This window comes from Salvelinus namaycush, chromosome 35 (genome assembly GCF_016432855.1).
Source record: "Salvelinus namaycush isolate Seneca chromosome 35, SaNama_1.0, whole genome shotgun sequence".
In the NCBI taxonomy this organism is placed as follows: domain Eukaryota; kingdom Metazoa; phylum Chordata; class Actinopteri; order Salmoniformes; family Salmonidae; genus Salvelinus; species Salvelinus namaycush.
In genome coordinates, this window is record NC_052341.1 from 26,132,117 (window position 1) to 26,204,205 (window position 72,089).

The 72,089-nt window shown below is 43.8% G+C and overlaps 1 protein-coding gene across 10 annotated transcripts; it reads right to left on the bottom strand.

The window, feature by feature from the left end:
- Positions 1–18,737: 18,737 nt before the first annotated feature.
- LOC120030077 (calcium/calmodulin-dependent protein kinase type II subunit gamma-like) lies at positions 18,738–56,648 on the bottom strand. Of its 10 annotated transcripts, XM_038975400.1 has the most exons (23): positions 56,474–56,648; positions 52,440–52,534; positions 49,025–49,084; positions 43,394–43,448; positions 43,244–43,309; positions 42,396–42,468; positions 36,656–36,758; positions 35,985–36,068; positions 35,366–35,460; positions 34,835–34,957; positions 34,076–34,159; positions 32,385–32,427; positions 30,494–30,553; positions 28,054–28,094; positions 27,780–27,863; positions 27,367–27,405; positions 27,225–27,270; positions 26,893–26,976; positions 24,624–24,773; positions 24,215–24,290; positions 24,028–24,122; positions 21,113–21,349; positions 18,738–21,021 (listed from the first exon to the last, which is right to left on the bottom strand). In XM_038975400.1, the coding sequence occupies exons 1-22, from the start codon at positions 56,539–56,541 to the stop codon at positions 21,117–21,119; spliced, it is 1,857 nt and encodes a 618-aa protein (XP_038831328.1). In that variant the 5' UTR covers positions 56,542–56,648; the 3' UTR covers positions 18,738–21,021; positions 21,113–21,116. The 10 variants fall into 10 exon arrangements, with proteins under 10 accessions (XP_038831328.1, XP_038831329.1, XP_038831330.1 ...); XM_038975401.1 differs by lacking the exon at positions 30,494–30,553; XM_038975402.1 differs by lacking the exon at positions 27,780–27,863.
- Between the last annotated feature and the right edge of the window lie 15,441 nt (positions 56,649–72,089).

The window sequence follows — 72,089 nt, forward strand, 5'->3', positions numbered from 1 at the left end:
TCCATTCACTCACAATCTCTTACTCTTCCTCCAACCACTCCCCTTGTCCCTTCACAGATGCTGTGCTACAGTCCTGGGTACCCCTCCTGTCGTCATGGCAGTGTAAGAAGCGTTATGGGGATGGTTACTCTTCCCACGGCACGCTATGTGCCGGCAGCCCCCCTGACACACGCCGTCTCCACAAGAACAACGGTTGCCAAGGCAACTGGGGTGGCGGGCTGATGTGCCAGGGAGACGGGGGACGATGGGTGTTGACCGGGATTGTCTCCGGGGGTTACGGTTGCAGCGACCCCTCAACCCCGGCACTCTACACACGGGTCGGCCGGTTCCGGCGCTGGATCGAGGAGGTCACACACACACACACGCAACAGCGGGAGCAGAACACACACAGTCAGGAGCACGAGGAGCTCACACACACGGAGGAGCGGAGCATACTCACATACGTTTATGACGAGCTGCAACACACACATTCCCAAGAGCAGAGCACACACACTGATGATCAATTCATACACACACAGCACAACACTATCCATACACACGATCACAATGAGCATAAACACACTCACACTCACGAGCTGCAAAGCAACACTCACAATGAGCTCAAACACACACACAATTAGCATGCACATACACACACTCACGATAAACACTCCCAGACCCGCGAAGCTGTCACCCACACACACGCCCTGGTCTGATCGAGGACACGCCATTGGCTCACCGGCTGTGCCATGTGACTTTCCGAGGAAGAGGAGAAAGAATGGATGATAATGGAGGAAGAGGAGGAGGACATGTTGGAAAAGAAGGAGGGGGAGAAAGAGGAAAAAGACAACAAGAGAAGAGGAGAGATCCTCCTCTCCCTCTGCCTCCTGACCCAGACGATGTAAACCTCTAATATTCATGTCAACTCTGTCTGATAATTATCATAGCTGTGGTGTGTGTGTGTGTGTGTGTGTGTGTGTGTGTGTGTGTGTGTGTGTGTGTGTGTGTGTGTGTGTGTGTGTGTGTGTGTGTGTGTGTGTGTTACGCTAGCTGTGGGGTGTGTTACGCTAGCTGTGGTGTGTGTGTTACGCTAGCTGTGGTGTGTGTTATGCTAGCTGTGGGGGTGTGTGTGTTACGCTAGCTGTGGGGTGTGTGTGTTACGCTAGCTGTGGGGTGTGTGTGTTACGCTAGCTGTGGGGTGTGTGTGTTACGCTAGCTGTGGGGTGTGTGTGTTACGCTAGCTGTGGGGTGTGTGTGTTACGCTAGCTGTGGGGTGTGTGTGGTACGCTAGCTGTGGTGTGTGTTACGCTAGCTGTGGTGTGGGTTACGCTAGCTGTGGGGGTGTGTGTGTTACGTTAGCTGTGGTGTGTGTGTGTTATGTTAGTTGTGGGGGTGTGTGTGTTATGCTAGCTGTGGGGGTGTGTGTGTTACGCTAGCTGTGGGGTGTGTGTGTTACGCTAGCTGTGGGGTGTGTGTGTTACGCTAGCTGTGGGGTGTGTGTGGTACGCTAGCTGTGGTGTGTGTTACGCTAGCTGTGGTGTGGGTTACGCTAGCTGTGGGGGTGTGTGTGTTACGTTAGCTGTGGTGTGTGTGTGTTATGTTAGTTGTGGTGTGTGTGTTACGCTAGCTGTGGGGTGTGTTACGCTAGCTGTGGTGTGTGTGTTACGCTAGCTGTGGTGTGTGTTACGCTAGCTGTGGGGTGTGTGTTACGCTAGCTGTGGGGTGTGTGTGTTACGCTAGCTGTGGGGTGTGTGTGGTACGCTAGCTGTGGTGTGTGTTACGCTAGGGTGTGTGTTACGCTAGCTGTGGTGTGTGTTACGCTAGCTGTGGTGTGTGTTACGCTAGCTGTGGTGTGTGTGTTATGTTTGTTGTGGGGTGTGTGTGTTACGCTAGCTGTGGTGTGTGTGTTATGTTAGTTGTGGTGTGTGTGTGTTACGCTAGCTGTGGGTGTGTGTTACGCTAGCTGTGGTGTGTGTGTTACGTTAGTTGTGGGGTGTGTGTGTTACGCTAGCTGTGGGGTGTGTGTGTTACGCTAGCTGGGGTGTGTGTGTTACGCTAGCTGTGGGTGTGTGTTACGCTAGCTGTGGGGTGTGTGTGTTACGCTAGCTGTGGTGTGTGTGTTACGCTAGCTGTGGTGTGTGTGTGTTACGCTAGCTGTGGGGTGTGTGTGTTACGCTAGCTGTGGGGTGTGTGTGTTACGCTAGCTGTGGGGTGTGTGTTACGCTAGCTGTGGGGTGTGTGTGTTACGCTAGCTGTGGGGTGTGTGTGTTACGCTAGCTGTGGGGTGTGTGTGTTACGCTAGCTGTGGGGTGTGTGTGTTACGCTAGCTGTGGGGTGTGTGTGTTATGCTAGCTGTGGGGTGTGTGTGTTACGCTAGCTGTGGGGTATGTGTGTTACGCTAGCTGTGGGGTGTGTGTGTTACGCTAGCTAGCTGTGGGGTGTGTGTGTTACGCTAGCTGTGGGGTATGTGTGTTACGCTAGCTGTGGGTGTGTGTGTGTTACGCTAGCTGTGGGGTGTGTGTTACGCTAGCTGTGGGGTGTGTGTGTTACGCTAGCTGTGGGGTGTGTGTGTTACGCTAGCTGTGGTGTGTGTGTTACACTAGCTGTGGGTTGTGTGTGTTAGGCTAGCTGTGGGGTGTGTGTGTTACGCTAGCTGTGGTGTGTGTGTTACGCTAGCTGTGGTGTGTGTGTTACGCTAGCTGTGGGGTGTGTGTGTTACGCTAGCTGTGGGGTGTGTGTGTTACGCTAGCTGTGGGGTGTGTGTGTTACGCTAGCTGTGGTGTGTGTGTTACGCTAGCTGTGGTGTGTGTGTTACGCTAGCTGTGGTGTGTGTGTTACGCTAGCTGTGGGGTGTGTGTGTTACGCTAGCTGTGGGGTGTGTGTTACGCTAGCTGTGGGGTGTGTGTGTTACGCTAGCTGTGGGGTGTGTGTGTTACGCTAGCTGTGGGGTGTGTGTGTTACGTTAGCTGTGGGGTGTGTGTGTTACGCTAGCTGTGGTGTGTGTGTGTGTTACACTAGGTGTGGGGTGTGTGTGTTACACTAGGTGTGGGGTGTGTGTGTTACGCTAGCTGTGGTGTGTGTGTTACGCTAGCTGTGGGTTGTGTGTGTTACGCTAGCTGTGGGGTGTGTGTGTTACGTTAGCTGTGGGGTGTGTGTGTTACGCTAGCTGTGGTGTGTGTGTGTTACACTAGGTGTGGGGTGTGTGTGTTACACTAGGTGTGGGGTGTGTGTGTTATGTTAGTTGTGGGGTGTGTGTGTTACGCTAGCTGTGGGGTGTGTGTGTTACACTAGCTGTGGGTTGTGTGTGTTACGCTAGCTATGGGGTGTGTGTGTTACGCTAGCTGTGGGTGTGTGTGTTACGCTAGCTGTGGGGTGTGTGTGTTACGCTAGCTGTGGGGTGTGTGTGTTACGCTAGCTGTGGGGTGTGTGTGTTATGCTAGCTGTGGTGTGTGTGTTACGCTAGCTGTGGGGTGTGTGTGTTACGCTAGCTGTGGGGTGTGTGTGTTACGCTAGCTGTGGGGTGTGTGTGTTACGCTAGCTGTGGGGTGTGTGTGTTACGCTAGCTGTGGTGTGTGTGTTACGCTAGCTGTGGTGTGTGTGTTACGCTAGCTGTGGTGTGTGTGTTACGCTAGCTGTGGTGTGTGTGTTACGCTAGCTGTGGTGTGTGTGTTACGCTAGCTGTGGGGTGTGTGTGTTACGCTAGCTGTGGGGTGTGTGTTACGCTAGCTGTGGGGTGTGTGTGTTACGCTAGCTGTGGGGTGTGTGTTACGCTAGCTGTGGGGTGTGTGTGTTACGCTAGCTGTGGGGTGTGTGTGTTACGCTAGCTGTGGGGTGTGTGTGTTACGCTAGCTGTGGGGTGTGTGTGTTACGCTAGCTGTGGGGTGTGTGTGTTACGCTAGCTGTGGGGTGTGTGTGTTACGCTAGCTGTGGTGTGTGTGTGTTACGCTAGCTGTGGTGTGTGTGTGTTACGCTAGCTGTGGGTGTGTGTTACACTAGGTGTGGGGTGTGTGTGTTACGCTAGCTGTGGTGTGTGTGTGTTACGCTAGCTGTGGGTGTGTGTTACACTAGGTGTGGGGTGTGTGTGTTACACTAGGTGTGGGGTGTGTGTGTGCGGGTATGGGTGCCATATGTGTGTGTGTGGAGGGGAGGTGGGATGCTGTATTGATCATGTGTAGCTAGACAACATGTATTTTCTCTGACAGTGGGGTTGGCTTTTTTATGATTGGTCTTGTGATGCCCTACTTAAATGTAAAGTCCATCCAGACTGATCGGTTATTCCTTAACCAGTGGTGAAAAAAAAATGCTGTTCTGGACTATCTAATACCACGGTTGTATTTCTGAAGATGCTATTTAATTTACCTTGGAAATGGACTGGACTTTCTCTTCTTTCGAATGTGAACTGGACAACTCTTCTCTCTCCTTTCAAATAAACTGGACATTCTTGGGGGCCTAAAGCCGGACTCTTTGGGGGACAGCAGTTAGCCTTGAAGTGTGGGCCAGTAACCTGAGCTTAATGGTTCCTGTTCCCAGATTGCATCTGCCGCTGTGCCCTTGAGCAGGACACTTTACTGTTAGATCAAATTGCTCCAGGGATTCTGCACTGTGGCATACGCTGTGCCTCTCAACCGCACTGCAACATCACAAAAAAAGGACAATACAATTCTATGCTACTGTACTCCACTCTGTTCTATTCCTAATGTACTATGTTCTTCTCTCTCCTGTCAAAGCCATAGAGCCAAGGGATAGATGGATCATATTCATTATTTTCTACTGATCTCCCTGAACTGTTCTAGTTGTTAACATTGCCTGTAAATAGTTCTGATTGTTTGTGTGTTGCATTAATTATTGTCTTATTCCGATGGCCAAACAGTTAGACTTCCTGTAGTTGAATGTTCCTGTCTCTGTTCTCTGAGCGAATGTGTGTGATCTAACCAGTAGACGGCTATATTGTCGTATATTCAGAGCCATAATTTATCGTACGCTTGAGGGAGAGGTTGTCCCTAACCACAGATCTAGGATCAGATTAGCCAACTCCAAAGCTTAGCCATTAGGGAGGATACAAAAAGATATGACCCAGAAGCAGTGGTTAGGGACAATAGCTCCCAACCCCAGACAGTATATGACCATGATTGTTTTCTGTTTTTGTTTTTTTACTGGATGGACTTCCTCAATCGTGTGCTGTGCCCTGGTGTTGTGTAGCATATTGTATTCTATAACTAATTGTTTCTCTCAAACAGGAAATGCTCCTATGCCTCTTTTGTGAATCCTCTACAGACGCCTACCTATCCAGTAACATGATGTGGTGTATACTATAGAATCGTTTCATGAAACTCCTCCCTGATGTTTGAATAAAACACTGTCCAGAGAATCATATTAAGTCAATGTAAATATTTCCATAGCTGGACATATTCCACCAAACCCGCATTGCATACTGTACACAGTGTGTGTGTGCACATAGGCAGCAGTAGTTTGTAAACGCAGACACTGCGTAAACAATGCTTTTGTGGGTTTGATTGAATCCCGGCCAGAGGATTTATGTCTCTGTTTAACGCTGTGAAGAGTCTGACCCAGTAGAAATGTAAAACTGTCTTACAGCCATCTGTGTGTTCCTCTGACGGGTCTGTCTCTGTACTGAAACATGGTGGACTATTAAAAGAGAGCAGGTCCTGTGTTGGTCTCGATGTGGACTTTTCTTTAATAAAACAGCTGCTTGATGGGTAGGTCCTGTGTTGAACTGTATGTGGCTGTACTGTTCCTTACCTCATAGTAACACCTGGGGGGAAAACTGTCCCTTTAAGAGCAGGAGCTGAGTGACACCAATTAGCTAAAAGTGTGAATGAGTGGGTTACAGTGGCGAAAAAGAAAGGAAACGAGAAGAAAAGTTGTGGTGGAAAATAGGAAACCCCTAGACTATTTTTTAGTCGGAGTGATGGTTTTGGACCAATGTAAACTGGGAGATCCTTATGAAGTCTAGTTAAATGTCATTGATGCATTGGGTGACGTGACGTCAGTGAGGGTCACAAGAAGTGGGCTTATTTTGATTTTATGTGTGTCTGCGGAGCAGAAGAATCATACATTGGGCCTCAAGAAGATATATGAGTGGAATGTTTTGTGTATGGCTCTTCAAAGCAGAGCGCGTATAAAGGGGGTTCTCTCTGGGCCGGCCTATAAAATGTGAAGATGTAACACCTAAGGAAGTAGGTGGAGTGGTTGGCGCATGCTGACTGACCCATTTGGTAGATAGAGTGAATAAATTAATTTTATCCATGTACAGTTGAAGTCGGAAGTTTACATACACCTTAGCCAAATACATTTAAACTCAGTTTTTTCACAAATCCTGACATTTAATCCGAGTAAAAATTCCCTGTTTCAGTATTTATTTTATCACATTCCCAGTGGATCAGAAGTTTGCAATACACTCAATTAGTATTTGGTAGCATTGCCATTAAATTGTTTAACTTGGGTCAAACGTTTCGGGTAGCCTTCCACAAGCTTCCCACAATAAGTTGGGTGAATTGTGGCCCATTCCTCCTGACAGAGCTGGTGTAACTGAGTCAGGTTTGTAGGCCTCCTTGCTCGCACACACTTTTTCAGTTCTGCCCACAACATGTCTATAGGATTGAGGTCAGGGCTTTGTGATGGCCACTCCAATACCTTGAATTTGTTGTCTTAAGCCATTTTGCCACAACTTTGGAAGTATGCTTGAGGTCATTGTCCATTTGGAAGACCCATTTGCGACCAAGCTTTAACTTCCTGACTGATCTCTTGAGATGTTGCTTCAATATATCCACATAATTTTCCTACCTCATGATGCCATCTATTTTGTGAAGTGCCCCAGTCCCTCATGCAGCAAAGCACCCCCACAACATGATGCTGCCACCCCTGTGCTTCATGTTTGGGATGGTGTTCTTCGGCTTGCAAGCGTCCCCCTTTTTCCTCCAAACATAACGATGGTCATTATGGCCAAACAGTTATATTTTTGTTTCATCAGACCAGAGGACATTTCTCCAAAAAGTACAATCTGTGTCCTCATGTGCAGTTACAAATCGTAGTCTGGCTTTTTTATTGTGGATTTGGAGCAGTGGCTTCTTCCTTGTTGATATAGGATATAGGACTCGTTTTACTGTGGATATAGATACTTTTGTACCTGTTTCCTCCAGCATCTTCACAAGGTCCTTTGCTGTTGTTCTGTGATTGATTTGCACTTTTCACACCAAAGTACGTTCATCTCTAGGAGACAGAACGCTTCTCCTTCCTGAGCGGTATGACGGCTGCGTGGTCCCATGGTGTTTATACTTGCGTACTATTGTTTGTACAGATGAACGTGGTACCTTCAGGCGTTTGGAGTTGTGGAGGTCTACAACTTTTTTTCTTTGAAAGTAGGCCTTGAAATACATCCACACGTACAATTGACTCAAATGATGTCAATTAGCCTATCAGAAGCTTCAAAAGCCATGACATAATTTTCTGGAATTTTCCAAGCTGTTTAAAGGCACAGTCAACTTAGTGTATGTAAACTTCTAACCCACTGGAGTTATGATACAGTAAATGATAAGTGAAATAATATATCTGTAACGAATTGTTAGAAAACCTCTAACGAGTCACAAACCCGGATCCGGGATCCCCCCCATCAAAAAAGCTGACTAGCATAGCCTAGCCTAAAGCCACAGGGATATCATATAATAAAATGTTCATGAAATCACAAGTCCAAGACACCAAATGAAAGATACACATCTTGTGAATCCAGCCATCATTTCTGATTTTTAAAATGTTTTACAGGGAAGACACAATATGTATTTCTATTAGCTAACCACCATAGCAAAAGACACAACTTTTTTTTCCCACCATTTTTTTCCTGCATAGGTAGCTATGACAAATTCGACCAAATAAAGATATAAATAGTCACTAACCAAGAAACAACTTCATCAGATGACAGTCTGATAACATATTTATTGTATAGCATATGTTTTGTTCGAAAAATGTGCATATTTCAGGTATAAATCATAGTTTTACATTGCAGCCACCATCACAACTCTCACCAAAGCAACTAGAATAACTACAGAGAGCAACGTGAATTACCTAAATACTCATCATAAAACATTTATGAAAAATACACAGCGTACAGCAAATGAAAGACAAAGATCTTGTGAATCCAGCCAATATTTCAGATTCTTTAAGTGTTTTACAGCGAAAACACAATTTAGCATTATATTAGCTTACTACAATAGCCAACCACACAGCAGCATTGATTCATGCACGTTAGCGATAGCGAATAAACCAGCAAAAGATATTACATTTTTCACTAACCTTCTCAAAACTTCATCAGATGACAGTCCTATAACATCATATTACACAATACATATATTGTTTGTTCGAAAATGTGCATATTTAGCGGCACAAATCGTGGTTATACAATGAGAATAGTAGCCAAGCTGCAAAGAAAATGTCGGGAGAAATCTTGGGAGAGGCACCTAATCTAATCAATAACTAATCATTAACTTGACTAAAAAATACAGGTTGGACAGCAAATGAAAGATACATTAGTTCTTAATGCAACCGCTGTGTTAGATTTTTAAAATGAACGTTACTACGACATACAGCGTGCGTTAAAGCGAGACCGCACCGAAATTAATGGCGGAATAGTAGTTTTACATTTTTCAACAGAACAACGAATTAACATCATAAATAGTTCTTACTTTTTGATGAGCTTCCATCAGAATCTTGGGCAAGTTGTCCTTTGTCCAGAATAATCGTTGCTCCGGCTGTAGAATGTAGTCTTCAGCTTAGGAATTAGCAGCAAACATTAGCTATGTGGCCCAGACGTGTCCAACTCTTCAATACGCAGCACAAAGAAAATTCCGAAAATCGCAATATACTGATATAAAATGATATAACTCGGTTTAAAATAACTACATTATGACGTTTTTAACACCTATATCGAATAAAATCAGAGCCGGATATATATAAGGCCTATAACGAGAGCTTTCCAGAATGCCATCCTGAGGTCTGTCTCGCGTCATGGCGAACGTTGAAAAGAGTGCACCCCACGTTCCAAGACCCTTTATATGGCCTCAGATCTGCCTAGCAACTCCATTCCAATTCTCACTGCTTGCTGACATCTAGGGGAAGGCGTATGCAGTGCATGTCGACCAATAGAATACATGCAAATTAATAAACTGACCCTAGAACAGAGTGCCCGATTTCAGATTTCTCACTTCCTGACAGGAAGTTTGCTCCAACTTGAGTTCTGTTTTACTCACAGATATAATTCAAACGGTTTTAGAAACTAGAGAGTGTTTTCTATCCAATAGTAATAATAATATGCATATTGTACGAGCAAGAATTGAGTATGAGGCAGTTTAATTTGGGAACGAATTTTTACAAAGTGAAAACAGCACCCCCATATTGACAAGAAGTTTTAAAGGCACAGTCAACGTAGTGTATGTAAACTTCTAACCCACTGGAATTATGATACAGTAAATTATAAGTGAAATAATATATCTGTAACAAATTGTTAGAAAAATGACTTGTGTCATGCACAAGTAGATGTCCAAACCGACTTGCCAAAACTATAGTTTGTTAACAAGAAATTTGTGGAGTGGTTGAAAAACGAGTTTTAATGACTCCAACCTGTGTATGTAAACTTCCCACTTCAACTGTATGAAGAGTCTCTCCCTTCTCATGTTGGGCTAAATGAGATAGCCTGTAAGAGCCTCCGTGCACAAACCCCTTCAGTGCCATATATGCAAAAGATTTGGACATGTCAAGTGTATGCAGACAGGAAGAGAATCGAATGCCAGTGGAGGTTAGATATTGCAATTGTGGCTGCGAACATGCACACACATTTCCAGATTGCACTGTTAGGGTAAAAAAGACAGAGGTGGCACAAGTAAGGGCTGTCCAGCGTGTCGCCTATCTGGAGGCGGTGAGAAGAGTGGAAGGAGCGAGTAGAGCTGAAGACGCAATGGTAGTAGAGCCTACACCAGTGACTGTTTGTCAGCAACCAAGGTGGACTACGTAACATTTATTGCAACGGTCATAACCTGCACAGCAGAAATGACGTCCTCCAGCAGTCTCCTGTCTGAAGATCAGTTCCAGTGCTCCATCTGTCTGGATGTGTTCGCTGAGCCAGTCACCACTTGTCACCAGTCACCACATGTGGACACAACTTCTGCAAGGCCTGTTTTAGTGGATACTGACTTGTGCCAGTCTCCACTGTGTAAGTGGCCAACAAACAAGAGACCATGGGCCCTGTTTCCCAAAAGCATCTTAAAACTAAGTTTGTCGTTAAAACCATCCTTTGGTTCTAAGATGAACATAGACTTAATATGCTTTTGGGAAACCGGGTCCTGATCTCAGTGGAAATACTTGCTTTGCTGAGATTGCTGCTCAGTTCAGGAAGTCAGTTTAAGTGTAATTGAAAGCTCCCTGTAGCCCGGACCAAAGCCTTGCCAAGCCTGGAGAAGTGTCCTGTGACGTTTGCAACAAGGTGCAAAGCCCTAAAGTCCTACCTGGAGTGTCTGACCTCTTTCTGTGAAATGCACGTGCAGCCTCATAAGAGAATCGCAAGCATGAAGAGACACAAGCTAATTGACCCTGTGGAGAACCTGGAAGACAGGATGTGTAAGAAGCATGACAGAAAAAAAATTATCCAAGATGGCGTAGCAGTCAGACGTCTTTTGTCCTCGTCTTGTCGTGTCCCGTGTATATATCTTTTTCTTCGCATATCTTTTTAAAATTCTTTCTAAAACTCAACTTCAAAACACTCTCTGAAACCTGCCTCACCCAATGTGGTGCGGATCTGTTTTTTTCTAAACTATTATTCACCTTGAATCCGAAATCCCTCAACAGAAGCTAGCCAGCTCACTAGCTACTAGCTAGTAGTCAGCAGCTAACTTTTAGCTCAGAAAGCTCTCGCCAGTCTGTACAACACGACTCAAACCAGAGCATACCAGACCTATTTTCTCTCCATATCCCCGAATTCCCACCGCAAGCTCTAGACATTTCACCTGGATCTTCGCAGCTAGCTAGCTGCTATCCGAGTATTGGCTAACGTCGGTCCCGGAGCAAGCATCAATTAGCCTGAAGCTAGCTCATGCTAGGCCCTTTCTCCCGGTTAGCTAAAGAGGCCCTTCAGCCACCCCTGGGCTAAAATACCCGGACCCCTTCTACTGCTGGTACGGGGCACGGAACCCCGCCGATCCTTCACGAATGGACTACGACATAATCTGCTCGAGGGGGTACTCAACTGGCCTCTACATCGCGACCACCCCTGATTACCCGCTAGCCGTGGCCCGCTAGCTGCTAGCTGTCTAGAGCATATTGGACTGTTAGCTGTATAGATCCATCGGCCAATTTCTTGGGCCACTATAACTATTATGCCAATTGGACTTGGACTCCTCTGCTACTCGGAACCCTACTAATCCATCACGACTGGTCTACCAACGTCACCGCACGCGGAGGCCAAAACAGACTTTCCTCCGTCAAGACGTCCCTTTAAGGCCCTTCTGCTAGCTTGCTAGTCCCGGTCTGCTAGCTTGCTATCCCCGGTCTGCTAGCTGTCTGAATCACCGTGTCTCCAGCCAGCCCAACCACTCACTGGACCCCTATGATCACCCGGCTACGCATGCCTCTCCCTAATATCAATATGCCTTGTCCATTACTGTCCTGGTTAGTGATTATTGTCTTATTTCACTGTAGAGCCTCTAGCTCTGCTCAATATGCCTTAACCTAGCATTTAGTTCCACCTCCCACATATGCCGTGGCATCACCTGGTTTAAACGTTTCTAGAGACAATATCTCTCTCATCATTACTCAATGCTTAGGTTTACCTCCAATGTACTCACATCCTACCATACCCTTGTCTGTACATTATGCCTTGAATCTATTCTCTTATGCCCAGAAACCTGCTCCTTTTACTCTCTGCTCTGAACGCACTAAACGACCAGTCCTGATAGCCTTCAGCCGTACCCTCATCCTACTCCTCCTCTGTTCCTCTGGTGATGTAGAGGTTAATCCCTGCAGTGCCTAGCCCCACTCCTACTCCCCAGGTACTCTCAATTGTTGACTTCTGTAACCGTAAAAGCCTTGGTTTCATGCATGTTAACATTAGAAGCTTCCTCCCTAAGTTTGTTTTATTCACTGCTTTAGCACACTCTGCCAAACCGGATGTCCTAGCCGTGTCTGAATCCTGGCTTAGGAAATTTCCATCCCTAACTATAACACTTTCTGACAAGATAGAACTGCCAAAGGGGGCGGTGTTGCAATCTACTGCAGAGATAGCCTGCAGAGTTCTGTCTTACTATCCAGGTCTGTACCCAAACAATTCAAACTTCTATGGTTAAAAATCCATCTTTCCAGAAACAAGTCTCTCACTATTGCCTCTTGCTATAGACCGCCCTGTGCTCCCAGCTGTGCCCTGGACACCATATGTGAATTTATTGCCCCCCATCTATCTTCGGAGGTCGTGCTGCTAGGTGACCTTAACTGTGACATGCTTAACACCCTGGCCATCCTACAATCTAAGCTTGATGCCCTCAATCTCACACAAATGATCAATGAACCCACCAGGTACAACCCCAAATCTGTAAACACAGGCACCCTCATAGATATCATCCTAACCAACTTGCCCTCCAAATACACCTCTGCTGTCTTCAACCAAGATCTCAGCCATCACTGCCTCATTGCCTGCATCTGTAATGGGTCTGCGGTCAAACGACCACCCCTCATCACTGTCAAACGCTCCCTAAAACAATTCAGCGAGCAGGACTTTCTAATCGACCTGGCCAGGGTATCCTGGAAGGATATTGACCTCATCCCGTCAGTAGAGGATGCCTGGTTATTCTTTAAAAGTGCCTTCCTCACCCTCTTAAATAAGCATGCCCCGTTCAAAAAATGTAGAACCAGGAACAGATATAGCCCTTGGTTCTCTCCAGACCTGACTGCCCTTGACCAGCACAAAAACATCCTGTGCCGTTCTGCATTAGCATCGAACAGCCCCCGTGATATGCAACTTTTCAGGGAAGTTAGGAACAAATATACACAGGCAGTTAGGAAAGCTAAGGCTAGTTTTTTCAAGCAAAAATTTGCATCCTTTAGCACAAACTCAAAAAAGTTCTGGGACACTGTAAAGTCCATGGAGAATAAGAGCACCTCCTCCCAGCTGCCCACTGCACTGAGGCTAGGAAACACTGTTACCACCGATAAATCCACTATAATTGAGAATTTCAATTTCAAATTTTTCTATGGCTGGCCATGCTTTCCACCTGGCTACCCCTACCCCGGTCAACAGCCCTGCGCTCCCCACAGCAACTCGCCCAAACCCCCCCACACTTCCCCTTCACCTAAATCCAGATAGCTGATATTCTGAAAGAGCTGCAAAATCTTGACCCCTACAAATCAGCCGGGCTAGACAATCTGGACCCTCTCTTTCTAAAATTATCTGCCGAAATTGTTGCAACCCCTATTACTAGCCTGTTCAACCTCTCTTTCGTATCGTCTGAGATTCCCATAGATTGGAAAGTTGCCGCGGTCATCCCCCTCTTCAAAGGGGGAGACACTCTAGACCCAAACTGCTACAGACATATATCTGCTCTACCCTGCCTTTCTAAGGTCTTCGAAAGCCAAGTTAACAAACAGATTACCGACCATTTCAAATCCCAAAGTACCTTCTCCGCTATGCAATCTGGTTTCAGAGCTGGTCATGGGTGCACCTCAGCCACGCTCCAGGTCCTAAACGATATCATAACCGCCATCGATAAGAGACATTACTGTGCAGCCGTATTCATCGACCTGGCTAAGGCTTTCGACTCTGTCAATCAAAACATTCTTATTGGCAGACTCAACAGCCTTGGATTCTCAAATGATTGCCTCGACTGGTTCACCAACTACTTCTCTGATAGAGTTCAGTATGTCAAATCGGAGGGCCTGTTGTCCGGACCTCTGTCAGTCTCTATGGGGTGCCACAGGGTTCAATTCTCTGTATAGACTCTCTTCTCTGTATACATCAACGATGTCGCTCTTGCTGCTGGTGATTATTTGATCCACCTGTATACCTCTGGCCCTTCTTTGGACACTGTGTTAACTAACCTCCAGATGAGCTTCAATGCCATACAACTCTCCTTCTGTGGCCTCCAAGTGCTCTTAAATGCAAGTAAAACTAAATGCATGCTCTTCAACCGATCGCTGCCCGCACCTGCCCGCCCGTCCAGCATCACTACTCGGGACGGTTCTGACTTAGAATATGTGGACAAATACAAATACTTAGGTGTCTGGTTAGACTGTAAACTCTCCTTCCAGACTCACATTAAACATCTCCAATCCAAAATTAAATCTAGATTACCTATTTCGCAACAAAGCATCCTTCATTCATGCCGCCAAACATACTCTCGTAAAACTGACCATCCTACCGATCCTCGACTTCGGCGATGTCATTTACAAAATAGCCTCCAACACTCTACTCAACAAATTGTATGCAGTCTACCACAGTGCCATCCGTTTTGTCACCAAAGCCCCATATATGACCCACCACTGTGACCTGTACGCTCTCGTTGTCTGGCCCTCGCTTCATACTCGTTGCCAAACCCACTGGCTCCAGGTCATCTACAAGTCTCTGCTAGGTAAAGCCCCGCCTTATCTCAGCTCACTCGTCACCATAGCAGCACCCACCCGTAGCACGCGCTCCAGCAGGTATATCTCACTGGTCACCCCCTCTCCTTCCAGTTCTCTGCTGCCAATGACTGGAACGAACTGCAAAAATCACTAAAGCTGGAGACTCACCTCCCTCACTAGCTTTAAGCACCAGCTGTCAGAGCAGCTCACAGATCACTGCACCTGTACATAGCTCATCTGTAAATAGCCCATCCAATCTACCTCATCCCCATACTGTATTTATTTATTTATCTTGCTTCTTTGCACCCCTGTATATCAACTTGCACATTCATCTTCTGCACATTCTACCATTCCAGTGTTCAATTGCTATATTGTAATTACTTCGTCACCATGGTCTATTTATTGCCTTACCTCTCTTATCCTACCTCATTTGCACATGCTGTATATAGATTTTTCTATTGTATAATTGATTGTATGTTTGTTTATTCCATGTGTAACTCTGTGTTGTTGTATGTGTCGAACTGCTTTGCTTTATGTTGGTCAGGTCGCAGTTGCAAATGAGAACTTGTTCTCAACTAGCCTACCTGGTTAAATAAATGTGAAATACATATTTTTTTTTTTACTCCTGGAGATGTTCTGTAGGACCGACTAGACGTGTGTTTTTCAGTTCTGCACTGAGACAGACCACAAGACTCACCACAGTTGAACTGGGGAAGACGGAGGCACAAGTACAGCAGATGATCCAGGAGCGAATCCAGATGATTCAGGAGCTACTCCAGATGATTCAGGAGCTACTCCAGATGATTCATGAGCGACTCCAGATGATTCAGGAGCTACTCCAGATGATTCATGAGCTACTCCAGATGATTCATGAGCGACTCCAGATGAATCAGGAGTTCAAACAATCAATAGTGCTCAGCAAGAGAGATGCAGAGAGAGAGAGAGAGATGACAGACAGCATGCAGGTCTTCACTGATCGGATGCACTCTATTGAGAAATACCAGGCTAAATTCACTGAGGAGAAGCAGCTCTCAAACACTAAGGACCACCTTCACCAAAGTTCCCCATCCCGGTGTACCCCTCCAAACACCAAGGACTGGTCTGAGATCAGTAATCACAGTGAGCTGTGTGTGGTGAATGCGAGGAGAGCATTTCTTGAGCTTAGGGAGACTCTGGACCCTGATACAGCAAATACCTGGCTTATCCTATCTAAGGACAAGAAACAAGTGAGAACTGGAGCAGAATGAATAATCTCCCTGACAACCCAGAGAGGTTTGTTTGGAATCGCTCTGTCCTGGGAAAGGAGGGCTTCTCAGGGAGATTTTACTATGAGGTGCAGGTGGAGGGGAATACTTGGTGGAGGTTAGGGGTGGCCTGAGAGTCCATTGACAGGAAGATGTATACACAGAGCACTAAGAATGGATACTGGAATGTGGGACTGAGGGATGAGTATGAGGCCTTCAGCTGTTCCCGTGTCACTTTCTTCTTGGCGAAGCCCCAGAAGGTAGGGGTGTTTGTGGATTATGAGGAGGATCAGATCTCCTTCTATAATGTGGAGGCCAGGTCTCATATGTACTCTTTCATTGGCTACACCTTCCCTGAGAAACTCAGTGTTATTTGAAATTGGGTTAACTGATGATGAAAACTCATTGGTCATCTCCCCCGTCAATCACATGGCCTAGGAAACTTGTTGAGAGAACTGAAAATGTTGATCCTACGTCATGTTCTGTTTGCCTAGCTATGTACACTGAGAGTACAAAACATTAGGGACATGACATAGACTGACCTGGTGAATCCAGGCGAAAGATATCCCTTATTGATGTCACTTGTTAAATCCACTTTAATCAGAGTAGATGAAGGAGAGGACAGGTTAAATAATCATTTTTAAGCCTTGAGACAATTGAGACATGGTGTGCCATTCAATGGGCCATACAAAAGATTTAAATGCCTTTGAACCGGGTATGGTAGTAGGTGCCAGGCACACCGGTTTGAGTGTCAAGAACTGCCAAGCTGCTGGGTTTTTCACACTCAACAGTTTCCCATGTGCATCAAGAATGGTCCACCACCCAAAGGACATCCAGCCAACTTGACACAGCTGTGGGAAGCATTGGATTTAACATGGGCCAGCATCCCTGTGGATTGCCTTTGACACCTTGTAGAGTCCATGCCCCGACGAATTGAGGCTGTTCTGAGGGCAAAGGGGAGCGCAACTCAATATTAGGAAGGTGTTCCTAATGTTTTGTATTCTCAATGTATATCAAGATGTCTAACGTTCATGGTATACTGTTTAATCTAATGTGAAGGTTAAACAAAATAAATACTTGACTAAGCTCTAAGAAGGAATGAGTGACTGGTATCTAGTTCTCTCTCTAAATATGTTATCTAATTCTACAGAATCATACATCATTCATCTGACAGAAACGGCAGGTTTTCTGCATTTATTAATGCTGATCTGTTCCCTGTTCTTTTAAGTATATGAAGCGCTAACGCCTCCTTTTGGCCTCAGATAGAACTGTTCTTCAGTGGCTGACCTTGAGAGCTGTATCTTAGCCCAGGGCACCAGGTCATATTGTACAATGACAATATGACTCAAGTTCCCTGTGGAGACCAGGGGTAATTCTCAATAGTCTTTCCTCTTGTCCCCCCCCCGCTGCCTCTGCTTCTCAAAGTGCAGCTTGGATATTCATCCTTTGTGTATTGTCAGTTTTCATAGAGAGAAGTGTGTTTCTGCACTGTGATAGAATATAATAGAGTAAAGTAGAGCAGGGAGTAGAATGAAGGGACATGTACTTTAATATCATGACCTAGTCAGTAAACAAGGGGAGTATTCAAGCTAAGTGTCAAGATTGGTGGAGGAGGACCCTCGGACCTTCTCTTTTCCCTCTGACATTTTGAGGCGGGAAGAAGACGAGATGAGAGACGAGGAATTGAGGAAAGACTTGAGAATGAGCTCAGGCTATCTATTCCCAGCTCATGTCTACATGATGTTTGTGACCTTTGAGAAGACAGAAAGGTAGAGAACAAGAGTGATAGAGGCAGATGGCCAGAGAGATAAATAGCATGCTGGAAAGGTGATGGTAAGTTGGTTGGTAAACCTGTGTGTCAGTACTAGTATATGTGTGTGTGTTCATGAACGTGTGTATTTGATGGTGGTGGGGTGTGTGTGTGTGTGTAGAAGCTGACCTGCAGCAGTGTCCTCATTAATCACAGAGAAGACAGGGACCAAGAGACTTGTCCTACATCTCAGACACACACAGGAATACACAGTCCGCCTTAAATAAGGTTACACACAGGAGTATGCCTTAAATAAGGTTCCAATACTGCCCTAAATAGGCATAGGCTAGAGTCACCTTCCATGAGAACAACAGGACAGGAAAGCTTTAAATAAGACTTAAAAGGTCTGACAGACACACTATCAATAGCTTTAGGGCACGTCAAACTCATTCCACAGAAGGCCGAGTGTCTGCTGGGTTTCGCTTTTCCCTTGTACTTGATTGATGGTCACTAATTATTGTCTCGGTCTTAATTGAAAGGAAAAACCAGCAAACACTACGCCTTCCCTAGCACACCACTTAGAGGCAATCTACTGGGCGTGCATTCTAAGGGTTAGCAGGACATTGGAACACCTAGGCCTCGATTTAATCAGATCAAGCCTTAAACCTCGTTAGCAGACATCCACATAGTGGATGTTTTGGAAGTGTAACTGTGGTATGAGCTGACAAATAGGGTAGTGACTGCTCATGCCACAAACCACTCCCCTACTATCCCTACAGTTAGAAGTTCAAAACAGAGCTAGAAATTGGAGTCTGATGCATGCTTTCATGTACATTTGGATGTGGATGTATAGCCTATCAGTCTAATCGAGGTGTAGACAATAGAACATCATACAATAACGTTTTTTAACTTGTAATGCAGCTGCATGAATTAAGGCCACTGTATAGGATTTTGTCAGATTACAAAATTGGGTGGTTTCGTTGAATCCAATGGCAGTTTCCGCAAAAAGCCAATGCTAGGAGCCGCTTGTGGATTTTACAGCTCTAACGCAGTTCCACCTCCGACACTTCCAAAATATCCGCTGTGTGGCGGCTAACGCAGGCCTGATATAATCTAGCCCCTAGTTTTACATTAAAAGAGACACGGAGACAAAACGGTGCTGAAATAGTATTTTTATTAAATACTTTCAAGATCCAAGTTTCGAAGAATAACAAAGCTATGATAAAGGACCTACTAACAATTAGACAAACATTTGATCGTCCTCAATTCATGGTTTTAATTTACCGTACATCATGATCATGCAAAGAAACTCCAGCATCCAACGACTGCTGGGGAAAGAAAGCGCAGCCCGACAGGTTAACATCACAACGCAGGGAGAGTACTGACAATGAGCTTCATAACAAGCTAAGGCTCCTCAATCCTTTTTGTAATTAAATAGTATTTTTTGTTTATTTTATTATCTCATGTCACCTATTTAATATGCTGGACGGAGGCGGAGTTCTTATTTTTCTTCATTTCAAAATATGCAAATATGATAGTTATTATATACCCTATCCTCCGTCCTAGTTCAGGTAGGTGCACGGTAGAGATGCTTAAACTGAAACATGCATACATTGCTCTCTGGTTTAACTCCACAAATACTTCTCTGAACACTTCCCTCCACCTGAATGGGCAATATAAGGACTAAAATCCCACTGTCTGGGTGAAATAAAATTTATAAATTTACTGGTAATCAATAAAAATTCAGTTGTCTCCTCGTTTACCCTCCATTTCCTCCTGTGTGTGTGTGTAACAGATTTATATCCTCAACAACTTATTGAATTCAGTCCCTTCCATCCCTGTTATATTCTAACCAGCTAGTCTGATCAGTTTAATAGTTGGCCTAACTTTAGTGTGTGCGCGCGTATAGAATGCACAACTTTCCAAAAAGCAGAGAAACATTTTTTTTTTTTTTTAAACTGTCAACAACACCCAAACCAGCAAACAGAGACCCACACATATATACACACTCAGAAACACACATTCACACAGATAAACAGACTGCTCAAACAGAGGGAGAGACAGTTACTAATGGGACGAAAACACGAACAAAAGTGCCAGGGTTTCACCATGGGCACTGCAGTGGTGAAGATACGTTACAAAACCTGACACCACAGTGTGTGTGCGCAAGTGTGTGCACGATATGTATTTACACAGGATATTATGAGACTGACAGCTCAGGACATCAGGTTGAAATAAGAATTTGGGAGGTGTATGTGTTGGTATACATGTGTGTGTAGAGGTCAGAGGTTGTCAAAATGGTGTCAGTAACATGGACATGGGACTAGAGCTGGTTGGTGTGTGTTAGACAAGTGTCCACCCCTTTGTCATGCTCTCTGAGTGACTCTTAGACACACGTACATGTTATGTACAATCACACACACGCCATGTATACACAGCCAGGGGGTGGGAGTGAGAAACGGAGAATGGAGGGACAAAAAAAAAGGGAGAAGACTCTTAGGAAAAAAAAAAGAAAAAAAAGGAGGACAAGGGGGAGAGGAAGAAGGAAAACATTTAAAATGCAGATGCCTTTCCCCCAAATTTGCCATCTCCCACTGCAGAACAATAAAACAGACAGCAGGTACATACTGCAGTTTCACTTTCACAAAACTTATTTTTTTTAACTCAGTCGCTTAAAATTGACTACATCAGACTCAGTCCACAGAAACGCAACGTAAACAAGGCTAAAAACACAACAGAAACAGTGCTCTGGAATGCACCCCTACCTTCCCTTCAAAACAAATAAAAAACAAAACAACAAACTCCTACAAAGCCTAAAGTTCTACACTTTGGTGCTTCACCTTTTGATATCAAGTTTCTCGCATCAGGTTCTTACATATTTCTGATTGAAACAACTGTCCTTCCAAATAGAATTCTGCTTGGGAATTCTCCATTTACATTCTCTGGGAAAGAGAGCAAATCCTGCTCCGGAGATTATTTTTTCCCATGTCATCTACTACCATCACACACACTCTCCTCTCATCGTATATATAAATGCTTGTTAGGGTTGGGTGTTATCTTGTACTAGTCATATATTACACTGTATACTCATTCTCATAACAAGTTCATGAACCCGTTCCTCCCCGCTCCTCTCATCTCAAAATGGCGGCCATGGACGGGAGACAAAATGGCTGCCGGGTGGGAGGGGGTCAGAAGTCAAAGGACGAGCCCTCCTATTGGCCGTCAGATGCATGCATCATCCCACAGGGGCGGAATCCACACTTGGCCGGCCCCCAGCGGATCAAAGGAGAGACTGGATTGGTTGGTGTTGGAGAGGGTGCAGTCTTGCCCGGCCGGGCTCCTGGCATTGGTCAACCCACAAAGAGGACACGCCCCCAAAACACACGCCGAAAACACGCCCCAAAACTCACACTCCAACAGCCTGGAGCGTTTGGACACCTGAGAGAAAGCGAGATACTTTAGAACATTCAAAAGGTTAAAAGTGTAAGTGTAAGTGTAAGTGTGTGTGTGTGTGTGTGTGTGTGTGTACCAGTTCACTGCAGCGGTGCGGCCGGAGCCCCAGAGCAGTGGAAGTGGACGTTGAGCCACTTGCTGTCACGGCGATGCCACACCCTGGTCTCCTCCGATTGGCTGGAACGGGGGCGTCCCTGACCGTCGACGAATTGCGTGAGGCGGATGTAGGCGATGCAGGCAGCCTCCTCTCCAATCAGGTGAACGTGGGGGTTCAGCAGGGTGGTGTGGACCGGCTTACTGTTCTTACTCAGCACTGTAGGAACACAAAGATAAAACATGTTTGGATCTTTCTGCTGAACTCATTCGTTGTATGCAAGTGTGTTTGCATGTACAGTGCATTCGGAAATTATTCAGACCCCTTGACTTTCACATTTTGTTAGGTTACAGCCTTATTCTAAAATTGATTAAATAATTTTTTACCCCTCAATCCACACACAATGCCCCATAACGACAAAGCATAAGACATATTTTTAATACATTTGCAAAAAATGTACACAAGACTGAAATATCATATTTCAGTCTATATCACATCGACGGGACAGTAGTGGAGAAGGTGGAAAGTTTTAAGTTCCTCGGTGTACACATCACGGACAAACTGAATTGGTCCACCCACACAGACAGCGTTGTGAAGAAGGCGCAGAGGCGCCTCTTCAACCTCAGGAGGCTGAAGAAATTCGGCTTGTCACCAAAAGCACTCACAAACTTCTATAGATGCACAATCGAGAGCATCCTGTCGGGCTGTATCACCGCCTGGTACGGCAACTGCTCCGCCCACAACCGTAAGGCTCTCCAGAGGGTAGTGAGGTCTGCACAACGCATCACCGGGGGCAAACTACCTGCCCTCCAGGACACCTACACCACCCGATGTCACAGGAAGGCCATAAAGATCATCAAGGACAACAACCACCCGAGCCACTGCCTGTTCACCCCGCTATCATCCAGAAGGCGAGGTCAGTACAGGTGCATCAAAGCAGGGACCCGAGAGACTGAAAAACAGCTTATATCTCAAGGCCATCAGACTGTTAAACAGCCACCACTAACATTTAGTGGCCGCTGCCAACATACTGACTCAACTCCAGCCACTTTAATAATGGGAATTGATGGAAATTATGTAAAAATGTATCACTAGCCACTTTAAACAATGCCACTTAATATAATGTTTACATACAGTATATACATATACGATGAGTAATGTAGGGTACTGTATATCATCCACTGCATCTTGCCATCTTTATGTAACACATGTATCACTAGCCACTTTAAACTATGCCACTTTATGTTTACATACCCTACATTACTCATCATATGTATATACTGTACTCTATACCATCTACTGCATCTTGCCTATGCCGTTCCGTACCATCACTCATTCATATATCTTTATGTACATATTCTTTATCCCTTTACACTTGTGTGTATAAGGTAGTAGTTGTGGAATTGTTAGGTTAGATTACTTGTTGGTTATTACTGCATTGTCGGAACTAGAAGCACAAGCATTTCGCTACACCTCGCATTAACATCTGCTAACCATGTGTATGTGACAAATAAAATTTGATTTGATTTGATATTTACATAAGTACTTTGAAGCACATTTGGCAGTGATTACAGCCTACAAGTCTTCTTGAGTATGACGCTACAAGTTTGGGACACCTGTATTTGGGGAGTTTCTGACATTCTCCTCTGCAGATTCTCTCAAGCTGTCAGGTTGGATGAGGCGTCGCTGCAAAGCTATTTTCAGGTATCTCCAGAGATGTTCGATGGGGTTTAAGTCCGGGCTTTGGCTCGGCCACTCAAGGAAATTCAGAGACTTGTCCCAAAGCCACTCCAGCGTTGTCTTGGCTGTGTGCTTAGGGTCGTTGTCCTGTTTGAAGGTGAACCTACGCCCCAGTCAGGTCCTGAGCGCTTTGGAGCAGGTTTTCATCAAGGATCTCTGTACTTTGCCGCTGAAAAACATCCCCACAGTATGATGCTGCCACCACACTTCACTGTAGGGATGGTGCCAGGTTTCCTCCAGACATGACGCTTAGCATTCAGGCCAAATAGTTCAATGTTGGTTTCATCAGACCAGAGAATCTCGATATGCATGGTCAGAGTCCTTTGCCTTTGGGCATCTCCAAGAAGGCTATCATGTGCCTTTTACTGAAGAGTGGCTTCAGTCTGGCCACTCTACCATAAAGGCCTGCTTGGTGGAGTGCTGCAGAGATGGTTGTCCTTCTGGAAGGTTCTCCCATCTCCACAGAGGAATTCTCAATCTCTGTCAGAGTGACGATCAGGTTCTTGGTCACTTCCCTGACCAAGGTCCGACTCCCCAGATTGCTCAGTTTGGCTGGGTGGCCAGCTCTAGGAAGAGTCTTGGTGGTTCCAAACTTCGTCCTTTTAAGAATGATGGAGGCCACTGTGTTCTTGGGGACCTTCAATACTGCAGACATTTTTTGGTACCCTTCCTCAGATCTGTGCCTCGACACGATCCTGTCTCGGAACTCTACGGACAATTCCTTCGACCTCATGGCTTGGTTTTTGCTTTGAAATGCACTGTCAACTGTGGGACCTTACATAGACAGGTGTGCGCCTTTCCAAATCATGTCCAATCGATTGAATTGACCACAGGTGGACTCCAATCAAGTTGTAGAAACATCTCAAGGATGATCAATGGAAACTGGATGCACCTGAGCTCAATTTCGAGTCTCATAGCAAAGGGTCTGAATACTTATGTAAATAAGGAATCTGTTTGAATATTTTTTCTATACCTATGCATTTCTAAAAACCTGTTTCTGACTTTTTCATTGAGGTATTGTGCGTAGATTGATGAGGGGAAAAAATTATGTAATACGTTTTAGAATAAGGCTGTAACGTAACAAAATGTGGAAGAAGTCAAAGGGTCTGAAAACTTTCCGAATGCACTGTTTGTGACAGAACAAAAGAGAGACTCACAGTTTTCAAAGTAGAACTTGTGGAAGTCCATGCCCTCCACCAGGTTCCCCAGAGCTTCAGGCTCAAAGGAGGTCAGACCTGGATCACAGATCCTCCTGATGGGGGAGGAGAAGAGCGAGCAAGAGAGAGAGAGACTAACGCTAGTAATTCAGTAATCAGACGTGTGAAACAACGTAGCTGTACTCACGTGTAGGCCTCAAAGTCTCCATTGTTCACGGCTTCAATCAGCTGTTCAGTTATCTTGATGATCTCCTGCTTACGAGCTAGAGGGAGAGAAAGGGAGAGAAAGGGGGGAGAGAAAGAACAAAAATGGGAGAAGAGAGATGGAAGTTCAGCGATCTAGCTAAATAGGAGCAACTTCACTACTCACCCTCCACTATAGCTGTACTGTCTTCCCTCACTCTTTCTATGTATTCCACTCTCTCTCTCGCTCCCTTTTCTCTCTCTGACATCTAACAATGGACAACTCCCTACTAGTGGGTGCTCCAACTCTGTCATGAGTTTGTGTGTCTGTTCTATGTGGTGTGCATACAGTATCTCCCTTGTATGAGTGCATGTAACTGCTTCTCTCCCTCTCTCTCGGTGTGTGTTCTTACTGTGCTGTGTGGTGGTATTGACTGTGACAGGGACAGCGTTGCTCCCTAGCAGAGCAGCAGGGGAAGCAGATTGAGCGTGCCCTGACTCGGGGTTGGAGCCTTGATCAGAGCTGTTCCACGCCATGCGCTTTACATCATGCAGAGGAACAGCTGGAACACACAACGCATGGTCAACACACACGTACGCAGTCAGACACGTGCATACCACTCACACACAACATGAACAGTAATGAATGATGTTAGTTCGCTAAGACATTGAAACAGACAGACTGTTTGGGGGTGGGGTGGAGGGGCTCTGAGAAGCTCAGCTGATTAAGAAATGTATTGACTAGATCGTGATATTAAACTACATGTCCCTTCATTCTACTCCACTTCATTCTATTATATTCTATCACAGTGCAGAAACACACTTCTCTCTATGAAAACTGACAATACACAAAGGACGAATGTCCAAGCAGCACTGAGAAGCAGAACCGATGCCTGCCATTGGCTCAGCGCTTGTACGAGCACTGGCCAATAGAAGAGCAGTGTTTTGAGAGAGGGGGGGGAAGTAAAGAGCAACACTGTGGGAGAAAGTGGAAAAGAGAGAAGGATAACACTAGAACACCCGGAGGACGGCGAGAGAGAAGGAGAGGAATAAGAGTAGGAGACTCCTCTTCTTCACCATCCCCTGATAGAGACACACAAACACAACTGTAGGAGAAGGAGTGGGGGGGTCCCGTTTCTCAGGACGCAGTGAAGATTGAGAGACCATACCAAACCAGCCCCTCGCCCCAACCAACTCGCTCAGAGGGCCCTTTGTTGTCACACGAGGGAGACTTTCAGAGTGGTGCGAAATCCAATAAACCCATCAACTTCTTAAATTATGCAATTCATGTTTTACATTTAAATAATAATCAAGCGTTAATAAATATATATAAATTCCCCTTGTCGTTTTACAAGATATGAACTTCAGTAACAGTGAAATACTTAATTTGGGAGGTATTACATTTTGTCACGTGCCAAGCCTTGAAATGGGACGCAAACAAATGCAAGTGACATAATTAGGCACACCATTCTTTTGTATGAATTCAAAGTGTCTATCTTAAGGGTCAAATTAGCCCCTATATCCTCAATACTTTTCACTCCCTGAGCAGTGTTTCCCCAAGGATTGTTTTCAGCAGCAGTGGTTCACGTAGAGGTGGTGGGGGGGAGGGTCTTCCTAGGGCGGTCCGGGATTATTTTTGTCGAACGACTGAGAAGGTTACTTCTGCTGACAAAAAAAAGAAAGGAAAATCTACTCCAAAATGCATTAAATGTAATTGTTATTTTCATTTGAAACTCATCTGAAAATCGAGTTTCATTTTAATCTGTTCATCTCAATGACATCAGCCAATTCCATCTTAACCCCAAACATTTGTATGTATAACGTTACCATTTCTTAGCTAACAACTAGGGCTGGGAATTGCCAGGGACCTCACGATACAATATTATCAAGTGACTTCGGTGCCAATATATGTATTGCGATTCTATATGTATTACGATTCGATACTGCGATATTATTTGAGCGATTTGACGTTCTAAATATATTGCTCACTATAGGTCTGCTGCAGAGAGACAAGAGAAAACCAGTTATGATCAGTCAGAGAAATAAGTGCTGAAAACATGTTGGCTCACTATTAAAAAAGATTAACATGAAAACAAGCTATAGGATGAAAAACACCGGAGTCGAACATGGAGATATCATCCCAAAATAATATTGCGATATGTAACTGTACTGATTCTCCTCCCCCCATCACTACTAACAATTATTACATACATCTCTTTATAGGGCTGGCTACACTTCCAGGATTACAAGCTAGCTAGGTAGTTACCAATGGAGTTCTCTCTGACAATCTGGTGAGAATCTACGGAAGATACGTAACTTGTTGTAACTTGGCACGCTTTTTAAGATAAGAGTGACTCGGCAGGTTTTTATTTGCTAAATGACTATAGTGGAAAAACTACTCAGCTTTGGAGCACTTGTGCATGTGGTGGAGGCAAGTGTGAATGTGCAAATGGAAGGCAGAGGGGTGAGAGGAAGGGGAAGGGAATGGTTTGGGATTCAGCAAGAAAAAAAGGGTAGAGAGGAGAGATTCCCAATGTTGAAGGCTAGGAAAAAAAGAGGGAGGCTAGGAAAAAAAGACACAGGTCGGAGACGCACAGGGGAAAAGAGGCAAAAAGGGCAGGAAGAGTGGGGTCTTTGCCAGGGACGTCCCCGAAAGGTTATGGTTGCCGTGAAAACACTTACTGGCAGGCGAGTTGTCAGACGAGGTCAGTAGGGAGGGCATCTCCTCTGTTGCACTGCCCTGACTCATCATCACAACGCTGTCCCCTAGATTAGAATCCACACACAGGCACGCACACGCAAATAATGCACACACACAAACACGTAGGCACGCACGTACACACATATACACGGGTGAGTCACACACACACACACAAACCTTAGCACACTGCTAGCTACAGAGCACAGGAAGATCTATCAGAAACTATATGGTTAGATCACAGAGAGAGAACAAAGCAAAAGGAGAGAGAGAAGAGCAAGCAAGCGGAGAAGAAAGATAAGTGTAATTTCCCTACCTTTCATATCCTCATCCTCATTTGTGTTGCAACTCTCTGTAGAACCCTAGAGAAAGAGAAGGGGGGGGGGGGGGGGGTTAACAACACATAGTGAGCCTTATTCATATGTTGTTAACCTAATTCTGCACACAAACACCCTCACCTTGATCCCATCAGTAGCAACCACTGTATTTTGAGATTCCTGGTAGAAGAGGAGCATAGAGTTAAAAGTCTGGTTACACACCCAGGTCTGTACAAGTGCCTGGAGGTTAGGGTGCGAGTTGATATTAAGATGTAGGCTGGTGTGGGAAGGGTTTAGAGGTTTGTGAAGGGTCAAACGTGAAGCAATCTTAGACTCCAGCCAACAGAGACAAAAGACCACTAGGAAGAGAATGAAGGTTAGGGGGCCGAGTTAGGAGGCTAGGAAGGGAGTATGGACTTTAAGGTGCTAGGAGGTTAGGGTGCTAGGAAGAGAGATACAATGAGGGTAATGGAGGGAGCAGAGCAGGCTAGGGTGCTAGAAGGTTAGGGAACTAGGAGGGGAACAGGGGATGAGAGGAGGTAAAGGTTCTGTACCATCTGTGAGGCAGCCATGCTGTTGTCCTTCATGGCATTTATAGCGCTCACGATGCTGTTCTTACTGTTGTTGTTGGTCGTGGGCTGAGACACACAAAATTAACAAAATGAAGAGTAATATCTTTCTTCATTTCCCTCTATAAATACAGCAGCCTTTAATTCTCCACTAAATCAAGTAATCAAACAATCTCTTCACTACCCCTGTGAGCCAAAGAGAGAGAGAGGAAGAGGGAGTGTGTGTGACAGCTACACGACATCAGACTTAACCCATTACCTTAGCAGCATCCGCCTTCTTGTTCAGTAAACTTTTGCATGCTGTAAAGAGAGGGGAATACAGCATAAGAAGAGAGTTGCACTGGACTTCAAACATCTCTCCAGTCACTTCACTCACATTCATCCAACCTGGTCCAAGTCAAGCAACAACCACTCCTAGACCGCAGTCTGATTCTCCACACCTTCTGCCGGCAGTGTGTACTTAATAACTACCCTTTCATGGACTTAAAAGCATTGGATTGGTGTGAACATGGACTTAAGGGCGTATCCCACCATATTCCTGACACCAGAGGCATTCTATTCCACGAAGGGGAGTGAACAAGCGCACACTTCAGGGAGAATGAGCGTGCTATAGAGAAGAGGCGGATGTTTAGACACGTTACTGTAAACTATTGATTTCCTTTAGGAGGCTCCAGTCAGTCATCTCACTCTGGTCTCATCTAAAGCATTTCACTTTGCTGCTGTCCCAACTGCTTTTTAAGTATTACGGACACACACACGCAATTCTGGGATGCATGCAATCTCTTGGGGTTCCTTACCTTCCGTTAACAAGTGGGAGAGAGCGGGAAGAAAAGAGATGGAAAGAGAAGTCTCAGTGGTGCATTATCAGAGTGAGAGAAACAAGGAGAGGGAGGGAGGGTGGGAGATGTTTTAGGCAGCAGGCATCGGTTGTCGGTGGTGGTTCGTGCACTGCTGGTGTGTGTGTGTTCTTACTGTGTGGCAGTATCGACAGGGAACAGTCTTGCGCCCTAGCGGAGCGGCGGGCGGAGCAGATAGCTGCTCCGTCTTGGGGTTGCAGCCTTGATCAGAGCTCTTCCATGCCATGCACTTTATATCACACAGCGGAACGGCTGGAACACGCAGTGGACCAGCCATGCAGCATCCACATCAACAACAGTTCCAAAGGTGCATAGCTTCCATTCAGCAAACAGCAGAACAGAGCTGGGCCTTGATTGGTTAACCGTTGACACCTGCCACGTCTTCTACCCAACTACCGACAGGGCGGGCAAGCATGGTCCCCGTTCCAACATCTTCGTCGGACATATCGGTCGCGTCACAGGCCAACTACATTGCAATGGTGCATTGCATCAACCAATGGCTGCATGCCACATCCTCACAGTCGGGCATCAGATTAGCTGACATGTTAAAACACCTGAGATCTGGCAGACAGGCATTTGCAATGCAATTAACTAGAACGTGGCCATTGTCTAACATCTTCCCTTTCCTCTGTCCAGTCACGTCAGATCAGTGGCTATTTCAAGGAAGACAGGAAGTAACTTGTAAGTGTCCAAGTGTGCACTCATACCAATCCAATCCTTTTACCTCTGGGAGGGAAAGTGAACGAGTGCACACTTCAGGGAGTAGAGAATGGAAGGGAAACGGATTGTATAGGGAATACAAGTCCACATGCAGCAAGGGAACATTGTTCACACTGTAATTAATCTGGGCTACAGTGTGACAATGTGACTGGGTAAGATGGAGGGTCATAAGCAGAGAGCAAAGTCTGCCTCAGCCATACACAGTGGAGGGGAAAGCAGTGAAATCGCAGGGAGGCTAAGCTGCAGATGCCTTTCATAGGGCGATGATGTCATCCGTCTTCAGGACTTACTGGCAGGCGATTGGTCCACTCTCAGAGGAGAGCCCTGTGATTGGAGGGTTCTGGCATATAGCTCTGTCAACCATCCTCATGCAGAACCAGAGCATCAATCGCACGCTCAGGGGAGCTCCCCCACGCTTGATATTGGGTCAATACTACTATTACCCTACTTCCTAGAGACACTTGTGTAGATCTGAAAGGATCTGATAGGTGTAAATAATATGGTAGTAGCTCCAATTTTCCCTATGATCGGCTGGGTGAAATTTGCTGTGGCTTGCACCTATCCAACCCTTCCAGAAACATTATACCGTTTCCTAGTCCGCATGGGATCGCTGACCTTAGTCCACCCACTCTCCCCTCTTTACCCAGGTCAGACGATGGCAGCATGCCTCCTCTGCTCCTGTCCATCCCCCAGTCAGTCAGTCGCCACAGATACACACACCCCCCCCCCCCCATCCCGCCACCCTCAACCCCCTCTCATGGCCGTAACCAAAAGAGGGTGGGGAGGGGGGTTGATATGGTAAGGCTAATGAATTTGATGATTTCTGATGTTGACATGAGGCTAAGTGGTATTGTTGACAGTATGTGTAGAGTTAGATGTGTTTAGCCTGTGTGTCCATGGTATTAGCGTCATCCTTAAAAACACCCATATGGTCTCACATGAGTGTGTATGTGTTTCAGGCTAACGTGAGCTGCATTCAGGAAAGAAAGGGGCCAGATAACCTGGTGCTCCTCTTTAGAAAAAAGCACATGGTGCTCCCTTATAGAATGAAGTGGGAGGGACTTAGACAGGAAGCAGGAAGTGTGTGTAGAGGAAGTAAGAGGGCGTGTCTCTGTGACGTACCTTCCTGCGCCAGCGAGGCGGTGGAGGACACAGCAGCAGGGTTGGCATGCTGCCGGCCCACTATTGGACAGAAATACTCAGGTTGGGAGAAGCTATTCAAATCTGGGCTGGCCTAACCCAATACAGTGACCAATCTCAAATGACACCCTATTGTCCATATAGTAGCCAAAAGTAGTGCACTATACGAGGAGTAGGATGCCATTTAGGACGCAAAAATCCTATTCCCTTAAAGCCAGGTCTTCACCCTAGAGATGAGCATCTTTCCACTTCAAGACAATTCGATACAAGGACACCGATATGTTTTAGTTTGAAACGATCCGATTTGATTAGAGAACAAATCGATGCAGTAACATTTGTTGCATAAACACGTTCATTTTCCATTCTAATTTCAAATCTGCTGCAGATGGAGCTCCTGAGCTGGGCCTCTCTGACCTGGATCTGTCTGTATGTGTGTGTAAATTCTGTATGTATATGTAGGCGCTTGAGATGAGCCATAAGGGAGACTAGGCATCTACAACCCCACTACCAGATTAAGGGGGGCAACATAGCCTACATTTTGTCCCCCCCACTTTGGTTCTGAAATCACCATCACCCTCTAATTAAACTTGTCATTTTTGCAGATTAAGCGTTTGAGCTAGTAATGCATCAATATTAGTTTACAAATGAGCTATTAATATATAGTCAACTTTGGATTCTACCTTCATCTCAAAATCAAATGGTTTTGACCATTTGGAAGTCTAGTGAGCTGCTTTTCGCCTCCCGCTTTTGCCATGCAGCGTCTCGCAAAGTGATTGCGGTCTTCTTATGGAAATGATCACCTTCACCCTGTATATCTAAAAACGACCATAAACACTGATTGTTTAAACCAAACTACCAAAACTATTGCTGATGATGAACCTGAACAATCAAAATGAAATCTATTGTAAGCCCCGTTCAGTGGGTAGCCTATAGCCAGATGAGTCTCCGGTAGCTTACTTTTAACAGTGCACAGATAACAAATTACATTAGGTTGTCACTTAACTAATAAAGCCTAATATCAGGTAAGCCATTTCAGCATTTGAATGCTGAAGGTGTCGCGCAGATGTGGCAAGATGGCTGCCTACCGTACGGAGCTGGGCACAGTTTGACTAGGTTACTGATATTGCCTGGGCTTGTTCGGCATGCAAAATGACTTGTAGATCAATGACTGTCAATGCAGTTACATGCTTAGTTCGACAGGAGAGGACGCATCAGTTGTCATAAAATAGGTATTTTCAGAAGGTAGAAAGAAACTAATATGAGAAAAAAATGCATAACGCTCGAATCGTTTTTCTGACCGATGCATGCTACATTTGGATCGGTTTGGAGTCCGCGGACCGATGCAGTCCTATCTTAAACAGTTTGAAATCGGTGAATCGTTATATTCCTAATCATCTTAAGTAGCAGAAGAGTGAAAGTAGAGCCTTAAAATAGTGCCCTTTGTGACACCAGACAGACATCCACCACTCCTGAGTGAACCGCACACACTCCAGAGCCGACAAGGGGAGAGAGAGGTGCGTTAGAGACAGATATAGAACACACAGAATCTAAAAACACAGTACTGCTGGAATTCTAGAATCTAGAAAACAGTCTGCAATTCTAGAATCAATGACCTCCTTCTAGCACCTCTGTGTACTGACACCTTTATGACATCTGCTCAGAACTTGCAGAGGAGCTCCTTTCACCTCCTCCTCTCCTTCAGAACAGGTGTCCTGAACACACACTTCTTTGAGTACTCACTCACACACACACATACTCGGCCTAAAAACCTACATTAGGTGGTCTCCACCGAGGAGGAGAGGGAAGGAGGGAGTAGAGCTCCATCTGTCCTCCCCCCTTACTCTAACTGGAGCGAGGGAGGAGACACACCCACCTGAGAAGGTTCTGGACACCAGCATGGTGGTGAGGATCGCTCCCTAGGAGAGAAAGACAGAAAGGAGAGATGAGTCATAAAGACAGAGGAGAAAAGGACGATGGTCTGGGGGGGGGGGTAATGAGGAGAAAAGGACGATGTCTGGGGGGGGGGGTAATGAGGAGAAAAGGACGATGTCTGGGGGGGGGGGGGGGGTAATGAGGAGAAAAGGACGATGTCTGGGGGGGGGGGGTAATGAGGAGAAAAGGACGATGGTCTGGGTAATGAGGAGAAAAGGACGATGGTCTGGGGGGGGGGGGGGTGTAATGAGGAGAAAAGGACGATGGTCTGGGGGGGGGGGGGTGTAATGAGGAGAAAAGGACGATGGTCTGGGGGGGGGGTGTAATGAGGAGAAAAGGACGATGGTCTGGGGGGGGGGGTAATGAGGAGAAAAGGACGATGGTCTGGGGGGGGGGGTAATGAGGAGAAAAGCACGATGGTCTGGGGGGGGGGGGGGGTAATGAGGAGAAAAGGACGATGTCTGGGGGGGGGGGGGTAATGAGGAGAAAAGGACGATGGTCTGGGTAATGAGGAGAAAAGGACGATGGTCTGGGGGGGGGTGGGGGTGTAATGAGGAGAAAAGGACGATGGTCTGGGGGGGGGGGGAATGATGAGAAAAGGACGATGGTCTGGGGGGGGGGGGTGTAATGAGGAGAAAAGGACGATGGTCTGGGGGGGGTAATGAGGAGAAAAGGACGATGGTCTGGGGGGGGGGGGTAATGAGGAGAAAAGGACGATGGTCTGGGGGGGGGGGTAATGAGGAGAAAAGGACGATGGTCTGGGGGGGGGGGGGTGTAATGAGGAGAAAAGGACGATGGTCTGGGGGGGGGGGGGGGGTGTAATGAGGAGAAAAGGACGATGGTCTGGGGGGGGGGGGGGGGTGTAATGAGGAGAAAAGGACGATGGTCTGGGGGGGGGGGGGGTGTAATGAGGAGAAAAGGACGATGGTCTGGGGGGGGGGGGTGTAATGAGGAGAAAAGGACGATGGTCTGGGGGGGGGGGTGTAATGAGGAGAAAAGGACGATGGTCTGGGGGGGGGGGTGTAATGAGGAGAAAAGGACGATGGTCTGGGGGGGGGGGTAATGAGGAGAAAAGGACGATGGTCTGGGGGGGGGTAATGAGGAGAAAAGGACGATGGTCTGGGGGGGGGGGGGTAATGATGAGAAAAGGACGATGGTCTGGGGGGGGGGGGGGGTAATGATGAGAAAAGGACGATGGTCTAGGGGGTGGTAATGATGAGAAAAGGACAATGGTCTAGGGGGGGGTAATGATGAGAAAAGGACGATGGTCTAGGGGGGGGTAATGATGAGAAAAGGATGTGGTCTGGGGGGGTAATGAGGAGAAAAGGATGTGGTCTGGGGGGGTAATGAGGACACAAGTATGTGGTCTATGGGGGTAATGAGGAGAAAAGGATGTGGTCTAGGGGGAGAGGTATATAATGGAGCAGGAGGACACGTGTAAATAAAGAAGGAATAGAGAGACGAGAAAAGGAGGTGTAGAGCGGTATAGTGAGCCAGAGGAGAAGGAGAGGTGTAGGGGTGGAAAAGGAGTGGTGTAGGGAGTAGAGAAGAAGAGGAGGAACGGTGTAAGGAGCGGAGGTAGCGAAGGAAAGCAGGAGGAAGAGACGTGTAGGGTAAGTAGCAGTAGTGTACCTTGAGCTTCCTCCGAGCGTTGAACTTGCGCAGACATTCCACAGTCTCCTGTCTGTGGATCATAGACGCCACGGTGGAACGTTGCTATAGGAGGTGAGAGAGAAGTATTACACAATTAGGGTTGCAAAACTACCGGTAATTTACCAAAGTTAGCAGAATTTATAATAGTCTACGGCAATTTTGGAAATGTATAGCGGAATATTTATGAAAAATGTATTAACATATAGTATTAGGTTTTTATATCTGTGCCCATATTGTCCATGGTTTTCTAATAGACCATATGGTTCAAGAGAAAATAGTCTAATTGTTGGTTAGATGCTTTTTTTTTTAGTAATGACATTATTTTCAATTAACTCTTAACTACTGATTTTGACAACTGCCACCAGTTTGAAGCCAAATCATTTACAAAAGACAGACATGGTACAATAAAGGACATTTCATGCCAACACATTTACATCTATCATTCCGTTTTATTTTTAAAAGCTTCTTATTTGATTATTTTAAGGCCACCGAGTGCCAGAGATAATTAGACACCTGTGATAATCTGAAGTACCCAAAAAGGGCACTAGATGTCATGTGATAAAATTCCATAAAATCCTTGAAAGTTAAAACAATATTGGTAGTACAGGTGAACTTTGAAAGTTAACTATAATAAAACCTCCCATTGCAACCCTATACACAAAGCAGTATGTGAGGTGTGTGTGATTTTGTGTTGCCATATACAGGTGTGTGTGTGTGTGTGTGTGTGTGTGTACTTACGCAGATCCATGGGTGTTTGAGAGCCTGATCAGCAGTGATTCTCTTGGAAGGATTAATAGTCAACATCTGGTTAATCAGGTTCTTAGCCTCTGGAGTCACAGTGTCCCATTCGGGAGAGGGAAACTAGAGAGAGCGAGATAGATATATATGGAGAGAGAGAGGCAGGAAGAGGAACAGATATACAGAGACCATCATTTGCATTATGTACGTAACACAATGTACTTCTTCATGTTTCATATCATGTAAACAATGTCTTCCTATAATTCAGGACGCTAACAGACGCATGACATTTGTGTGTATATGAATGTCTGCCATGTTAAATCTCAGAACCAGTCTTCATTAACTGTGTAACCGGATACTAGAGACAAGGAGAGGATACCCCCTCGCACACACACACACACCCCTCTGCAATGCGTCAGGAGGCTGACAGGATCAATAGCTGGGGTGCAGCTCTCAATCGGACACTATTAAAAATTCACCAGCTGTCCAGTCAACCTCTACACTGTGCCCTACACAAACACACCGACTCACATCATAGGCCCCAGCCTTGATCTGCTGGTAGAGTTTGTGTTGGTCTTCATCCCAGAATGGAGGATAGCCAACCAACAAGATATACAGAATAACACCTGGAGAGGTTGAGAGAGACCGAGAGAAAGAGACAGAAAGAGAGCGGTTAGATTTTCTGTAAACCCTGGTGTAAGATGTATGATCTCTGCACCATAGCCCAGCTTCAGACGCGTGCGTAACTATGGGGCAAAACAGACAGGAATGGCTTAGACTTAACGTGTAACTTCTATTTAGTCTCCAAATGTTTATTGAAAACATAGTTGCACAACGAGCACTTGTCGCAAATACATCATTACAGTTGTTGGTTAGCTAGCGATTTTTTTTGCCATATTAGTATTGACATGAAAATCAGTCAAAACACCTCAAAACAAGACATTGTATCAATAACATGATAAAACTAGCTTTAACGAACCACCTACGATTCCCCACGTGGCAGATTCTTGTCATTGTTGCTAGCTACAGTATCTGTTCAGAATCAAAAAGCAGGCTTCAGGCCCCATCGATGTGCGCGCCTCATTTTCGTGACGTTGTCAGCAAACACGTCTATTTGTTTTTCACCTACAGTTAGAGGTTAAAGGCTCACCACAGGCCCATATGTCCACAGGCTTGCCATAGGGGTCCTTCCTCAGGACCTCAGGAGACAGGTAGCCAGGGGTACCCGCGAAACCTGCCAGGCAGAAAAAAAACAGATGTTGAAGATTTAGGTCTGATGAAGGTTACTCAAAATGTACCCACCCCTCCCTTTGCCTTCAGAACAGCCTCAATTCGTCAGGGCATGGACTCTACAAGGTGTCGAAAGCGTTCCACAGGGATGCTTGCACATATTGACTCCAATGCTTCCCACAGTTGTGTCAAGTTGGTTGGATGTCCTTTGGGTGGTGGACCATTCTTGATACACACGGGGCATGGACTCTACGTGGAAAAAAAACACAGCAGCAGTTCTTGACACAAACCGGTGGGTCTGGCACCTACTACCATACTCCGTTCAAAGGCACTTCAATCTTTTGTCTTGCCCATTCACCCTCTGAATGGCACACAATCCACGTCTCAATTGTCTCGAGGCTTAAAAATCCTTCTTTAACCTGTCTCCTCCCCTACATTTAATGAATTAGATTTAAAAAGTGAAATCAATAAGGGATCATAGCTTTCATCTGGGCAGTCTATGTCATGGAAAGTGTTCATAATGTTTGGTACACTCAGTGTGTGTTTATGACAAAAAAACTGTCCATAAAGAGTGTGTGCGCGTGGTCTTACCGAACCATGCCTGTTGGTCTCCCTGCACCTCAATGGCCAGGCCAAAGTCTGCCAACTTCACCGCTGCTCCCTTCATCTTACTGGCCAGCAATAGGTTCTCAGGCTGAAGGGGTGGAGATAGAAAGAGATATGGAGAGGGACAGAGATGCATTTGCCTATATGTAAAAACTAAAGTGCTTCGAACTCTTCGGCTTTGCCAACATTTATACATCCATATCCTGTCAAAATATTGAATTCAGTTGGGAGAGAATAAAAGGAGAGTAAAGAGAGAAATGAAGGAAGGAGAGGAGTATTAAGTTTGTGATTATCTTATGTAGCTACCTAAATAATGCCATACATTGTACTAGGTCAGGGGTCTGAAACGTTATGACTGGAAGCGACAAGTGTTGAGGTTGCCACACAAGACATTTGTCCTTTGCACGTGCAAGTGGCAATATATGATATTTAGCACCACGGATATCAGTCGGATCGCATTACCACGAAATCTGGCATTCAGGGTCACAGAGCAGTTGTAGCATCTGACTGGTGAAGTTGCAGGGAGAATTGAATCTTGTGAACATACATTGATTAAAAAAAAAAAAAATACCAAAAAAGGAAATATTGTTCTGCAGTGATTAATTGAAATATGCAGATACCGCTCAGCAAGAAATTGAATAACGAAACACATACAAGTATTATAATGGAAACAGAAGGTTTGATTGTCATCAATGTTTATTATATTGCTTTAACTACACTGAACAAAAATATAAAATGCAACTTGTCCCATGTTTCACATGCTGAAATAAAAGATATCAAAAACATTCCATATGAACTAAGCGCTTTTCAAATGTTGTGGACATATGTGTACATCTTTTTTAGTGAGCATTTATCCTTTGCCAATAATCTGGCTGTCTTTGGCTGGCGTGGTTACGCGTGGTCTGCGGTTGTGAGGCCGGTAGAACGGACTGCCAAATTCTCTAAAACAACGTTGGAGGCAGCTTATGGTAGAGAAATGAACATTCAATTCTCTGGCAACAGCTTTGGTGGACATGAATGCAGTCAGCATGCCAATAGCACACTCCCTAAAAACTTGAGACATCTGTGGCATTGTGTTGTGTGACAAAACTGCTCATTTTAGAGTGGCCTTTTATTGTCCCCAGCACAAGGTGCATCTGTATAACACGGATATCATAAGGTGAATGCACCAATTTGTAAGTCGCTCTGGATAAGAGCGTCTGCTAAATGACTTAAATGTAAATGTATAATGACCATGCTGTTTAATCAAATTCTTGATATGCCACACCTGGTCAAGTGGATAGATTATCTTGGCAAATGAGAAAAGATCACTAACAGGGATGTAAACAAATTTGTGCACAAACTAGAGAGAAATAGGTTTGTGTTCGTATGGTACATTTCGGGGATATTGGGACCAACACTTTACAAGTTGCGTTAATATTTTATGTTCAGTATATAAATAGCAAGGGAACCGCAAGGGGGATGTTGAAGAGACGCGGCTTGCTGACCCCTGTATTTTACATGAGGCCGGTGACACTTTGCTTCTTGAAAGTCCAATATTTTTAAAACTTCACTGCCGACATGCAAAACATTTTTGGACTGTATCAACAGTGGACTAATGAACAAAATACCAAGATAAGTTTGTTAAATAGAGCCCCAAAACTAACGCAATGGTAATTCTAAGCGCAGGCGGTAGCGCTATACGTTCAGGGGTGTGTAAGAAATATGTGCTATTTTCACAACCACAATGAAAATCGGCACACTTGTCAGTGGTGTAAAGTACTTTAGGGTATTTTTACTGAGGCGTTTTTTTTGGGGGGGGGGGGGGGGGTATCTGTACTTTACCATTTTTTTTTTTTTACACATTTTACTTCACTACATTCCTAAAGAAAATAAAGTACTTTTTACTCCATATATTTTCCTTGACACCCAAAAGTACTTGTTACATTTGGAATGCTTAGCACGACAGAAAAAAGGTCCAATTCACACACTTATCAAGAGAACATCCCTGGTCATCTCTACTGCATCTGATCTGGCAGACTCCCTAAACACAAATGCATTTGTCAGTGTTGGAGTGTGCCCCTGCTTATCCGGAAATGTTTTAAACAATAAAATGGTGCGATATGCTTTGCTTGATAAAGGAATTTGAAGTGATTTATACTTTTGAGATATATGAGAGAGATTCTCTCCCTCCAAATACTTTTACTCAAGCATCACAATTGGGTACTTTTTCCACCATTGGCACTTGCTAGCATTAGCGTGAAAGGGCTGGGTTTACATGAACAAACAAGTCGTGGCTTAGCCCTCACTGGCCAATCAGAACGTGCTCCATGGCGAAATATGTGTTTGCTTCAAATTGTATATTTACGGTATTTTATGTATTGCCTTAGAATCAACTCCAATGTTAGTCTGTAAGTTTGTCAAATGGCTTATAGAAACGAAATAACAAAATGTAGACCCATCTCTGCTAAATACGTTAACTTGAACATTTGCAGTCCACATAACCACTAGGCTACCTGCCGCCCCAAATTTGATTCAAATGATTCGTTCTCAGCCATGATGCAATTTACAGTAGGCCCCTATATCAGTGTGAATGCAATTGAAGCCATGCAATTACTTAGAACGTTGGGCCAGTAACCGAAATGTTGCTGGATCGAATCCCCGAGCTGACAAGGTAAAAATCTGTCATTCTGCCCCTGAACAAGGCAGTTAACCCACTGTTGCCCTGTAGTCCATCATTGTAAATAAGAATTTGTTCTTCACTGACTTGCCTAGTTAAATAAAGGTTAAATGTAAAAACAATTCTTAACACAACAACTTGTTTTAAAATAGGCTGTGTCACACTTACAGGCACCATTACTATATACCCACGAGGATACATTTTAAGACAGACTATGAAGGGTTTTACGCACATCCACATTTTTTACAGTAGCTGGACAAATATCCAATATAAAAGAGAAAGGGAGAATGGAACCATTTTTATCAGATCAGATCACATTCACACATCTCCAGAAATGGCATTGCAAGCGTGCCACGGACGTTGTCGCCATGAAGGTGAATCATTCTAAGTTTGATTGTAATAAAATTAAACGAAAAACAAGCAATCAGTTAAAAAAAATACATACATTAAAAAAAAATTAAAACATGTAAAAAGACACATTGCTGTTGAACCAGCCTTTGCTATAGTAGGCCTAGGGCAGGTCTTGGGTGTTTAACATATGAAAACAAGCAATTTTTTAGTACAGGTTACAGATAACTTCTAAATACAAGGTTCACCGGTATTCAGGTTCTCATCTCTCGTTTCATGGTGGACATGGACACGTAGTCTACATCTTGCACATCAAAAAATGTAACCTGGATGCCTAAAATAATGTGGGCCTGCCTACAATACATAGATAAAAAAGGAATGTCAGCTCGTTGTACTCCCCTCAAACTTGATATTTTAATAAAGCTTTGGTGATGAAGATCTATTTCCAAGCGGTCTCAGGAGTCAAACTGTTTATCGACAGTCTTGACTACTTCGCGATTGCATTCGGCCGACAAATAAAGAAGCCTTCATTGAGAGGGGAGGCTATGCTTGGTTTTTTAATTCAATAAAACAATGGGAAAACATGTGTTTTTATGTTTCTAAATACGAAGTATACATGCACCAAAAGCACTTTAGGCTACTCTTGTTTCATGCACACATGGGCAGTGTGCGTCACGGCTGGATAGGCTGCTTTTCCGTTGTCAAAATCCATGCCATAACCAACTGCGTTAAGACTAACCAAAAACTGGTTTTAGTGATAAGTATTACTATCAGTGCTGCCCTGAAATTATGTTTTTAAGGACAAATACTTCCACCCCGCCTGATGAAATTGTAAACTAACGTGCGTTTTGACACCAGCAAAAAAAATATTTGCCCTTTGAGTGGATTTTTCCTTTAAGCCGTTTTGGAATTGTCCACATTTGACAGTGTGTGGGTCTCCAGCTCTCCTACAATTATCTCTGCAGCCATATATTGACATATGGTGGTAGCCATGGAAACCACTTGAGAGTCATTTAGACAGCACTGCAGACTGCATGCGCATGTGTGTGTGTGTGTGTGTGTGTGTGTGTGTGTGTGTGTGTGTGTGTGTGTGTGTGTGTGTGTGTGTGTGTGTGTGTAAAGGACTGCAGTAAAAGCCCACTCAGGAAAAAAGGCCAACGAAGCAGACAGCACACAATAGGTAATACAGCTAACCTCGGTAGAGCGATTCAAGCTATGTCATATATATATATACACACACACTGAACAAAAATATAAAGGCAACATGCAACAATTTAATTGATTTTACTGAGTTAAAGTTCATATGAGGAAATCAATCAAGTGAAATAAATTAATTAGGCCCAAATCTTTGGATTTCACAACTGGGCATACAGACCTTTAAAAAGGAAAAAATTAAATTAAATGTGCTTCACAATATGCCTCAGGATCTCATGGTATTTCTGTGCATTGTGTTGGTTGTCCATAACTTATGCCTGCCCATACCATAACCCCACCATGGGGCACTCTGATCACAACTTTGACATCAGCAAAATGCTCGCCTACATGTGGACTGCGGTTGTGAGGCCGGTTGTTTACATCTTTGTTAGTGAGCATTTATCCTTTGCCAAGAAGCTGATTAACCAGATGTGGAAGTCTTGGGCTGGCGTGGTTACGTGTGGTCTGCAGTTGAACGTACTGCCAAATGGCAGAAAGGGGGGAGGGGGAGAAAAAAAAATCTAATAAAAACTCAAAATTGGAGTACACCACAAGGTTGCACTCACTCTCCCAGCACAGTGAATTCACAATGCAGATGGTTTCTATCACTCTTCACGCAGAGAGAACATTATAATTTATGCTGCTGCGCTTGCTTTTCACGAGTGGCGCTTGCTGTCATCCAATCACAAGTCATTAACCCAGCACTAAGCTACAGTCAGAGCTAGTGCCTCGGTGTGGCAAGTTATTAGGCGATATCTAGGCTAATAAATGGAAGATGGAATTATAATGACAGAACTAAAAGTTAACTGAGAAGGACAAGCTACAACACTAAGAGCCAACAGGTAGGCTGCTACTTAATCATCTGAATGAAGTTGTTGATATTAACAGTAGGTCGGAAGCTGACGTTAGCTAGCTTCTCTCGGTTTGATGCAGTCAAGACAGGCACTATGTAACAAGATGAGATAAATAACTAGCAATAAGTTAGTCTACCAGTGCGAGTGGACTTGGTTGCTGTCTCTCCCCCTCCCTGCTCCCCTTGTCCCTCAGATACACACTGTCCCTACCCCGCTCCCTGCATGACTTGCTTCTCTCCCTGCATTACAGCTCCAGTTAATAAAGTAGCAAAAAAATTAAAATAACATTACAGCATTATCGCATTAGGTATTTTTTACATTTTATTTTCCCTTTATGATGATGGGGACCTGTTAGTGGGAGTTTTGTGATAACGGCACTGTGAATGTAATTTTGTTAAGGATTTTCTTCTTAATATTACCAAAACCCAATTTCATTTTAAATGTGCATATCCCTAGTGCAGAAGAGAGAGTGAAAAAAGAGGCAGTGAGAAAAGATGAGGGCTAGAGAGGTAAACAGAGAGAGAGTGGGCCTTTGTGAGAGGGAGGGGAGCGAGTAAAAAGAGAGAGCGCGAGAGGGATAAAGAGGGAGATGAGAGCAGTGCGTTGCCATGGCCACATGTGTGTGGTAGTTATAGCAACACACACGCAAACCACAGAAACACACACACACCTTGAGGTCCCTGTGGACGATGTCATGCTGGTGGATATGTTGGACACTCTCCAAGATCTGGTTGATACACTGACTGGAGAGGAAAGGGAGAGAAGGGGGTTGAGCGTGAGAAAAGGAGAAAATCAGTCATCCTTTCATCACTAAACACATGCCTGGTTTGTACAGAAAGCTCAACAGGTCTGACAAAGGAAGAAACAAAGTAGTGAGACAGTATTACAATAGTGGCTTTTAACCTTTTTCCCCCCCGTTACTGTACCCATATCACATTTTGCTATGCCTGGAGTACCCCCTTATAAGCATTTGACCAACTTGGCCTATGTTCTTTTGAGACTTCCCAAGTACCCCAAATGGATAAGCCAGCTAGCAAAAATACAGTTAAGACAGTCTGCTGGTTGTGAGGCTCAGAAGTGAAAGGTCAAATCAGTCTTGGGAAGGGGGTGTTGCTGACCCCATGTGGCTTGTAGAGTGTGTGTGTCTAAAGCCCTGGTCAGCACTAATTAAATTATTTCATGGACACTTCCCTTAATGCAACAAAGAGCATCACCTAACAGCAAGATTGAGGAGAAGAGAGTGAGAGGGAGGGAAGAGAGGGAGTAGAGATAGGAAGGAAACAAAGGGAAAGAGGGAGAGATGAGAGGGGAAGAAGAGAAAGGGTTATAGGATATATAGGAAGAGGGAGGAGAGAGGGATAACAAGACATGACAATGCAGCAGACATGAATACAAGGAAACCCAGTCAGTCAGTCTGTGTGTGTGCGCGCGCCACATGAAATCACGCCACTCTCCCACGGTTTTGACCCGCGCTGTGCGGCACAGTAACCATGGTAACAGTAAATAGGGATTGCCCACCTGGCATCAGCCTCGCTGTAGTACTCCCTAGCAACGATGTCTTCAAACAACTCTCCTCCCGTCACCCTGAAAGAGAGAGAGAACATGATTGTTATCATACATAATAAAGCTCATTCACAAGCCTGAAATGTGCGCGTGTGTTATACTCACAGGTCAAAGACAAGGTAGTGAAAGCCTTCCTCCGAGATACTGTCATGTAGTCTCACTAGAGAAAGAAAGGGAGAGAGGGTGGAGAAGAGGGAGAGAAAGAATTGTGAGATTTAAAAGTGGAATATTACAGGCTAGGGCTCAGTTTGTGATTCTAAATCTGACCTACTGTATGGTTTGTAAGGGTTCAAGGTGATGTAAAAGGTACATTTGCTGTGCAATAAGAAGCAGGTCGGCCCTGCAGCAAGTACAGTACATATCACTATCCCCGCGTCTCCTCTATCTGTCCCACTCTCTTTATCCAAAGTTTATAGAAGCACGGGCCAAATGAGAGGAGAGGGTGAGAGAGAGGGAGAAGTATAAAACAATTTGAACGAAAAGGGAGAGTGTGAGAAAAGGAAGGAGACCATGCCTGAGGGGCAGAGCAATCTGGGACACTGGGAAAAAAAGGGAAAAAAAGAGGCAGAAAGAAGGTAGAGGGAGACATATTAGAGGGACACAACTGAAGAATACAGCACAAAATTGTCATTGACTCATTGGTATGGCCTCATCCCGCTCTCATATTTTCACTTCCTCTACATCCTTTGTTCTCTCCTCCTGGTCATCCCCCCCCCCCCCCCCAAACTGATTTCAATAATAATTATTATCCTCAAATCGATTACTGAAAATAAAACCAGTAGACAAACAAATACAGAGACTGACATCCAGACAGAGAGATATACACTCAGACATACAGATTGACAGACACACTTAGAAAAAAGGGTTCCAAAGGGTTCTTTGCAGAGGGATAAGGTTCTGCAGTGTATGTAATAGCATAACAGATTAGTTAAACTGGAATGACTCTCACTCACGGTTGCACAAAAAGAGCTGTGCACAAACCACGGCCCAAAATATTCTTAGTCACCGCCCCTACATTTGAATTACCACAACAACAAAAAAAGAGAACCCTTTTTCAACTGCAAAGAAGTAAAATATTGTAATTTGGTCAGCAGCCTGATTAACTTGTGTTCATACGACTTAGAAATTGAGAGTTCAGGCAAAAACGAAGTCTCCACCCTTGCAAAAGGGAAACTCACACGGGTGAAAATGACGGCTGTCAGTCGCCAACTGGCGGGTGGTCCCTTAATCACACCGTGTTGTCAGCAAGCGAATGAACGTCAGACTGTCAATCGGTGCGATGTGTATTATACATAACGAAAAGCCCTTCAACGGTTATTCGCAGTTAGAAAAAAATGTTTGGGTTATTTTACTGATAATTCAAATGTAGGGGCGGTGACTCAGAATATTTTGGGCCGTGGTTTGTGCACAGCTCTTTTTGTGCAACCGTGAGTGACAGTCATTCTTGTATAACTAAACTGTTAAGCAATTACATAGTGCTTTCGAAAATACCTTTACTTTTTCCATATTTGTTTTACGTTACAGCCTTTATCACATTTACATAAGTATTCAGACCCTTTACTCAGTACTTTGTTGAAGCACCTTCGGCAGCGATTACAGCCTCAAGTCTTCTTGGGAATAACGCGACAAGCTTGGCACACCAGTATTTGGGGAGTTTCTCCCATTCTTCTCTGCAAATCCTCTCAAGCTCTGTCAGGTTGGATGGGGAGCGTCACTGCACAGCTATTTTCAGGTCTCCGAAGAGATTTTCGATGGGGTTCAAGTCCGGGCTCGGGCTGGGCCGCTCAGGACATTTAGAGACTTGTCCCAAAGCCACTCCTGCATTGTCTTGGCTGTGTGCTTAGGGTTGTTGTCCTGTTAGAAGTAGAACCGTCGCCCAGTCTGAGGTCCTGAGCGCTCTGGAGCAGGTTTTCATCAAGGATCTCTGTACTTTGCTCCGTTCATCTTTCCCTCGATCCTGACTAGTCCCCCAGTCCCTGCCGCTGAAAAACATCCCCACAGCATGATGCTTCACCATGCTTCATCGTAGGGATGGTATTGGCCAGGTGATGAACGGTGCCTGGTTTCCTCCAGACATGACGCTTGGCATTCAGGCCAAAGAGTTCAATCTTGGTTTCATCAGACCAGAAATTATTTTTTCTCGTGGTCAGAGTCCTTTAGATTCCTTTTGGCAAAAATCCAAGCGGGCTAAAGAGTGGCTTCCGTGTTGGTCACCCTACCATAAAGGGCTGATTGACAGAGTGCTTCGGAGATGGATGTCCTTCTGGAAGGTTCTCCCATCGCCACAGAGGAACTCTGGAGCTCTGTCAGAGGCCATCGGGTTCTTGGTCACCTCCCTGACCAAGGCCCTTCTACCCCAGATTGCTCAGTTTGGACGGGTGGCAGGCTCTAGGTAGAGTCTTGGTGGTTCCAAACTTCTTCCATTTAAGAATGCTGGAGGCCACGGTGTTCAACCTGCAGAAATTATATTGGTACCCTTCCCCAGATCTATGCAGACACAATCCTGTCTCGGAGCTCTACGGACAATTCCTTCGACCCCATGGCTTGATTTTTGCTTTGACATCCACGGTCAACGGTGGGACCTTAAATAGACAGGTGTGTCTTTCCAAATCATGTCCAATCAATTGAATTTACTACAGGTGGACTCCAATCAAGTTGTAGAAACATCAAGGATGATCAATGGAAACAGGATACACCTGAGCTCAATTTCGAGTCTCAGAGCAAAGGGTCTGTATACTTATGTAAATACGGTATTTCAGTTTAATACACTTGCAAACATTTCTAAAAACCTGTTTCGCTTTCTCATTATGGGTTGTGTAGATAAAAAATTATAAAATACATTTTAGAATAAGGCTGTAACGTAACAAAATGTGGAAAAGGGTAAGGGGTCTGTATACTTTACGAATGCATTGCATATGACTATGTGATGGTGTCTTGTGAAAAACTCACGTATGGTCTTGGGTCAATTGAGGTCGTTTGACTAAGTAAGTGTTGTAACTAAAGCGGAACCCTTTTTTGGTGCCATATAGATTCTTTTTTTTTTTTATGGTTCTTTATAGCACCATACAGGTTCCATTTAGAACTTTATGAGCATGGTTCTTTATAAAACCTTTAAAAAAAATCCATATGGCATCAAAAAGGGTTCCGCTATGGTCACAAGCCAAGAACCCTTATTTGGCACTATATAGAACCATTTGTTTTTAGTTTGTACCAAGACCCTTTTTCATCCGAAAAACAGTTTTTGGAAGAAAGGGTTATTTGATGATTCTTGGAAAGGCAAGAAGTATTATTTGGAAGGCAAGAAAGAGGTTCTACATAAAAACCTTCTGAATCCGTTTTTTTTATAGTGCTTAAGCATTAGTGTTAAACTCCTGATATTAAAGTTTAAACAGGGAGGTAAAGTAATCTGCTAAGTTTAAAACGATAGGTGTGTGAATGTTTTAAACTGTACCAATGTTATGGGTATATATATATATATATATATATATATATATCTGGTACTCTGCTAATCATTTTACATATACAGTACTGGCAAAGTTGATATCTTTGCCATGATATCCATCTTTAAATATTTTCTGTGATTTTATTGAGCAGAGAGTAGGAGAATAGAAGGGAGTCTGAGTGACCCAGCAGTGTATTGTTTGGTACACTACAAATTGGCCAGTGTTACCAACAGTTTATCAGTGTAACGTGTCTAGTGTTGATTCAGGAGTTAATTTAACACTCAGGTGACTGCGTGATGTTAGAGAACCCCAGTATTGGTGTGAATAACCAGAGTTGAGTGTAACTCATTTTTACTCTGAATTAGGGATGCAAATTTTGGTACATTTTGCTGCCGTCTAACTGACCCTAATTAAGCGGTCAACAAACAAAAATTTTCCAAACAGTAAAATGATCAACAGAGATCTGTATATAATGACGAGATGCTTATGTTTCCCCACTAACAATGGGAGTTGTCACAAGGTGCGAAGGCAGGCGACAAGCTTAAGCCCATAGAAACGCATTGGGCTTATTTTGGCGAGAATGAAACCTCTCGCTTTGCCTCTTCCTCTCTGATACTATGCATGCATACAAGGACCGGACATTTTTCATTAAGAGCTTATTGGAAACACGCAACAATCTTAGTCAAAAGGCTATAGCCTATTATTGAACATGCAACTCCTGTAATGAAGCAACCAATAAAACGTAATTTTCAACTATTTGCAAAAATGCAATTCGAGTTATACACGGTTCTAAACAGCACACCTAATGCGAGCAGTTGTGAGAGATAAATCTCTGTTAGAAACTTCTAAAGACGGGGAATCTAATAGCAGCAACTGGGATGTGTTGCTAATATGACAAGGATTGTGCCTTTGGCTTCTGGACAACGAAAGAAAGTTGATATGAAAACCAATAGAACAGGAGAGAAACGCTGGTTAACGGCTAGAGGAAGTCTTTATAAAATAGTTGCCTCCACATTTCTATGGTTGGATTTTGGCCAGGCTACTCTGAAGCAAAGGTAAGACATGCCTCATTATCTGAAGTAAAGTAAACCGTTCACGTTTCAAACAATTATACTGCCTCAAGTTCACATTGTAAAGTGGTGGGTGACACGCTGATAGTCAACGGTAGGCAGGCTATAGCCTATACACCCATATGGCGAATGGGAGGCGTGCCTTAATTACGAGCAGAGATTGAGAAATAAAAATAGCTCCTTTTAAAAAATGGTGGCCACCAACGTTAACACACGATTGCATTTAGAATTGTTATTGGTTGCGCAATGACTAGGCTTATAAAAGCCGGTTTCAAAAATTCACAAGCAGCAATTTTATTCCACAAAATTATGCAAATGAATATATAGACTGATAAGCATGACAGGTCAAATGTGTTTTCAGTGACTAACGGATTAACGGGTAACATCCATACTCTGAATTGAGTAATACACTCAAAACCACATGCATTATCATATTACCCAGCATGCTCTATTGCAGGTTGATTTTCAGAATTTTTTCTTTCAATATCTTTTCTTTTGCATGTACAAGTTGAGTCATCTTATGATACACAAAGATAAATAACAGATTTTTCTAATCCAATCTGTTAGCCGTTTTAATTATTAAACCCGTTACTGAGACAGTTGTTCCAGTTTAGATGATTTAAGTAGTCTCAGTAATCAATCTGCCCTCTCTGGCAGTCATTCTGAATGCAGGTTGCGGGTGATTAAAGGTAGTCAGCGAAACATTATTGCGATGCGCAAGATGCAAGACTTCGCTCTCACAGTCAAACACAGTATCTGACCAAGTGGAGAAGTTATTCATCGCGTTCCAACGCTTTCAGTCGTTGCAGAAATTGACGCACAATGTTGCTTACTTTGTGCATCTACATCATATCGCTGAATCTACATTTAAAAGTTCCAATTGTTGGATATCCTTACTTTGGCTGAAGTCCAAATGGAATTACACATCACTTTGCAAGCCAGCATGACGTGACTTGCAGGAGCTTCAGACCACTGTGTTAGGGTATAACTAGGCCTTCAAGGAACAGCCTTATATTATATGTAATGTACTGTCATAAAGAGTTTACTATGAAATATAAGCTGAAGGTTCTCTGTAGAACCCTTCATAGAGGGGTAGAACACTCTGCAAACGGTTCTACCAAGTACCAAAAATATGTTATCTTATGGGGAAGTCAAAGAACCCCATATGGTTCTACTTTTAGCACCTTTAAGAGTGTAGAGAGATAGAGACAGAGACGACAAACCTATGTTGGAGTGTTTGAGAAGACGGCAGATGCGAGCCTCTCGATCCAGCTTCTGGTGATCTTAGGAGAAGACAAAAAAAATTAAAATTTAAGTTAGGGAAGCTTATTTCACTTGAAAGAGAAAGAGACAGAGACAGACCGTTATATACACGACTGTATCAGGTGTGTATGTTTGTGGAGGTTACTCGCAGCTCCAGCTGTGGGACATTGCTATGCCACAGCACTTTGTCGAGCAGGGGACACATGATGAAATTGGAACACACACACCCCCGCCCCTCGTCGGCACTGTTAGCAAGGCGGTTGCGAGAGGTCAGAGGTAATCTGGGGTAAACCTAGCAACGGCATAGAGTGAGTCAGAAGTGTGACTGCTACAGGGCTCCAAAACAGAGGGAGAGCATGCACACAAACACAGCACTTATTTGCATTAATTCAATCTGAGTATTTGATATTGCAACACTGAATATCTTAAACTCAAGACCTGGCAATTTCATCATCTGAAACACTGTCAAACAAACACACTGCAATACACACCGATCCATCTTGCTCTTCACATTATACATTTCAGCCAAACAAATGCAGCACTCCTATACTGCTGCTAACCAGCCTTACATCCGAACACACAGTTCTCCCACCTTTCTACCCCCCCTCCCCCCATGCCTCCCTCTACTCCTTAAGCCTTCCACCTCCCCCATCACTGCTCTGCCTCCTTCCATTCCTGATTGCCTCTCTCCCCTTCCATCTTTCCCATTACCCCTCTCCTTTTTCTCCTCCCAATGTAGGCTATAGATTATCTCCATTTGTAAAAAGAGGTAGGGCTGGGCGTAATTGCCAAAATATCATCACTGCGTTTATTTTTGACGGCATTTGGTGTTTCTGAATAAAACAGTTCCAAATATGCTTTATGGGTAGTGCATGGTAACAAATTAATTCTAAGTGGTTAATGGGCTCTCTCGATTCTAACTGCATTAAACTGTTCAACCAAAAATAATAGGACAAAACTGACAGTGAAGTACTCCTATTTGTAGAACATTGCATAGGAATCAAAATCCTCTTTTGTAGACGACTCAAACTCTGGTACTGAACCAATGGTTGCCATTTGCATAGTTATTTGTTCAATTCCAGCATTCACTTCAAGCATTTCAATAAATGTCTTAATTTGCTGCACTAATTTGTTAAAATGTACACACCGTTAGGTTCTTCTTTTGTCTTTGTATGCCTCTATTTGACAGAATAATTATTCTCCTCAGAAGGCATTTTTGCTTCAACTTGAGTTCTTACTTCCGCCACTAGGGGTAGTCAGACAATTTTCTGGGATCCATTTGGCAAGCCTTGCCCTCCAGAAGTTGTTAACTTGTTGTGTTAGCTAGCAGTCCTCAGTTGTAAGCAGTTTGATTTTTTTTACTGGCGACAATCTTCTCAATCCTCTTTTAGAGTCATTAGTGAATTATTTAATGTAACATATGAAACAGTTAAATAGTTTAAAAAACTATTGTAAACGGTAAAGTAAAAATCCAATCTGGTCTGTGAATGAATGAATAACGGTATGTAGTTTACCACCCAGCCCTAGAAAAAGGATCACAACTTCCCATTGCATGTGTGGTGCGTGTTCAGCACGGCATACTACAGCTTTTGCTGATTCATTCGATTATTTCTTGATGTGTGCATGTATGGGCGTGCACAATGCATGTGTGTATGGCGGTAGTAGATGGGACAGAGAGTGCTGCAGGGTAACTCATTACTGGCACTTCCTGCTGTTCTCTAATTGGCCATCTGCTCCACCGGGGGGCGGGCCTATAGCCATGTTACATCAGGGAGAGAAGGAGAGGCAAGACACACACACACACACTAGCCCGCCTCAGATTATGACGGTGTTTAGCGGAGCTTTAAGAGACTTATTACCCATGGGGCAGTGCGCTAGGTCAAACAGGCCCAATGGTGCTAAAAACGACACTTAAATCCTTAAATCCTACCAGGCACACTGCCACCGGTGTGTACACACTACGTATAGACGGGTTGCCTGACGTCGTCACAAAAACAATGGCCGTGCAACGCAAAGGCACTAGGCTCCGTGTTGATTCTGGACGGTCAGATAGCTAGCAACGATGACAAGAAGCTGACATGGTGAATCTTAGGTAGCTCGTCGTATCTTGTTATTGATTACATGTCTTGTTTTGACTCATGTCACGTCTACGCTAATATGGCTCAAATTCACTAGCTAGCTAACCAAGAACTGTAATGATGTATTTGAGAGACAAGGGCTCATTGTGAAAGTGTATTCACATTTCCAATATTCATTGAGAGGAAATATAGTTGACATGGTGTGAACAATCCTTTGATTCTAAGCCTACCCCGTCTGTTTTCCCCCAAGGGTTGCGCACGCATCGGTTTTGTTGCTAAACAACCCATCCATCTATGGCTATTCCTCTAATCTCCAAATTTTCCCCTTCTCACTATTCCTCCTCCTCCCTACACCCTCTGTCTGCATCTCCCTCCACCATTCCTCTCTGTCTCTAGACACAGATCACTGCAAGACTGTCGGAGTCCCTCCCATCCTGACCCACACACATACACATTTAAATGCTGTGCAAAGCTTAGCAATTGACTGCTACCATGAAAAGCCTATAGATATTGCTGAAACTAGATTGTTTCAGAATACCAAATACCTTCCCTAATGTCACACTATTAACACACACGCAGGCACACACGCACAGAGAACGAAGGGGCTAACAGGGAGGTGTGTGATCCGTGGGTTCTTAGACTAAATATATATCTCATCAGGGGCTAACTGGATTAGCCTCGATACTGACCAATCCGCTAGCTACTGGCGGGTGGGAGGAAGTGAGAGAGAGCAGGAGGGGTATCGAGAAAACGGGTATGAAGCAAAAAGCCAGGACTGCTCAAACTGAACAGAAAAAAAAAAGAGCGGGCGAGCGAGAATGCGTGTTGACTGCAGAGGAGGGCAGCTCTGAGCTGAGGCAGTACACAGTCTCCAGACACACTGTCTATGTGTGTGTGAGAGAGAGAGGTCTGTATGCTGAGAAAAGTCGTGGCCCCGTATGCCTACAGCCCACAGTGGAGCTCGGCCTCCTTGGTAAACATATTTACCACATAACCTACCAACCCCTCCCCCCACACAATCTCAGAACCAAGATCTTGAGTATGCAGAATATTTTATCAAAGTTAGAATGTATGATAACATTTGCCACAAGAGATTACACAAACATGACACATTAGCTACTCGTGGTCAACTCTCAAGACATCTCTGACAGTCACCAATTTGTACAGCAGATCACTGACAGCTCACAGGGATGAACATCGCCCCCCCCCCCCCCAACAAATCTACCACTGACCGCTCTTTCTCTCTGTGTGTGTGTGTGTGTGTGTGTGTGTGTGTGTGTGTGTGTGTGTATATTACCTCTGGCTGAGAGTTTCTTGGTGTTGATAATTTTGGCAGCAAACTCCTGACCTGATGACTTCTTCACACATCTGCGCACCACTGAGAACGCTCCCCTGAAAACAAGGCAAGCAATGATCAGTTCTGGGTCGGGGGGGTTTGACATTTAGTATACTAATGCCCAGGCAAACACACAAACAAATACACAACACACACACACAGAAGGGTTGGCCATCAACACTGATACACAGCATGGAGCCATAAAAATGAAATTGACAGTGTATTGCAAGGCTCTCCAACCCTGTTCCTGGAGAGCTACCATTCTGTAGGTTCACTCCAACCCTAATCTAGCACAACTGATTCTAATAATTAGCTGGTTGATAAGCTGAACCAGGTTAGTTACAACTGGGGTTGGAACGAAAACATACAGGAAGGTAGCTCTCCCGGAACAGGGTTGGACACCCAGATTGCAGAGCTCTCTTTCTCAAATACAGGTCTACAGCACCGCTGGTTGTTCCTTCCCCTCTAATCAGGTACTGATCCAGCTCTACGACACCGAGGTCATGTTCAGTCGGCACAAGAAAATTTTTCAAAATAGATTGAACCGAAAAAGGTAGGCTACTATCGGATCTAGTCCAATAAGAAAATACATTTTTGTTTCCCGTTGCAAAGTTTGCTATTTTGTTCCCTACTGAACACATCCCTGGTGAGCAAGCGGACTTTGTTTAATTAATGGCATTAGATTGGTCAATAAATCAACTAACTACTAGGTAGGCCTAGTAGAGAAAACCAATAGTAGTGCAGACCAGGATCAGACTGGCTGTAGTGTACACGAAAGTCTAGACACCAGTACTAGTGTATGTACAGTACCAGTCAAAAGTTTGGACACCTACTCATTCAAGTTTTTTTTTTAAATGTACCATTTTCTACATTGTAGAATAATAGAAGCCATCAACTATGAAATAGCACATAAGGAATCATGTAGTAACCAAAAAAAAGTGTTCAATCCAATCATATTTTATAATGGAAAATTCATCAAAAGTAGCCACCCTTTGCACACTCTTGGCATTCTCTCAAGCAGCTTTTTAACATGTTTATGTCACCTTTACTTAACCAGGGAGGCCAGTTGAGAACAAGTTCTCATTTACAACTGCGAACTGGCCAAGATAAAGCAAAGCAGTGCGACAAACACAGAGTTAAACATGGAATAAACAAACGTACAGTCAATAACACAATAGAAAAGTCTATATACAGTGTGTGCAAAATAAGTAAGATTAGGGAGGTAAGGCAATAGGCCAAAGTGGTTAAATAATTACAATTTAGCAATTAAAACACTGGAGTGATCGATGTGCAGAAGATGAATGTGCACGAGGTAGTCACCTGGAATGCATTTCAATTAACAGGTGTACCTTGTTAAGTCCATATTATGGCAAGAACAGCTCAAATAAGCAAAGAGAAACGAACAGTCCATCATTACTTTAAGACATGAAGTTCAATCAAGATGGAAAATTAAGAACTTCGAAAGTTTCTTCAAGTGCAGTCGCAAAAACCATCAAGCGCTATGATGAAACTGGCTCTCATGAGGACCACCGCAGGAAAGGAAGAACCTGAGGTACCTCTGCTGCAGAGGATAAGTTCATTAGTTAACTGTACCTCAGAAATTGCAGCCCAAATAAATGCTTCAGAGTTCAAGTAACAGACATCTCAATATCAACTGTTCAGAGGAGACTGTGTGAATCAGGCCTTCATGGTCGAATTGCTACAAAGAAACCACTACTGAAGGATATCAATAATAAGAAGAAACTTGCTTGGGCCAAGGCCAAGAAACATGAGCAATGAACATTACACCGGTGGAAATCTGTCTTCAGATTTTTGGTTCCAACCACCATGTCTGTGAGACGCAGAGTAGGTGAATGGATGATCTCTGCATGAGTGGTTCCCACCGTGAAGCACATGATGGTGTGGGGGTGCTTTGCTGGTGACACTGTCAGTGATTTTTTTTTAGAATTCAAGGCACACAACCAGAATGTCTACCACAGCATTCTGCAGCAATTCGCCAACCCATCTGGTTTGCACTTAGTGTGACTATCACTTGTTTTTCCACAGGATAATGACACCTCCAGGCTGTGTAAGGGATATTTGAACAAGAAAGAGTGAAGATGATGTTTCAGATGATCTGTCCTCCACAATGACATGACCTCAACCCAATTGAGATGGTTTGGGATGAGTTGGACCACAGATTGAAGGAACAGCATTTGTGGTAACTCCTTCAAGACTGTTGGAAAAGCATTCCTCATTAAGTTGTTTCAGAGAATGCCAAGAGCGTGCAAAGCTGTCATCGAAGGGTGGCTACTTTGAAGAATCTCAAATATTTTGATTTGTTTAACACTTTAGTTACCACACGATTCCATGTGTTATTTCATAGTTGACATTTTTACTATTATTCTACAATGTAGAAAATCGTTTTTAAAAAATTAAGAAAAACCCTTGAAAGAGTAGATGTCTCCAAACTTGACTGGTACTGTAGAACAGAGCAAGGATGGCCAACTCTCTCCTGGACTGCTACTGGGTGAGCATGCTTCTGCGCCAACCATGCTCGATCACACAGCAGCTCAGTCTTGATTAGGATACAAGCTAGTTAAATGTAACAGGTGTGTTAGAGCAGAGCTGGAACCAGGTTAAACCCTGCAGACCCATGCCAGTAGCCCTCCAGGAGGGTTGGCCACACCTAAATCAGAGGACAAACAGAAGCAGGTTTAACTACTCTCCCAGCTCTCACTGGAAACAGCCACTCTGTAGCCCAACATCTACCTGTGTTCGTGCTACAGTATCTGGGTAGCTCAGTTAGTATAGAATGATGAACACCACCAGATGTGGGTTTGATTCCCACTGGGGCCACCGATAAGAAATGTGCGCAGTACCTTTAGATCAAATCTGCTAAATGGCATATGTTTATAGCTATATTATAATAGTATGTACCAAGAGGTCTGGGCCTTTATGGCAGTGTGCCCAACTCTGGTTGTTCTTCCTAGATGACTAGACTGTTTATGTTGATCATGATAAGAGTAGCATACATGTCAGAGAAGCAACTGTTCTACATACATTGCTATCTGAACGTTTCACAACGTTGAACTACTCAACGCGGCCCAGGTGTGTGAACTGATAAACCAATCATGGATCAATAGAATGCCAGAGAGAGACGCCCAGACACTGCGACTATACCCAGGGTCTGGGGCTAAAGAGATAGGAATAGAAAACAACCATCATCAGAGTCGAGAGGATCGAGCCACCGACAGATGCCCATAATAATAATAAAACGTCCCGGTTCTCTCAGAAAAAAAAGCCATCGAGATTCTGAAAAACCGCATCACGCTCACCCTTGCACTTTTAAGCCACAGCGACATAGCGTGTGTTAGGAGGCTTATAATGCTTATAATGCTACTTATGGCATTTATATTTACGGCTGTTGTATGAAGGCGTGCAGGGTTTTACATAATGTGCAAACAATTTCGCTTTGGGAGGAGGCCTGTGGGCTATAACTATAGATCTATGTTCGACACATCAGCTGCAGACTTATACACAGCTAGCTAAAACCGCAGTTTAGACAAATTACCTAATATTGTTCAACCACAGACAGCTAGTTATCATACATGCTAACATTCAGCACAGTCAAACAGGCTGCTAACGCAACGTGCCGTGCCAGCGAATGTCAGTGTTTTCGCTCAAACGCTTCCTGCCTGGCAATTTTCAGCAGACCAAAAGACAAGACGTTGACACACTAACGTTTTTAGCTAGTTTGTTAGCTAGTTGTGCTATCGCATATACACATAACGTGCATTAAATACATACATTGTAAACTCTGTCCCTAACCTACGACACGCAAGCTAGCTGCCTTCTGTCAACATCAGCAAAAGACAATAGGGTCAAGTTATCGCAGCTAGCTAGTTGGCTAAAGAAGGAGCGAGTTAGCATACGGGGGTGGGGAGTAGGAAAGACAGACAGCAAGGCACTGTGCATTAGCAAGCTAACGTTAGCAAACGGCGACAGTCGCTTACTTCCCAAGCTCCTCGTAGAGTTGGTATTCATCTGTAAAGCGTGTGGATGTAACGATAGTAGTAGCCATGGCTGAGCGGGAGGGAAAGGGTCTCCAAGCCTCGGTCAGGGTACGGCAGGCTGGGTTTAGGGGAGGACTGTCACCCTCCTGTACTAGCTACGGCACTGACAGGCTGGAAGAAAGAGAGCGAGAAGGGAGGGGTTGCCAGAGACAGAGCCACGCGAGATGTGAGCAGGGTTTTTGAGCAGAGTCATGTAAATCAGAGCGGGGCAGTATTCGGTGATTCAGCGGTTCGCGAGCTCTAACAAGACGTTTGAAGACTTAACAACCTTCCTCTCCTGCCTTGATTTGGGTGCAACCCAATATAAGGAAGGTGTTCTTAATATTTCGTACACTCAGTACAAAATATGAAGGATTCAAATTCAAATGTTACAAAAATCTACACATCCTTAAAAATGAACACAAAACATCACAAACTGATAAACACAAAAACACAGTTTTACATTCAAATAGCCAACATTTGACAAGCTTAAGAGTATCAACTCATTTAATTACTTTATTTTTCTTACTGACCTTATTATTCAATGTGGTAAAGTTATTTAATTCAAACCTTTAAAAAAATTGAATGATATTGTTCCTAATTTCATTTTATAGATGTAATATTTAGCAAGAATTAAACAAATGAATCACATGCTGTTCGTTAGTGGAGAATCTTGGATTATCAAACATAAAAAGAACATCATAAACTTGCAGATGGATGTCTTTACCAAATCTTTTTCCCAAGTCCAGGTGAATGTCTACCCATAAAATAATTACATGCTCTGTAAATCCTTTCCTGTTCTTGTTACGGTAACTTATAGGCAGCCAGTTGCCTGTAAATTACTGTGAAATAGGTACAGTATGTTACGTACTGTATTTTATGGTGTCCAAAACGCACTCATATTTTTTACTGTTGTTTTAACAGTAACTTACTGGCTGCCTGCAAGTTACCGTATAACAGTACAGTGCATTATGTAACATTTTTACAGTAATTGTAACAAATTAATGAATGGATGGATTATTAAAATTCATTGAGGGGATATTGGGGTTTGTATTTTACAATATCTTACCATAACTGCATGGGATTGGTGCAAGCAGGTTGGCTGCTAGGTAATGTGTTCGCATATTATAGCATGAATGCCAGTTTGGAAGCCTTTGTTAATGCCTTTACAAGTGCAAGTGATATAAATAAAATACAACATGTTGGTATTTTATATCACGTGCACTTCTAGTGACAACCTGTAATTTTTATTTATTTTTCCCTGTTTTGCATGTTATTTTGTCATTAATACATGTCACATATCAGTTTGCAAACAATATAAAAAAATGTTAAAACATTTAGTTAATAAAGCCGCATACAAACATTCTCTTTTTTGCTTTCTTGAATAAGGCATCTCCAAAATGCAGGTGTTTCAGCCTAGCTCAGTGCTTTCTGTGGTGGAGGGGCAGCCAGCAGAAAATAGAGAGCGTAGGGGTTGGTAATATTTTCTAGTTGTGTCGTGATTGGCTCAGTGTTCTGTCACTCAAGGGGACACTACTTCACGCAGAATCAACTGGGAGAGCTTGACAATTCAAGCCCCTTGGGTGCTGCCATAGTTACATTAGAAGTGTCCATCCAAGAAGGCTCAAGGTCATTGGCCACAGATACAATTATGTCAAATCACATATCTACCGTAGCTTTGATTGGACTGATCATAAGTGAGTCCAAAAATGTATTAAATAAATTATGTATTATGTAATATGCCAGGGAGATATGTATACTGTAGCTAAGAAAGTAATACTAAGTGTCTGTTGTGTAGTAAGCTGTTACTAGCCCATGTGCCTCACCCTTATAATTTGGTCCCTTTTCCCCTTATAACTTAGCCTACTGTTCTGACTTGGTGGTACACATGTTTTAGAGAAATGTCATAATCAAATATTGTAAGAGCTATCATTGTCTGCTTATATGCCCCATGTATTTGTCCTACAGTTCTGAATTAGTGTATAGGGACAATACTGTAAGAACGGCCCATATTCTGAATTCTGTCGCTGTACATTTCAAAAGTGCTGAACAAATAGCTACACTGACTATGTCCATCCTACTGTAGTCACTCAAACAGTATAGTGCAAAACTCAAAATTATATTGTATCAACGTTCAGGCAAAGACAACAAAAAACACTAACTAAGGTTGTGTCCGTAAATTCAATCTGGAGTGCCAGAGTGCGTGTTAACAGTGCGCTCTGGGCGTTCGTAAATTCAAAGCATTGTTATATTGTCCGTTTGTAAATCCAGAGCGTTTCGCTCTCAGAGCGTTCATAGCGCACCCTGGAAGCTATGACCGAGGAGTGGGGCTGATCTGAGCGTTCTGACCTCACGTCAGTCAAGCACCCAAGCAAACTGGCTTTCGTTGCCTAGCTTGCTAGCTACTTCCAGACACAAATGGGAGAACGCCTCACTGACCAGTTTACCGCCCTAGCAGAGCTATTTAGACTGTTTTCATGTTATCTAGAGCATTGGTGACTAACTGTGTTGCTGGCAACAATTTAATTACGCTTTCTTGCCGACGTTTACTGACACCGGCCATATTCAACGGGGTTTGAGCTTTCGTGAATGCATCAGTTATTCTGTGCTCTGAAACACTCAGATTGAGTGCTCTGAATTCGGAGTAGATTGCCAGACTGAATTTACGAGCGCACCCTAAAAACACCCAATAATTGTCCGTTTATAATCCCAAATCCCGTCCTGTACACAATTCAGTCCAATAGAAATCCGATCCGCCCATGACAAGGTTGCAAGAGCCCGAGACTCAGTCGTTATAATCCAGCACAAGGCTGTAATAGGGTATGCGTTTCACCACATTGACAGAGTTCTCTTTCCCTACTGGTCTGCCCCATTAATCTCGGTAGTTCACTGGTCATAGTTTCTTTAACACTTTAGCTGCACCTGCCCACTTTGGCGATAGCTGTGCCATGTAATTGTCTATGGCCTTAGAAAGACTCAATCTCCCAGTTGGAAATGCGCATCTTTCCCCCGAGAATTGTAATATTTAGCTTGTTTGGCTCGGTGAACACCCACTCGGTGAACCTCTTCTGCTGTCTCTCAATCAGATTGTAAGCTGCTTGTTGTGGTGAAGGTGGCTTGTAGATCAGTCTCTCATGGGGACCTTTCAGATGCCACCCTAGTGCCAACTCAGCAGGAGCTTTTCCTGTAGTTTCCAGTTGAGCTGCGTTTAGGTCCCATGTTCTGTGATGCTCTCCTATGAAAGAGGCAATCATTGTCTTGACGGTGCGGTTCAACCATTCGGTAAGGTTAGTCTGTGGGTGGTAGCTGGTAGTGAGCTTCTGAGTGACCTCTCAGGACATAGGTCAGAGAGCAGCTGGCAGGGGAATTGGGGACCCCGGTCGGACACCAAGAATCCTTCAGCATCTTGGTGATGTGATGTGTTTTGCTGTCTCTCAGAGGGAACATCTCGATCCACTTGGTGTAATATCCACCTATGGCCATCAGGTATATATTTCTGTTCCTCTTACTGGTTAGAATCAGATCAACCAAGGGTGTTTCCTGGTTCGTTGACCTCAGTGGTCTGAAGATGTTGTTGTATGCTTTGCACTGTCAGCAGGTGTTGCAGCACTTTATGTGCTCCCATACATCTTTACCCACACTGGGCTGCCAGGCAACTTCCAGAACAAGTATTAAGGTCTTCAGTTGTCCTAGATGACCCCCAGAAGGTTCTCATGGAGGTAGTCTAGACAACTGGAGATCAGTGCTTGGGGAACAACCAACTGCTACTTTGCCCCATCATCCTTCAAAGGAACTCTACGATAGAATATTCCTTGGTGGTCTTCAAACCCAATGCATTCTGGTCTGCTGTCCATCTTGGTGTTTTTTGACATATGTCACACACTTCTGGGTTGTTGTTTTGATTTCAATTAGTGTGTTGGGCAGATCACAGCGACATTTGGTGGAGACGACAGCGAGACATGGAAAGGCAGCCCCAGTTAGGGGTTCAAAGGCTCTGGACAGAGCATCTGGGCCCAGGTTAAGGCAACCTTTCCGGTAGTGTACCTTGAAGTGGAACTGCTGAAGCCTTAGGATCCATCGAGTCAGTCGAGATGTGGTTTTGGGGCAGTTGAACACCCAGGAGAGGGCAGCATGGTCTGTATACACCTCAAACTCTGCTCATTCAAGGTAGTGCCTCCATTTCTCTACTTCCCAGACAAGAGCAAACCACTCCTTCTCAGAGGTAGAATAGTTATATTCCTCTCCACGGATACCTCTGGAGGCATAGGCGATCACCTTCTCTCCTTTTAGTGTGGTCTGGGTTAAGATGGCCCCCAGCCCCACTTTACTTGTGTCGGTATGCACTTGAAAGGGTAAGGAGAGGTTCAATTGAGTCAACACAGTTGGGTCTTGCAAGGCACCCATCAGAACATCCACACTGGCCTGTCTTTCAACTGTCCACTTCCATTCCAACACTTTCCTCTTCAGCTGGTTTAAAGGTGCTGCCAGGTCCGCAAAGCGTGGGATAACTTGTGATACCAGCCAGCTAACCCCAAGAACTTCCGGAGAGACTTGATGTCTTTGGGGGTTGGATAGTCTTTCACTGCCTTTGTCTTGTCTTGGTCAATCTCAACCCCCTTCCCAGACACTACATGTCCAAGGAACTTCAGCTGAGACTTGAAGAAGTGACATTTTTTCATGTTAAGGCTCAGGTTTGCTTTATGCGGTCTAGATAACATTTCATTCAGGTCCTTCACATGCTGGTCGAGGCTGTTGGAGTAGATGATAATGTTGTCTATGTAGACGGTGTTCCTCAATCCAAACGGCATCAATTTGTATTGGAATAGGCTGTCAGAAGTAATGAAGGCCATCTTAGCTTTGGTTTCTTCTGACATGGTGACGTGCCAGTAACCAGATTTTAGATACAGTGACCTGAACCAGGCTGCGCAATGTAACGATTCTAGGATGTCATGGATTATGGGCATTGCATAGGCATCTTGGAGTGTTATTGCGTTGACCCGACGGTAGTCCACACAAACATGTATGATCCATTTGGCTTTTGAACCAGGACTACTGGCGAAGCCCATGCTGAGATGGATGTCTCAACGATGTTGCAACATCTGTCTGGTTTGTTCATTAGTGATCTTCTTCTTGAGTGGAGAGACCCTGTATGCTTTACTGCGATTTCATCAAGGTTGAAGATCTTGTGCTTTCGCACTGAGGTCTTTCCCAGAACACCAGAGGTCACTGTGGGTCATGTTCTGATGAGCTCTTGCAACACATCTGGCTGGTCCGCATCCCAGGGGTGCAGAGTCTCTGTAACACCCATAGGGGTCAGTGTTGTAAGGCCTTTCTCACACGGCAATGCTATGTACAGTACAGACTAACATTGGGATGATGAATCTTGGGTTTTTCCACCTGCCATTTGCACTCATCAGCCTCTTTTGGATGAAATCGAAAAAGGAATGCCCTTTATCCGTTTTGACCCCCATAGGTATGCTCCCCTAGGTTGATTATGGCTTCAGTCTTTGAGAGGAAGTCAAGGCCAATAATCAGTGGGAACGCCAGGTAGGCATCAGACATGATGCAGGTATCCATAGACCAGTACATCCATCGTAAATCAGCTTCTTCTTGCCTAGCGCTTGATGTACTTTTCCACAACAAAGTTCTTGTTCACAGGTCATCAGACACTGAGTCTGCGGACGTCTTCTTCAACAAGCACTCTTGCATGAGTATACCAGTGTCCAAGACAGGTTCTCCCTTCAATCCACCCATATCCATAGGCGCCAATAAAAGTTACGGTCCTTCTTTGGGTACTTCTCCCCTGATGCACCATATTGATATCTGCTGGTGGTCTATAGTGTCCTCCCTTTTCTTGGTTCTTTCTCCCCTTTTTTGTCCCCTCTGTCCTTGTCCTTTTGGTTGCCCACTTTCTGCCAGTACTTTTTAGAAGCTGAACAGTCTTTCTCCGCCATGGTTCCTACCTTCACCAGCTGATCCACAGTCTTCACTACACCTCTCAAACAGCCAGCCACTTGTGTATTGCAGTTATTCAGTATCTCACCAGGTCATCTTCTGAGATGTCTGGCTTCCATTTGAGACAGAGAACCCTATAATCATAGGTGAAAACAAGGAGGCACTGGTTAGGCTCTTCGACTGTGTTTATCAACTTCTCCTCCACTTCTGTCACATAGTCTGTGGGCAAGAAGGCTGACTGGAAAGCCTCTTTGGAAGTGGCCCAGTTGTGGACTTTAGTCTTTTCAGCCAACCACCAGCTGCGTGTTGGCCCCTTTAAGACAGCAGAAAGTGCTTCCATTAGTTCAGCATCAGCAGCAGTCTTACATGGAGAAAGTTATCACACTGCTCTATGAAGTTGAGCACCTGTTTCACTAGACTCTCCAAAGTTAGGGAATTCAAGACTGATGGGAGGGTTAGTATATAGACGGGCGGCACCGGCCAGGTTACTGGGAGTCATGACTGGGATACGACTCAGACCAGGGGTGTATAGTAATGACTGTGGGACGGTAGTGGTGCTGGAAGTGTTTGACTTTACTCATCTCTGCATAAGAAACAATTTACTACATCATTGATAAGATAATCGAGGACACTCATCATATGGTTTTCAAGAGATATCGCCTTTTGATCTACATAGTCCCTGTAGCTCTCTTCTCTGTTAATGTTACTGTCTAGGGAATCTTTGTAATCATTCTTCAGAGATGCCACTGGCAGTAAGAGAAGCTACCTGTGCTTGTAACAGAACCAGATCTGCTGCAGCAGCTGCTTTGGCCTGTTTAACATTTTCATCATCATCATCATCCTCTTCATTTTTATCATCATCAGATGTGTAAAAGGTAATAAGAAATGAAGTGATTTCCCCTGGGGGATCTCTCCTAGTGACATAAGGCCCAGCAGTAAAGTTTGGATACTCATGGAGAGCCACTGACTCTGGCCCTTGCTCTGTATAAATCCCATGATTAGCATGTTCCAATATGACACACAGAAGGAAAAAGACAAAAAAAATGGCAACAAGTTACCCTACTGGCTAACACTATTGTAAGGGGTGCGTAACTGGTGGCAGGGAAGTCAGACGCAGGAGAGCAGAACTAGGTAATAGCCGGAGCAGTTTAATTCCAAAACCAACTGCATCAAGAAAATAACAACTTGGGTACAAAACCCGACGCGCACCAGTCAACATGTGCACAAGCACTTACAAACAAACAATACCACACAAAGACATGGGGGGAACAGAGGGTTAAATACGCAACACGGAATGAGGGAATGAGGGAATGAAATGAGGGAATGAGGGAATGAAAACCAGATGTGTGGGAAAACACTGAACACCGCCTGAACAAGGAGAGGAACCGACTTCGGCAGAAGTCGTGACAACTATGTAACGTACACTCTGATTCATAGCAATAAAAGGCAACATAAAACAGGTTCAAAACTATAGAAAACTGAAAATAACAATAGAGAAACTGAAGCCTTTGTGTTTCTTTGTACACCTTATTAATGAAATTGGAACAGAATAATCACGCAGAAATAGTATAGAGCAAAACTCAAAATTATATTGTATCACTGTTCAGGCAAAGACAACAACATTTATTTTTTTTCACAATGACCCAACCCTATGAGTCTGTAACTAAGACACCACATAATTGTCCGTTCATAATCCCAAGTCTTGCCCTGTACACAACTCAGTCCAATAGAATTGCGTATACCACTGTTTTGAGAGGCGCACCGGAACAGGTACGCTTCACCCGTATTCCAGACGTAAAAGCGATTCTTTCCCTACCCACAACATTTTCCAACAATGCACCATAATTTACAATATGCTGCAGTATAAATGTACAAATGCATTGTATAAATCAGTTATTCATTACAGTGTAATATTCAAGGTCATTCATGTTGAAAATCATATAAATGTAGTAGGGGGTAACTAGCCCCCTCTAGTATGTGGATGAAGGCCATGCTTAGGTAAATCAACTATAAAGGAAAATAAATGGCTACGGTTGACACTTTTTGTTATTTCATGAAATGTTGTAATGTCATTTTTATATATATATTTTTTGATGTGGCAACTCTTATGCTCTGCTATTGCACGATTCTAATTTGTACATAGGTCACAAATAAAGCTATCCCCAGTAAAATTGGAGCACAACTCATGAGCCTCATGCACTGCTTACACCTAATCCAGTCCCCAGCTCTCTTAAAAACGTAGCTATCTATCTAGCTATATGACATAAAATGCTGTGTAAAATAACGAAAAGGCAAAAAAAGTAACATTAACTGTAAAGCTATCAGTCACTAGTGGAGGGGGCGGCATATCGACAACTTTTTCAACATTTCAAAAAATTAGATCAACTTAACACCAATTGTTTTGTTGAAATATCTCCAAAAGTTGTGATAACACAGGGGACTTTTTTTGTTGAGCAAGAGCAGTGGAAGCCAGGGAGTGTTGGGGAAATCATTTTGTGACATCTTGGGGTCTTAATGTGAATTATGGGGGGGGCTAGTTATCCCCAAGTACCCTATACACATTGTTCGGTTGGTTCACTCCAGACCTTGATGTCTCTCAATCCTATTACTCAGAATTGTTTTGAAAAGGTTGCAAGTTGCCAATCCCACAATGCTGTGCGATTACAGTAATGTACTGTTTAAAGGGGCAATGCAGTTGATTCATACATTTTTGGACTTCTGAATAAATTAAATGCCTCATGAGCTTAGTTCAACTGTGAAGTATAAACGAAATAAACACAGAATACGCTGATACACACCGAAAGCCAGGCCTCCACAGATCATGAGGATATCTTATTTGTCTGCCTGTGACCTACCGTTATTGATCACCAGCCCCTAGAGTCAAAATGTTTATTTTACACAACGTTTTCACCAAACAGCAAAGGTAAGCTTCGATTTGGGCTGTGTTTGAGCTATAGCTACATGGGGGGTATAAAATGAATCCTTAGGTTGGTAGGAACAAATCTATTGCCAATGTTATCTGATGATGTATGACTTAATGGCAACATCGAATGTCCACTGAGTGACAATCTTTGTACATAAAAAATATGATGCAGGCAACATCATATTTTTGATGTACAAAGATTGTCACTCGGTGGACATTCGATGTTGCCATTAAGTCATAGGCATCCATTACACAGGGGATTGGCTACTATGGCACCTTGACAGTCTTGTAGTCAATGCGATAAGCTTTCCAGGGATATGCAGTTGACCTGGGTGTGACAAAGCAAGGCCTAGAACCTTTAACCGTAATGCAAGCTATTGCTACCTGGCTCAGAAACTTGGAAACGTCCCGTGACCACACCCGACACCACTTACTAAAACATATGCCCATTTCTAGTTGTTAGGTCTATCAATCCCATTTGTTTTGTCTGATATTGTTCACAAGTTGTGGAAGCCATCTGATTGGTTTCCAGCTCTAGTCATCAATAATTCACTTATAGCTGGTCAATGAAAGATGACTAGATTAGGCTTTTTAAGCCTTCTTTCGAGACATGGATTGTGTATGTGTGCTATTCAGAGGGTAAGCAAGACAAAAGATTGATGTGCTTTGGAATGGGGCATGGTAATAGGTGCCAGGTGCACCGGTTTGTGTCAAGATCTGCAATGCTGCTGGATTTTTCACTCTCAACAGTTTTCTGTGTGTATCAAGAATGGTCCACCACCCAAAGGACAACTCGATATTCTTAATATGTTCTTAATGTTTTGTACACTCAGTGTATAGGCTGCATGTGTTGGCGCGCATTCATTTCAAGAACCCTCCCCCACATGCCTGTAGAAAGGTTGCTGTGTGTTATGTGTGTCACTGTTGTCGTGTCTGGACTATTATTAAATGTGAAGACTTATTTATTTTATCAAATCAATTCTCTAGGTTTAATTTAACAATGCCACTTAATATAATGTATATGTATATACTGTACTCTATATCATCTACTGCATCTTGCCATCTTTATGCAATACATGTATCACTAGCCACTTTAAACTATGCCACTTTTATGTTTACACACCCTACATTACTCATCTCATATGTATATACTGTACTCGATACCATCTACTCCATCTTGCCTATGCCGTTCTGTACCATCACTTATTCATATATCTTTATGTACATATTCTTTATCCCTTTACACTTGTGTGTATAAGGTAGTAGTTGTGGAACTGTTAGGTTAGATTACTCGTTGGTTATTACTGCATTGTCGGAACTAAAAGCACAAGCATTTCGCTACACTCGCATTAACATCTGCAAAGCATGTGTATGTGACAAATAAAATTTGATTTGATTTGATTTGTTTTTTTATTACGTGATTAAACTAAACTAATCATGTAAACATTAATTAACTTGGAAGTCAGGGCACTACGGGAAAATGTTTAGCGTTAGAGTTATAATTTCCAGAATATAACTCTATCAATTAGTCTTCCATTAATGATTATTAATTGCATCATCAGTTCTCATTACTAACGTCGTAAAATTCTTGGTTATCTGCACGAACCCTAGTTTCCATAATGAATCCACAATATACAAATTGGCTTAATTATTTATTTACTAACTAACTAATCACAGAAATACATAACAAACAAACAGTCGATATTGGTTACTAACAATGATATTGTTAGTAATGATATTGGTTACTAACAAAGTTCCTAAGCCGATATGATGGCTTGGTAGACAAAGGAAAGGGGTGGGGACTGAGAAAGAGCGGGAAAGACAAAATGGATTCACTCCACACAGTGGATAATTGTACTCATGGACATGTTAATACTTTGCACATGAACGGCCTCTCATTCTGAAAGAAATTGCAATGTACATATACAGTGGGGCAAAAAAGTATTTAGTCAGCCACCAATTGTGCAAGTTCTCCCACTTAAAAAGATGAGAGAGGCATGTAATTTTCATCAAAGGTACACTTCAACTATGACAGACAAAATGAGGGAAAAAAATCCAGAAAATCACATTGTAGGATTTTTTATGAATTTATTTGCAAATTATGGTGGAAAATAAGTATTTGGTCAATAACAAAAGTTTATCTCAATACTTTGTTATATACCCTTTGTTGGCAATGACAGAGGTCAAACGTTTTCTGTAAGTCTTCACAAGGTTTTCACACACTGTTGCTGGTATTTTGGCCCATTCCTCCATGCAGATCTCCTCTAGAGCAGTGATGTTTTGGGGCTGTTGCTGGGCAACACGGACTTTCAACTCCCTCCAAAGATTTTCTATGGGATTGAGATCTGGAGACTGGCTAGGCCACTCCAGGACCTTGAAATGCTTCTTACGAAGCCACTCCTTTGTTGCCCGGGCGTTGTGTTTGGGATCATTGTCATGCTGAAAGACCCAGCCACGTTTCATCTTCAATGCCCTTGCTGATGGAAGGAGGTTTTCACTCAAAATCTCACGATACATGGCCCCATTCATTCTTTCCTTTACACAGATCAGTCGTCCTGGTCCCTTTGCAGAAAAACAGCCCCAAAGCATGATGTTTCCACCCCCATGCTTCACAGTAGGTATGGTGTTCTTTGGATGCAACTCAGCATTCTTTGTCCTCCAAACACGACGATTTGAGTTTACCAAAAAGTTCTATTTTGGTTTCATCTGACCATATGACATTCTCCCAATCTTCTTCTGGATCATCCAAGTGCTCTCTAGCAAACTTCAGACGGGCCTGGACATGTACTGGCTTAAGCAGGGGGACATGTCTGGCACTGCAGGATTTGAGTCCTTGGCGGCGTAGTGTGTTACTGATGGTAGGCTTTGTTACTTTGGTCCCAGCTCTCTGCAGGTCATTCACTAGGTCCACCCCGTGTGGTTCTGGGATTTTTGCTCACCGTTCTTGTGATCATTTTGACCCCACGGGGTGAGATCTTGCGTGGAGCCCCAGATCGAGGGAGATTATCAGTGGTCTTGTATGTCTTCCATTTCCTAATAATTGCTCCTACAGTTGATTTCTTCAAACCAAGCTGCTTACCTATTGCAGATTCAGTCTTCCCAGCCTGGTGCAGGTCTACAATTTTGTTTCTGGTGTCCTTTGACAGCTCTTTGGTCTTGGCCATAGTGGAGTTTGGAGTGTGACATTTTATTTATTCATCACAGCTACAGTTATGATGTATATAGTGTTTTTTCGATTTCTATTGTTGTTTTTTATGACCAATTTCATTATTTTATTTCACTTAGGCTCCGAGCTCCAACATGCAGAACTAAGATGTTCACTGTACCCTGCAATCACACCTGCAACCCTGTACATGTGACTATTAAATATGAAACATTCTGAATCTGAAACATACTATTCAGTGCTGTCTAATTTGAATATAATGAAGCCTGTGTCTTTGATGTTTTCTGTCCTCAGATATGGAAAGCTGTGAAAGCCTGTTTGCAGATGAAGAGAGAGGTCCCAATGAATGCCCCAAGAGACTTAGGGTATATTCTATATGCCAGGGGTGTTCAACTCTTATCCGATGAGCTCCTCCTGGTTTTTTGTTCTACCTGATAATTAATTCCACACACCTAGTGTTCCAGGTCTAAATCAGTCCCTGAATAGAGGAAAACAATGAAAAAATGCAGTGGCACTGGCTAGTTGAGTTTGAAGGCTATATGCTATGACCTACCTGTTTTAGCAAATGTTGTATACAATACAGTTAAACATCACAAACAATGTATAAACTTATTACAATTGTCACACCCTGATCTGTTTTTGTGATTGTCTGCACCACCCTCCAGGTGTCGCCCATCTTCCCAATTATCCCCTGTGTATTTATACCTGTGTTCTCTGTTTGTAGGTTGCCAGTTCATCTTGTGTGACAAGTCAACCAGCATTTTTTTCCCTCAGCTCCTGCTTTTCCCAGTCTCTCTTTTTCTCGCCCTCCTGGTTTTGACCCTTGCCCGTCCTGACTCTGAGCCCGCCTGCCTGCCTACCTGTACCATTGCCCCACCTCTGGATTATTGACCTCTGCCTATCCTGAGCCTGCCTGTCGTCCGGTACCATTGCCCCACCTTTGGTTTACTGACCCCTGCCTGCCTTGACCGGTCTATTGCCTGCCCCTGTTGGATTATTAAACCATTGTTAGTTTGACGTTGTCTGCATCTGGGTCTTACCTTCTTACCTGATAACAATTGAAGCAGGCCAACCCTGCTGGACGTCTGCTGGGTGTGCAGGTTCTATTTCAGCCCGGCAATAACCTACCTGATTCACCTGGCCACTGCTGGTATGGAATTTTTTTGTTCACCTGAAATTATGCTTTAGTAATAATAGCCTACTTTCTCATTACTCGATTACCTATTGTTGTTTAGACTAAGATGTCTAATCTTTACATACGAGTTTGCTTATTTGTACATTTTGAAGTGTTAAATCTTAGATGTGAATTGTTTAAAGTTGTTGTAATTGTTCAACTATTATTAAAAATGAACTAGTGCCAATGTTGATTAAATCACAATCCTGCAAAAAAGAGGGTAAGGGGTTCTGTGTCTGTTTCTGCGTTGTTTTCTCAAATGAACATTTCATTTTTGTCTAACTGTAAGATCTCCAATCTGTTTGATTTGATTGTCACTCTCTCTCAGTATATCAGCTATGTGAATCCATTTAGCAAATGATCATAAGGCATGCATCGCCAAAGCAGCCTTCGGCCTACAGTATGATGGCATTACCGGCCTTATGGGCATCTGTCATCTGAAGCAGATAATAGCTAAACTCACACATCGTTTGCATATTGAGCTATATAGTATGTTCTCAGTTTAAAATGATACCAGTAGACAAAAAATGTGAGGCAAACCATATACCAGATTTTGTACATGCCTTTTAAGTGCTGACATAAAATTGTTTAGCGCAAATCCAACCCTTGTAATTTAGGTACAGTATGAATATAAGGAGATAACAATTAGGCTACAGGAGATAAGCATTACAGGTAAAAAAGAAATGTGAGGTTTGATTTTATTTAATTCACTTTAGAAATGTTTGCAAAATGATTGCAGTTGTTCCCATGGATAGACAGTACAGCAAACATTTAAGGTCAATAATATGCTGTTTTTATTAAAATGTTATTAGCTTTATAATCGTGAGAGAAATTTAACTAGCTATACCTTGGTAGCTTAAAAGGTAGCTGACTTTTCTATTAAAAAAAACTCATTGTGGCTAGCTACTTGTCCCTCAAGCTAGCTTTAACTGACAAATATCACTTCAGAAACATAAAAAATATATATATATGGCCAGCATTGTAGACCATTTCTCCCCTCTTGCTGCTTTAGCTCATCTCGAAATAACCGAGAAAGGCTCTTATAAAAATAAATTGTCACCAGTGCTTGTATTGTTGACATTTCTCCTCACACACTGTTCGTCCTACGGCACAAATCTGGGGAGTACATTTGGAGCTCCACCGAAGCAAGGCATTTGATTGGTTTGACGTGTTGCGAGGCATCACTGATTTACATCGGGTTCCGACCCCTCTTTAGCTGATTTCTGCCATGGAACTTCGCGACGTGGCTAGGACAGATGATACAAAAAAAAAAAAAAAAAAGCCATTTGGAAGTTCTTCTAATAATTTTTACAAATATTTGTATTTTAAATCTGAATTTGAAAAAGTGTGGAATTTTTTAATTGAAAGGTACTGATATTGCTGAAGTTTGCAATATTCCAGTCAAAGACACTGACTTATTTAGGGGTAAAAATTACAAATGAAAAGGAGAGAATGAAGGACCTTAATCTTTCCACAGTTATCTCAGATATCAAAAATGAGTTCAACTCATTGTTAGGCAGAGATTTGCTCACTTAGACTGAAGGTCTAAGGAGATTGTGACTCCAATCTCCATCCATTTTGATTACTTGAGGTGATTTGGTATGAAATGCTCTATCTAGAAACAATTGATCCTTGATTGGGATACAGCTGTGGAAACCTTGAACACCCAACTTAGTCTATTATCCTAAAATAACTTTACAAATACAAAAGATACACTTACTGTTAGCTGTTTTATCACATTTTTTTGTTGTGTGACAGCTTCAAGCCAGTGTTTTTTGTGTTCCCTCCCAAGTTTATATCAGTTCAGGAAGTGTCATAGTTCAGGTAAATGTGCGCAAAACACTTCCATGGGAATCTGTGTTAAAACATCGCACAGGAAGAAATGATTTTGGGCTGATATGAAAGTAGTTTCTGAGGTTTCCAAAACCGTATTGCACGCAATGATTATTAGTCTTAACAGTTAGGCAGAGCATTAAGACTGTTGTACTCATTGGCCTTGCGGTGGTCAATGGTTCAAATGAGAACCCAATGGTTGTGTCCTCTCCTCATTCACATAAACACATGCGTGCGTGCACACACACACACACGCTCACACACATTAACCAGCGATCAATATAGATCAATGGGTCTGCTCTCAGACAGGAGACCCTTCTGGCCCAGCGAATCAGAAAGAGATAGAGAGAGACAGAAAGATACATTATTAGGTTTCCATACTGTTGAAGCTGAGTGCCGCTAAGAGATGATGTCACAGAGACCCAGAGTGCTTTGCTAAATGTTTAATGTGCCATTTGCAGGAGACCATCAGAAGTGTGTATGTGTGTGTGTGTGTGTTGAGTGCTTCCTGAGTAGCATTGCTCTCTCA

Excerpts from the sequence above, each read along its gene's own strand:
- LOC120030077 (XM_038975400.1), bottom strand. The coding sequence starts at position 56,541 with ATGGCTACTACTATCGTTACATCCACACGCTTTACAGATGAATACCAA. Across the intron at positions 43,449-49,024 it reads TCTCAAACACTCCAACATAG|TGAGACTACATGACAGTATC; the intron begins GTTTGTCGTCTC and ends TTCTTTCTCTAG. Across the intron at positions 43,310-43,393 it reads CACTACCTTGTCTTTGACCT|GGTGACGGGAGGAGAGTTGT; the intron begins GTGAGTATAACA and ends TCTCTCTTTCAG.